The sequence below is a fragment of the Aethina tumida genome, chromosome 1, assembly GCF_024364675.1.
Source record: "Aethina tumida isolate Nest 87 chromosome 1, icAetTumi1.1, whole genome shotgun sequence".
Lineage (NCBI taxonomy): Eukaryota > Metazoa > Arthropoda > Insecta > Coleoptera > Nitidulidae > Aethina > Aethina tumida.
Window position 1 is genome coordinate 34,646,945 of NC_065435.1, and position 72,089 is coordinate 34,719,033.

Sequence of the window (72,089 nt, forward strand, 5' to 3'; positions counted from 1 at the left end):
TGGGACCAAATGACAATAATAAGACGCTTGGTATACTATGGAATGCTTGTAACGACATTATTCAATTTGAAACAAGTCAGCTTAAATATTCTCAACAATTTCCAACCAAACGTTTCATTTTGTCAACAATAGGTCAAATATTTGATCCTTTGGGATTGATTGCACCTGTCACAATTTTGGGAAAAATCCTTATTCAAAAATTGTGGTTACAAAAACTAGATTGGTATGATCCCATATCTGTTCATTTATCCAGTCTATGGTCAGAATTTGTAAATAATATTCAAAATTTGAATAATTTGAAGATTGATCGGTTTGTGTTGAAGCCAGAGTACGAGGAATGTGAGCTCCACGGTTTTGCAGACGCGTCTGAAACGGCTTACGGTGCCTGTATTTACCTACGATGTAAGGTTAAAAATCAGTACTTTGTTCAAATGCTTTGTTCCAAATCAAAGGTTGCGCCAATTAAACAGGTATCATTGTCAAGGCTTGAATTATGCGCTGCAACATTACTCGCAAAATTAACAGGCAAAGTACGACGATCAATCATACTCAACATTCAAGCACAATTATTTTGGTCAGATTCCACGATTGTTCTTTGTTGGATACGAGGTTGTCCATCGCGTTGGAAAACCTTTGTTGCAAATCGCGTGGGTGTGATTCAGTCACTTACAAAACAAGAACAATGGAATCATGTAAGGTCTCAGTCAAATCCTGCAGATTTATTATCACGAGGTACGAATGCAGATGTTTTAAAAACCTCCACGTTTTGGTCAAATGGCCCACAGTGGCTCATTAAAGATAAGTCAGAATGGCCAGAATTTACGGAATCTGAACCGAATATAATTCCAGAGCAAAAAACTGTTTGTTTGCAAACAACCATTACAGACGAATCCATCTTCATACGATATTCGTCGATAACAAAATTAAAGCGCGTTGTTGCATACATGTTAAGATTTATTTCAAATTGTAAAGAAAAAAAACTATCTGGCCCTCTGAGCTGTACCGAATTAAAAAATTCTATGGTAGTTTTGCTACGTGTAATGCAACAAACTACATTTGTTACTGAGTATAATGATTTGGTAAATAAAAGGCCAATTAATAAAAAAAGCAGACTATTGTCTTTAAATCCGTTTATTGATAACGACAATTTAATACGTGTGGGTGGTCGATTAGTTAACGGTGATTATAATTTTAACAAAAAACATCCTGTCATCTTACCAAGGAGTCATGTTTTAACAGAATTGGTCCTCAGAAATGAGCATGTCAGACTGTTACATTGCGGACCTCAACAATTATTATATTCCGTACGGGATAATTATTGGCCAATCTCAGGTCGCACCGTATGTCGAGGAATAATTCGGAAATGTATTCGATGTTTTAAGGCTAAGCCAACGAATACGGAATATTTGATGGGTAATCTGCCTGAATGCCGCGTTAATCAGTTCAATCCTTTCACAAACGTTGGTTTGGATTACGCAGGACCATTTTTGTTGAAAGATAGAATAACAAGAGGTGCAAAAATCATAAAGGCTTATGTTTGTGTCTTCGTTTGCATGGCTTCAAAGGCTCCGTTAACGCCGGGTCATTTTCTAATTGGCAAATGTTTAACTTCAATTCCTGAACCTGTCCTTTCCCACATTCCTGTCAACCGACTCAATAATTACCAACGACTGGATCAACTGAAACACCACTTTTGGCAACGTTGGCAAAAAGAGTACGTGTCCGAACTCCAAGCCAGGTTGAAATGGAAATAAGCGGGTCAACACATCCTCAAACCAGGACATCTTGTCATCATTAAGGACGATCAACTGCCCCCTCTACAGTGGCGTATGGGACGCATTCTTGAGTTACATCCTGGTGAAGATGGAGAAGTGCGTGTAGTGAGTGTAAAAAGCACAACCGGTGTGCTAAAACGAGCAATTTCGAAAGTGTGTGCGCTACCTTGTGACTGACTTTTCTATTATGACTCCTATTCTGATTTCCAATGTATTAATTATATTCTATTTGTCTATTGAAAATTGTATTTTCAAGGCGGGCGGCATGTTAGAGCATTTGTCAACATTGGCAACGTCTAATGCGAAACCCCCTCCCCTTAGTTAGTTAGGGTGAATTAGCTTTAAGTTACTTACTTTTAAGTAAGCTCGAGAGCAACACACAACGTTCAGATGCTCCGAGCAAAATAAACAGAAAAATCACAAACTTGGCAGTTTTACTAGTCCAGCACATACAAAACATTGGTCTTTCGAGCAGAAACTATTACACATAAAAAACAGGTTCTTTCTCATTGAAAATGGTAATTAGAAGAAATACTTATGTACAGTAGTGCTAGAAATGAAACCGATCGTACCAAACTGTTATTTTTAGGGAATAATTTTGGCTAAATTCATTACTTATACTTACAGGAATTCCCAACTAAACACGGAATAACGCTCCATAAAACAACACATTGATTTGTTTTCAGAATAAATTATGATTTTTGTTTTTTGGAACAAGGAGGCCTCTCCGGGCACCGATGCGAAGATCATGGCCTAAGAGTAATTAACCACAAAGGTTTAAGAAAATAGAAGGGAAAACTAAAGAGGTACGTAACAATCGCTACATGGTAAAGAAAAGATGTCCCAAAGAGACGCAGAGGTCTAGACAGCCAAGAGACAAGGTCTCTTGTATCTGTCGGATTCACAGGGTTGGATATCATGCAAGCATGCAATCTCCGGATTAGAGTGTTGAAAGATAGATCTCCGGAGATTGAGGGCATGCTATTTTCTCTGAGGCTATGAAATATGAAAAAATATGCAAGAAATCCGAAAAAAGTACAAGAAAAAATCACAATCTATCAAAAAGGCTGAGGACTAAAGCAGGTACTTTCATTTTATGGAAAGTTTTCCATAGTATGGGCATACGTTTCAACTCATCTAACATCTGTGAATTAAGCATGTTTATAGTAATTATAATATTAGAATGGTGCTGTAGTTGTTTTTGCTTATATTTTAATCTGTAATTTATGACGGAAAAGGTGTTTCCTAAATAACTATATATATATATATATATATATATATATATATATATATATATATATATATATATATATATCTGTATATTTTTCCACTGAATAATTGGAGGTTGAAAAAATTGGCAATGTGTTGAAACCATTTTATAACACCAAACTAGTATTAAAATATCGACATAAGTTAAACAATGTAGTCTTATTTGTAAAGTTATGTTATATTTAAATATTTGGGAATCTCATTTATGGTCATCCACTGTAGGTTGAAATACAAGGATGAGATTGATTCGAAACAGTTCTACCATCAAAAATATTATAACAAATTGAAAAATCATCACGATATTCCTTTGCTCTGTCAATTTGCTGAGACCGTGGATTGAAACGAATTATAAGAAAAGATATAACTGAACCACAATTTGGTGTTATATTAATACAATGTAAGAATCAAATCAAATTTGCTTGAGAGAAGACAACTTTTTTCTAAATTACATACTTCTGACATATGCCATAAAGAAACATAATTTGACATGTTATTTTATTTTTTGACAAACAATTCCTTGCTATTGAAACTTGAAAGTTTGTAAAATGTCACTCAGTCACACACCCACTCGTTTTATTTTGTAATTACAAATTAATTAAAATTTTATTTATGTGTTTATACATCAGGCTAGTTATCTTGTTTTCAATTCTATTCCTCACCTTATAATAGTTGAAACTTCTCTTAGCAGCAATCTATTCAGCAGCAATAAATGTCAAAGAGGGATCTGCAACTGATTTGATTTCAGTGACTCTCAGGGCTAGTAATCTAAACCTTCAGACGGTAAGTTGCTATTTTTGTAACTGTTTAAATATTTCACCTTTTTAAATAAACAGTAAATTCACGTAGTTGATTCTTCCAGCTTGAATAAGTGAGCGACAGATTTCAACTATGCACTGAATTTTTCTCCTTCACCATTAGTTATCACCCTCAAACAACACTAATATACCAATCTTTCCATATTTGATAATTTTATGTCGCAAATTATTTAGATTTTTCATGTCTGGATGACAAGTTCAAATAATGTTATCACAATTTATAAACCAAATCATGAAATAGTAATTCACACTATTTCACAATTTTCTGGGAGCCTTGTATCCTATTAAGCAGTATTCTTCTAAAATATCTGTAATAAGGTATATCATAATTGAAATGAAAGTTTATGCTCTTATAGACATTCAAGAAGTGAGACACAATTTACTTGCTTTACCTGTATGCTCCATACTTGCTTCAAAAATATGTTAATATCGTGGTGGTAACTCTCCATATGCGTTGGGATGTAGATGGAGTTCTCAAGATGCTTTATTTAAATTTGCAATCTGTAAAAAGAAATAATTTTTGAGGGTATTGCAAAAATTATCTTCAAAAATTGATTGAATAAATCATATTGTAGAAGAGAATGAAAAACACAGTGACCAAAGATTTTTTTGAAAGAAGGAAAATAACGGAGCGATTTTTAATTAGGGATGTCTCAATTTGATTATACGGCGTTGTAGTGCGTTGATTCAGTCAACCAAAGGGGCGGTATATATAACACGATATTTTGCACTAAATACTCTCTGTACTCTGTAATATTGTATAACTTTGGTTAACTTTTGATATATATACAAATCGGGATTTTTTTTTACAGTTTCTAAGACATTTTGGTGTTTTGTTAATATATCTTATCTCCTAACTTTATTTAAGTGAACTTTAAATATAATTGGTAATATTTTGATACAGCAAAATTAAAGCCCACGGGAAATTTTCATGTGGCTTGATTTCCGAGAGTTTCATGATTAATTAACACTATTTGAAATCAGGGCTCTAAAATAGATATATTTCGTTATTAATGTAATTGTTACAATATTCCGCCTTGATTAACTGCAATAAATTATGTATCTAAGGGAATCCAAATTTAAAAAACAATAGAACTCTTGTTGTAACCTAGCAACTGTTATTTACAACTGTTCCCAAAACTTAATTTAAAATATTAACAATTTCAACATTCAAGAGATGCTGTGAAACTTGAGAACACTAGGTATCTCATCATTCAATTCATAACACATAATTTCTTAAAAGAGTCAAATTTGATGATTAACATCAATGGATTGAATTTAAATGGAAAATGTGTAGGGTTTAACATAATGGTTAAGGCTTGAGTAATACCATATGGAATAAATAATGAAATTATTTACTAACAATTTCTTAAAACAGGAGAATAAGTTTTTGAGAACTCTGGACCTGTACGTTTGTTTTGACAACTGACTGACAACTGATATTTCAGTTATTTCATTTTGCTTGTTGGTCGATTTTATATTGGCGATACCAAATATAGAAAGATGATATTCTAAATTGTCGAAAGATTCTGAACACAGGATTCTATAATAATAATGACGGAGCTATCCTCCTGTGACAGTTAACAGTGTAACATTCTTCTGAAACAATTTAATTTACAATGCGAAAAAACATCTTATTATTGAAAATAAAGCTTACGCTATAACAGAGTCAGGAATTGAGACACAATTTTCTTAGAAAAGCATTTATTTGGAATACCGATCAGACATGTGTTAGATGATGATATTCTTCCAGGTAAATAGAAAGGAAGAATGTATGAATATTGAATGTGTTTCTTTTGTTTGATAAACAAACTGCCTTCGTTGCTATTGAATCCAGATTATGTACAAAACTATTTTTTGGTAAATTTACCTTCTAAACTTGTTCATTAAGTTATTGCGAAGAGCACAAAAAACTTGAGCAACTTTTATTTATCTTCTAAAGGGTTCTTATCCCATCAAATAACATTAGCAAAGTTCAATTTATATTGTGCATCACAATCTTCAAATTTTGATTCACCACCACGATGTGAACTTCATTTTAAAGCAAATATGGTGGAAGTAGGTAAAGTAAATTGTGTTTCACCTCTTGAATGCTTATAAAGATTTTTTAAAATTTAAATTTTAAATACTACTTAATAGGATCCCAGGTTCCTATAATCGCGATTATAAATCAGCAACTAAGGCCAAGTTGTCCAATTTGTCAGCTCTCAAGAAAACGTGGAGACACTTAAAATATATATGCACAAACGTAGATGAAAATTTCAACAAAATTACAAATGATAGAGCTATTAATTATAAATTTCATCTGAACAAAGATTGCAAATCAGCAAATTGTAAAGTAGAAATCACTTTTTCATGATTTTGTTAATAAAATGTGTTGACATTATTTGAAGTTGTCATCTTGAGATGAGGAATCTAATTAAATTTTGACATAAAATTAGCAAATTTGGAAAGATTGGTATCTTTGTGTTATTTGAGGGTAATAATCCAACCAAACGTGTCAGAAAAAATTCAGTACTTAGTTGAAATTTGCCGCTCACTAATTCTTGCTTAAAGAATCAACTACGTGAATTATCTTTTGATTTAAAAAGGTGAAATATTTAAACATTTACAACAATAGCAACCTACTGTCTGAAGGTTTCGATTACGAGTCACTGAAATCAAATCAGTTGCAGATCTCTCGTCGACATTTATTTTGAATCAAAGAAATACTGTCTGTGATTCTGCAGATAATTAACATGTGAATAGAAATTGTTTTTGTTAACATTGTTAACTTTATACTTAAATGCCGATATATATTTTGTTGCTAAGAGAGGTGAGGGATGTCGTCTTTCAAGTAAATTTTATTTGATCTTGCATTGTATTAATATTACATCAAGTTGTGGTTCAGTTATATTTTTTGGTATAATTCTATTCGTTTGAATCCACAGTGTCAACAAATTGACAGAGCTAAGAAATATCGAGATGAGATGAGTTGTACTAAATGGTAGAACTGTTCCGAATCAAATTCATCCTTATATTTCAACCCACACTAAATGACTATAAATGTGATTCCCAAATATTTATATATAATATAATTTTCCAAATAAAACTATTTTGTGTACCTTTAAGTTATGTGGTTAATTTAATATAAGTTTGGTTGTTAATAAATGGTTTCGACCTATTGTCGATTTTTTTAACCTTCAACTATTCAGTGGAGGTACTTAAAAGTTATATGCAACATATTTTTTTAGGAAACACATTTAGTGATTACAGTAAAGATTAAAATTTAAGGAAAAATTACTTCGGCACTAATCTAAAATTATAATTGCTATAAACAAGCTTCATTCTCAGATGATAGATGAGTTGAAACCTAGATCCACACTATGGAAACATTTCCATAAATTGAAAGTACTTGCTATATACAGAGATAGATATGTGGAACTCCAATGGAAACATTCCAGTCCTCAGCCTTTTTGGTAGAACTTTTGAATACGGTTTCTTGGTAATGATGTTTTCTTCTTTATTGTGATTTTTTCTTGTACTATTTTCGGATTTCTTAGATTTTTATTCATATTTCATAGCCTCAGAGAAAATATTTGCCGATGTCGTCAGGTTTTGTCGTGGCTCATTTCATCTTCATTTATATAATTGTAATCAGCCTTTCCATGTGAACGTAACTCCTCGTGCCCAACGAATCGTCGAAATACTTTAAAAAAGATATATAAAATTAATATTAAAGATTAATTTTATTATATATACCAATTTTATTTGTTTTTCATTTAATTTAAATAATTTAATTGTGTGTTTTAACATAAAATATGTTATTAATTATAAAAATCTTGAATACAGATGAAAATTATACTTACATTTAAATCCAATTCTTGGGCCACTAGAATCTTTACACCATTTGCCTTTTGCATCGTACTTTAAGATTTCAATCTTAATTTATTCTGAAAACAAATTAATTAAAGTACTTATTCTTTGTTTAGTTGGGATTCCTGTAAGTAAATTAATGAATTTAGACAAAAATATTCCCTAAAAATAACAGTTTGATACGATCTGTTTCATTTCTAGTATTACTATACACAAGTATTTCTTCCGATTATCATTTCCAATGAGGCAGGGACTCATTAATAAAAGCGAGAATATTTAACTAATAATTTTGAATTGAAGCGTAGAAGCAACTTCAGAGAGATGTGGTTCGTATGAAATAAAAGTTTGCACTGATTAAAGTTTGTTGGTAAACAAGTAAAGAAAACTTTTTGGTCTACCTGATTTAATGAACAAAATTGAAATTAGTTTATGACAACGAAATTCAAATATCTACAAATGAATAACGAATTAATAAATAAAACATTGAAATTTGATTATGGGAATGGAATTCAAATGTCTACAAATGAATAACGAATAGTTAATTTTATAAGCTCTTTAGAGAACAACTTAGGAAACTTAGTTTTTAATTTTTTTACATGTAGATAAAGTAGGAACATATTGTATAAAATTTCATAAGACACAATCAACCAATGATAATTGATAGTTTAAAGTGTAAACCTCAGTACTCATGCAAACACTATACTTACTCATCATTGGTCCAATTCACTCGAGGCAAGTTATGTTAGAATATCTAGACATCGTGTATAACGGTTGTGATGACAACGGAGAATAAAAACAACAGAAGAGCCTAGTTATAGAAACAGAGTTAAGTTGTAAGAGCAGAGTTAGTTGTATACAGCCCACCAATGTTGTAAGATAGTCAATAAGCGTTTTACTGAGTACCTTGCATTATCATTCCACGTCGCCTTGTAAGCAGGCATGTTCTAACTATTAACTTTTGTATTTTGACCTTAATGGAAACAAATACTTCCAGTGCATCCGTGTCCTTTCGGTGAGCACAGGGGTGCGTCGTCAGGATTTCGAGAACACCTCCATAGGCGTATCCCACTTTGTGGAAGACTTCTGCGTTTTGGAGGTGTGGGGTGGCTGGTCGGGAGGAAGGCTTGGTGTTAGGGTTAGAAGTAGGAGTATATATGTATATATACATAAAGCACATACCACCTTCAAACGTTCGCACAAATTTTGTACTGCTGAGTTGATATCACTATCTGAAACATATGTTTCCGCTATGTTAGGACCATAGTTAGAATCTCCTGAAAATTTGATACTTTTTTTTACAGATTCCCTATCATAAGGATTTTTGCGCTTCCGCTCTTTTTCATTACCCTGAGCACTTATAAATTTTTTTAGATTTTTACCCGGACTTTCATTAAAATATGATTTCCAAGGTTTTGTATGCCAATCTGAACCATAATTGTAAGAGAGGACGCTTAAATGAGCTCGTATTTGAAATGAATTTCTTTGAATCAAGTTCAATCTTTTTCCCATATTGAAACGAGCCATTATATTCATAAAAATTTCTGCTTTATTGTTGGTTTCTTTATCAAGAAGAAAATCAGCCTTCATTAATAATTGCTCAATAGCACCAAAAAGATGGTGATGCAGGCCAGAAGATATAAGTTGAGTTGTTCGATCATTAGAAACGTCTCCAGTATTGGTGCACAAATACTGTTTGCAAGCACTGTGATTACCATAAACGTGATATATTGTATTTCTAATATCGGCTCTTAGATTTTCTGGATCCTGCGTATTTGCGTAAATTGCAGATTGAACTGATTTATTTAGTTCATTAATAGTATCGCTTTTTAACATCTTTCTGGCGTCAACAGGGACCCCTTGAGTATCTTTTTTAATTTTGTAAAGGTTTTTACTGAAATTTTTTAATACATGGTTCATGCATTCAATTTTAACAACCTAAAAAGTATTGTGTAAATATTTGTAAAACTTATCTATTATTTTATATTACAAGTTTACCTCGTGTCCATATGGTACCTTTTCTTTAATATTTTTAAAAACTGAGGAATCACCATCTGCAATAAATTTTAAGTATTTCAACCCATGCATTTCTATGCTGTTATTAAATCCCTCTACTATTATATCCTGTTTCATTGAAGATGATGAACCGGACCAATTTTTAAAACAAATATGTGTTTTAGCAGCTTCATTATTGTTTTCGGCTCAAGCGCAAATACAACAATATTTATTCCTTATACCTACGAATAATACTTTTCCTGTTGTTTTCCCTATTATAACAGCCTACAAATTATAACATAAAATGTTATTTGTTACATATCCGAATATATTATAAACTTACAGCTCCAGAATTTGCATTATACGTATGTCCATAGCTTCGTTTAGACCATCCTCAATCTAAATATCCATCAGTTATATATGGAATGCCATGTGAATCTACATGTCCTTCCTTAATTGCAGCTTCACGTTCTAATTTTCCAGCTTCTTCCAAAGCAAGCCATAATGATTCTTTCCATACCTATAATATTTCATGTATAAAAACAATAAAAATTTCAGTAATGGTACTATAACACACCTGATCCAATTCATTTTGAATTTTATAATACAAATTTTTAGATAAACATGGAATATCCATTACTTTCAATAATTCCATTAAATGTGAGTAGGTGCTTCCTACTGAAAATGTTCCCCATTCAGCTGCTCTATTAATTTTGGACCTTGTTTTCGGATTTTCTGTTGAAACTGATACTTCTTTGTCACAAATGTTGCATTTTAAAATAAATGTGCTTCTTAACCCACATCGCACTTCTTTTAGATAAACTAATTGTCCACCAGTGCACCTCTTGTTGTGTTGTACTTGAATTTTAGTTGTTATATTTAGGAAGTATCTGATATCTACAATTCGATAACCTGTCAATGAATTGATTTCAGGAACAACTTCTATATCCAAAGGAAAATTTTCAATTCTAAAATAATACTAATTAAGTCGTCGCCGTCAGATATGGTTTCCAAAAAAGATGAATTTTGCCAATTTGAATAAAAACGTTCATATTCTTCATTTATTTCTGAAAACGTTTTTCTTTCACTTTTGCATGGGGTTAAATTAGACTTAGTTCTAACAGAACGTAACGGGGTTGTTGTACCACATGGACTAAGAGCTTCTTCGTTTGGACGTGAATTGAAAATATTATCTAGTATCTCATTTAAAATATATCGGGAACATTGGGTAGATTCTTTATAATTCTCAACTCGTTCTAAAAGTTTATCCACAATATATGATCCTATTTTCTCTACTTCCCTTTTTCTTTGTACATTTACTTGAACTTTTGATTTTTTTCCACGTCTCTTAGTCCAAGAAGCAAATCTACGCGTTTTCGGCATTTTCTAGAATTAATATTGCTTTTATTTTATTATTGTATACTATTATATATAAATACATTATAATATACAATGGTTCATGCTTCTTTGATTTTAAATTTCATAATTATGTGTCACTTGATATTCCAATTTTATAAAGTTAATTTAATTACATAAACTCGAAATCATTCACGAATAGAACGTCCTCCATTGTTTTTACCGATGTGTCACCATGGTGAAATGTTTTAACGAGAATGTCACCACGTTGCTCTGCAACAATGCTTTGATTTTTCTTGGCAACCGAAATGCTTATTTCGTCAATTGGTTCCAAATTTATCGAAGAACATCTTCTGATTCACCATATGCTGAGTCGCTCCAGAATCTAAAACAAATTTTATTTCCGCGTAATTACCGCTATTCTGCTGCAATTGAGCGTTAAATGCCTTCGATTCTGCCAAATTCTCTTTGGTACCATCTTCAGCAATTGCATACATCGATGAACCGCTTGCTCTGTTTGCGCTTTCTCTATTTGACCTCTCTTTTTTGTTTTTATTGCGAAAACATTGAGCCTATTTGTGTCCATGTTTTTTACACAAATGACATATAATTGTCTTATTCCCAGCAAACATTGCTCCAGGCTCAATTGATTTACTTGAACCATTTACACCAGTCCGCTTATTGTACTCATCCATTAACCGAATTTTAACAAATTCTACAGTTAACTTTGATTGATCCATCGTTTCCGATGGTGTCACTAGGTTATCATAACCTCTTGGCATAGTAATCAACAAATATACAACCACATCAAGCTCTTCCATTTTAGCTCCCGTTGACTTTAACTCTCGAATTCTCTTATCAAATTGCAAAAGGTAACTTATCATATCATCCGACTCATTATATTTCATTGTCAGCAATTGTTTTCGTAATAAAACTTGCGACGCCACACTTTTCCTTTCGAAAATCGTGCATAATGTGTCGAACATGTCCTTTGCCCGAGCTTTTTCGCGAACATACTCAAGTTGGCTATCATGAACTGACTGTACTAATATCGAAACACATTTTCTTTCATTCAACTTAATCGTAGGATGTTTTGTCACATCTTTTTCCGCTGTAAGAATGACCTCCAACGATTCCTCGATGAATCTTGTCAACTCCATTTCATCAAGCAAAATTCCCACACGATATTTCCAATTGCTAAAATTCGTGCCATCGAATTGTTGAATTTTTAGAATGTTATTTACAGTAACGTTCGCCATCTTTGTCTGTTGCCTTCACCACAATTGACTTTCAACCTCAATTGTATAACTTTATCCTGCACGCACTGGGCCCATAACCTCAGAGAATATGCAAGAAATTGCAGTAATTTATTCAATCAAATAATTGAAATACAAAGGATGAATCAACAAAAAAGACGGCTACTACTGAGCTCTTGAGCTGTTTCTCTCAAACTGACTCTCACTGTTTCTTGATCACCAAGGTTACCTCGGTCGCCTTCATTTGTCAATTGTTATTGTTTTTTAACACACTTTATTCTATTTTATTGTTCATATTAACGTTATGTCTAACTCCATTTGGGGGTCTGATGTCGGTGAGGCGCTTTGCCGAATTTTGCTGTTGTTACTTACTTTAGATAGTTAACTCTTTCGGAACTTGGAACGGAGTCGTGCTCAGGGTTTACCGGGCGGGTGACCTTTCTTTCTGCCAATAGAACCTGGATTTGAACCGCCTTTTCCTTTCCTTCTTTCACGGTTTTTGTCTCTTAGTAGGAACTTCTTGTGGAACGGGACTGGCGATGTGCCGTCCGGTTCCAATAGGATTCGGAACCACTCGACCTTTTGCAGGCACACTTGCTGTTTTCCCATTTCATTATCGCTAATTCGGTTATTAAACTCTTTATAGTACGAAAACAAAAATTTAATTCAGTTGTTTCTTGGATTGGTAACCTAGGTTACCAGACAAGTAAACAAATTTTTTCATTTGTCTGAATTTGGTAACTAACTAAATTCAGACAAAAGATGGACACTAAATAAACACAAAAATATCACTACAAATACTTTTGAAAACTGAGGTGTGAGTGTGACGAGAATAATAATCGATGTTACAAGAACACTGATCGTTTATTATATTATTACAAAGTGTGCTAGAAACGTCAAAGACTAAAAACTAAGAACTAAAAACCCTGCGTAGCATGACGCTTGCGTTAGGGCATCTATACAGAGGGTTCCAAGTATCAATGTGCAATTTCATTCCTTAACAAACACTTTTCCGTAGTTGCTACTCAAATTTGGATAAATGACGATTGTTACCGCTGCCATTGGTAACGACAGAAAGGTCTCTTATTGTTAGCGACTTTTGTCAATTGTTCAAAGTGCAACCAGGGAATATTGTTGATAGTAACAATTTTTGTTTGAGTCGTTCGTTCTTCTTCTGTCTGAATTTAGTTATAATAGTTACCATAATCGAAAGGGAAGAGTTGTTAACGCTAATCCCAAATCTTTATCCCAACCAGCCACCCACACTCCTGCAAAGTCTTCCAGATCCAAAACTCAGGAACTCGGTCACCCCCAAGGAGGTGATGTCGAAATTGTCTAACTACGATTCACCCCACCAGTTATGATTCATTGTTCAAATTTATGTATATCGAATTGTATTAAAGTATTTTAAACCAAGTACACTAAGAATTAGAAGAGACTTCTCATAGAGAAGAAACTTTTAAATTGGTTTGGGAAAAACCAGCGCTAATGATTAGCCGTCTCAGTTCTCAATTTCGGTTAATATTTTTTGACAGCACATTGACAATCTTGGCAACTGATCTTTGTGTAATTTCGTTTTGTTTGGTGTTCAATCCTATAATGCTCTTTGGCGAATTACTGAGAGAGGTTATTTCAATTTGCCAAAATATGCGGAAAGTGGGAAGGTCCTAATTATGTGATGTGAATTTATAAGTTTAACAGAATTGAAAAAAAGCAGCTAAAAAAGATGTTTAAGTTTTATGACATTTGTTAGGAATAGCAATGTCTAATTAACAATTCACACACTTTTGTCGATGCATATTCTTCAGACAACAAAAGTTTGTTTTACTTTTGATTAATAAACATATCGCCTTCATTGCTGTTGAAACCTGAATATGTACAAAATATCATTTGATTTCAAAACTGATCTTGAACAATTATTTGATAACTTCTTACAATTTCATCATTGGAAAGACAAAAACAACAAAAGATATAAGTATTTACACTTCGTTAGCTGTTTGTTTCACTTTTTAGCCTTCAATGCAGATACAAATCTAATATTTTTGTTTATATTCAAAAAGTTAATTATTATTTTTTCCAGATTGATGTTTTCAATGAACTCAGAAGTCTTGATTTATCTAGTAATAGAGGTCCTTTTGATATTCCTTCTACAGTATTGAATGAATTGTGGATTCTCATTAACAAAGCCTCTAACAATGAAATTTAAAATGTTTTTAAAATCTACTTTATTTCCTAACGTACGTAAAAAATCGTTTGTTATACCTACCTTAAAGGATGGAGGTGTTTACTTGTTGTTTTCCAAAATTGTCCAAAAAAATCATTTCCAAAATAATTATGCCATAGTTCCAAAATATTATAAATGAGAGTCAACATGAATTTTGCAAATGTAAATCTTCTGCGACCAACCTTCTTATTTATAACCTCTCGACAGTTGGTGCTCTTGAAAATCATTTACAGGTTGATGCTGTTTATACAGACATTTAAAAGGCATTTGATAGAATCTGCTATGATTTATTGTTTGCTAAACTAAATGGGCTGGATTTGAGTAATTTTTCCACTGTAAATAATCATAACGATTGTAATGTAAAGTGATTAGTTTTTATAAAAAAATTAATCAACACCATATTCGCAAGTTATACTTTAGATAAAAGATATTAATGTAATGTGTTTGAAATTTAAAAATGAGTAATAGATTGGGCGGTAGTTTTTCTAGAAAAGTTGGTTCGGCTCAAGCTACAATGAATTTGGGTAAATGTGAAAGAAAAGCTGGAGCATATCTTGGTGCTTTTGCCCACACATTAAAGTAGCTTTTTACACAAATACTGCTGTAGGATCCCAGGTTCTGCGATGTTTTGTCGTATAAAATAACCTCTTTCCATAATCGGTATCGCGATTATAAGTACAGCAATTAAGAAGAACGAAATACTCTCACATTAGCTGTCAAAATTCCCAGAGTTGTCAAAACGTGCGGACTCCATAGGAACTCGTTAGGAATATTTAAACAATTACAATAATGGCAACTTGATGCCATTATTGTGGAGATGTCGATTACTTGTCCTGAAAGTCACGGAAATCAAATTAGTTGCAGATCTATCGTCGACATACAAAAACTGTCTGTGATTCTGACAGATAATTAACATGTGAAAAGAAATTGTTTTTGTTAACTTTGTTAACTTTATATTTCCATTAGAATAGATTGCTGCTAAGAGAAGTTCCAACTATTATAATTTAGTTTGAATATGTGATACCGACGACGTGAGGGATGAAATTGAAAACAGGATAACTGGATGTATATACACATAAATAAAATTTTAATTAATTAGTAATTACAAAACTAAACGAACATTTGGGAGTGGGTGTGGGATTGAGTGACATTTTGCGAACTTACAAGTTTCAATAGCAATGAAGGAATTTTGTTTATCAAATAAAAGAAAATAACATTTATGTTGTTAAGATTACGTTTCTTTGTACATATGCCAGACGTTAAAATATAAACGAAACATCCAATGTCCAATTAAACCTTATTCGAAATATGTAATTTAGAAAAAAGTTGTCTTCTTTCAAGTAAATTTGATTTGTTTCTTTCATAGTATTAATATTACATCAAATTGTGGTTCAGTTATATTTTTAATATATTTCTATTTGTTTTAATCGAAAGTGTCAACAAATTGACAGAGAAAAGAAATATCGAGATGATTTTTCGATTTGTTATAATAACTTTAATGACAGTGATTCATTTATTTAATGACCACGTTACAAATCACATCTGCGTGTGAAATGATATGGTCAAATGTCACGTGTTGATTACCAGGAAACTTTTGCACAAACAGTCAGGTGAGATTCAATATGATTGTTACTATCTGTGGCTGTACAAAATATTCACAAAATCAAGTAACTAGACGTAAAGACAGCATTTTTATATGAAGAACTTGAAGACACCTATTTATGACTTAACAAGAAGGGTTGGATCATGACGAAAACATGGTATGTAAATTGAACAAGTCACTATATGGGTTAAAACAATTCCCTCGCTGCTGGAATGCAAAATTCGACTCTACACCGAAAAGAGTTTTAGTAGTAGTTTTAGTATTTATACGGAACAAATTTTAAACAGATTTGAAATGACTAATGCTAATCCTAATACTGTTCCAGTCGACCCTCACATAAAGCCACAGTGGGAAGACTACCTCACTTCTGCTGTTCATAATAACACAGCTTGTTCCGTCAAATTTTATTTGGCTACCATCGCAAATAATCTGACTTAGAGACAATAGATTTGTTGCCAGTTTAGGAACACATAATACTTTTGTAAAAAGCACCTTTTTGTTTTGACCTTCATCGTCATAATGGTCCAACCTCACTTGTACTGAACATTGCACAGATTATACTTTGTTGTCTGCGACTCTGATTTTATGTATGACAGGAGCCGTCATATTTTCAAGCATGTTCTTACGTCTTGTCATGTGTGACGATGCACCGGAAGCCACTTGCCATGGGTCATTTTGGCTGGATGTTGCCTCAAACACAACAGCATATGATGAACTACTTGTTTTTTGTTGAACATTCTTGGTCCTGGATTTGCATTTGAGGACTTTTATGACCTTACTTATTACAAGTGTAGCTCCCTTACTTACTTTGTTTCTTGTGGTTGTTCTTGTTGACTGAGAATACTGTTGAGTCACTTTCAGATTGTTTAACATCTTGTGATAGTTTTGATTTCACAGAAATTGAAGTTATCTTCATGCCGGAGCTTTCAATAGCAATAATCATTGGTTGATAGGACTCTGGTAGACCGGAGAGTAGCAATGTAACTAGCCATTCATCGTCAACTGCGAAACCAATGTTTCTGAGCTTGTGAGCAGTACACATAATTTTGCTCACATATTTCTCTACGTTTTGACATACAGTAAGTGAAGTATTATAGAGATCACGCAGCAGCCCATCACAGCGTGTCAACAAAGAGTCATCAAATACTTATGAAAACGTATCCCATACTTCTTTTGCAGTACTGCTCTCTTGCATGTGCACGTAATTTATTTAGTCAACTAGTAAATTTATCTTAGTTTTTGCCTTTGTGTCTCGTTTTGTGTCCACAATGACACATGTGGTGGGGTCTATGCAGTTCCACAACTCCTCTTGCTGTAGGTATGTTTTTAGAGCAAATCGCCATGTTACGTAATTATCTCGGCCGGTTAACTTTTCAATTAATGACAATTGATTGTTTGCTGACAATTTAAGAACCCTTATTCCAGATGTTACGAGAAAACACTTTTCAATTGTCGTATTGACGTTTTAGGTTAACTTCATTACTTTTCTCAGTAAGTAAGCCATTCTGGGCTTCCCTGGGCTTTTCTGGCTCCATAACCTGTTAATTTTTCTTAAAAGAATTTATTATTTCAGAAGAAAAACTTATATTTAAGAATTTAGTGTTAAAATTACAACTTAACTGTCTACAGGCGCACAATTCAAATTACAATTTTAACAGTTTATGTGTAGTTTCAGTACACTCCTACAGGTCATCGCAACAGTTACAATTGGATTCCCAAGAGGAAATGAAACATTATTTGTTTTAAGATGTGTTATAATTTTTCATTCTTTATAATAGCCTAATCTACATTGCGCTGTAAATTGAGAAGAATGCTTCAGGTAAACTACTTTTGGTTAACAAGACAGCATTAAATTAACTGAGGAATGCATATTATCGGATTTTGTAAGCTGGGTCAGCTCGTTGGTTAATATTTATGTGATCCCATTTTCCGCACATTTTGGCAGGCTGAAATATCCTCTTTCTGTAATTCGCCAAAGGGCATTATAGGATCGGACACCAATCAAAACAAAATTACACAAAGATCAGTTGTCAAGATTGTCAGTGAGTTGTCAAAAAATACGAGCCGAAACTGAGACTGAGACGTCTAACCATTAGCGCTACCAAATAATTCCATTCAATTAGAACGTTAAATAATTACTTTAATAACAAGGAGTTTATTTTCTATGAGAAGGCTCTTCTAATTCTTAGGGCACTTGGTCTAAAATACTTTAATACAATTCAATATACATAAATTTCAACACTGAACCATAAATAGTGGGGTGCGTCGTAGTTACACAATTTCGACATCACCTCCTTGGGGGTGACCGAGTTCCAAGAAGTTTTCTGAGTTTTGGAGCTGGGAGACTTTGCAGGAGTAGGGGTGGCTAGTTGGGACAAAGATTTGGGATTAGCGTTAGGAGTAGGGGTACCATCAGTGTTTACCGATAGTATCCCTAGTTTAGACGACAAAGCTGTGTAAGCACTCTTTCACTCTCTGTATCTCACCTTCTAGTTCCAAAATTTTATTCATAAGGAAATCGGGTACCTCTGGAAACGTCAGCAGACTTTTGGGGTTTATTGAGTTTTTCACTTAGCTTTTCTTTTTTCCGGACCCTACACATAGTTTATTGGTTTAGTAACCGAGGTTACAAGCCAAATTAACAACTCTTCTCTTTCGATTATGGTAACTTTCATAACTAAATTCAGACAGAAGAAGGACGAACAACTCAAACAAAAATTGTTACTATCAACAATATTCCCTGGTTGCTACATTGCCCACACTTTGAATAATTGACAAAAGTCGCTAACAATAAGAGACTTTTCTGTAGTTATCAATGGCAGAGGTAACGATCGTCATTTAACCAAGTTTCGGTAGCAACTGCGGAAAAGTGTTGATAGTGACATTTTCGTTTTTATTTAGTGACCCTATTAAAGTTCCTATTAAAAGTGAAATAAGAAAAGGAAAAGGAGGCTCAAATCCAAGTTCTATTGGCAGAAAGGAAGGCGGTACCACATCCAACGACATAGCTAGTTATTGTAAAGCCTCAGTTTTGATCGGTTACCTTAGAGTACATTAGAGTACCAATTAATTCTCTGTATCGTGTGGGGTCTTTGAATGGTTTTAAATCTCTGTTAAATTATGAGTGGCAGTCATACAGTGTTTTAATTGGATTGCAATCTACCATTCTGAATTTCTCTGAAATATATTTTTTTTGTTTAAGTGTTACTCCTTTCTTACTTTGGTTAATTTCTATTCTAAAGAAAAACCTAGCAATCTTTGATCTTCAATTTCTCAGCTAATTCTCTCTTAATTTCATTACCAGTTTGATTTTCGACAGTTCTTTTGTACTCCTTAAATTTTTCAAAAACTTCTCTCTTTGACTTAAGGAAAAAACCTGGCACCACCTATTATATTCGTCTATTAATGTAAGAAGATATCTTGATCCACCGCTGAATCTGACTCGCATTGGTCCGCAGATATCTGAATGAACAATATTCAGTAACTGCTTACTTCTTCCTTCTCTATCAGTAAAGGGTTTCCTTGCTTGCTTACCTCGTTGACATTGTCACACCACATGGGTAATTTATCATTATCCAATTTATTACCGTGTACCAGTCGCTTTCTGTACAAATCCTGTACGCCTTTATAATGTAGGTACTCTAGTTGTCTATGCCACAGGACCATTTTGTTTGAATTTCTATGCATTATTCACTTGTAGACATTTGAATTTCGTTGTATATAAACATATTACAATATTTTTCATAAAATCAAGTAGCCCAAAAAGTTTTCTTTATTTGTTTACAACAAAACTCTAATCAGTTCAGACTTTTATTTCATAAGAAACACATCTTTCTGAAGTTGCTCCTACGCTTCAATTCAAAATTAATAGTTAAATATTCTCTCTTTATTAATGAGGTTCTTCCTCATTGAGAATTGTAATTAGCAGAAATACTTATGTACAGTAGTGCTAGAAATGAAACCGATCTTACCAAACTGTTATTTTTAGGGAATAGTTTTGGCTAAATTCATTATTTATATTTACAGGAATTCCCAACTAAACACAGAATAAGGCTCCATAAAATAACACATTGATTTGTTTTCAGAATAAATTATGATAATTTTTTTATTGGAGCAAAGAGGGGGAAATCTACAAGACGTAGTGCCGGACTTTACCGACTAAAAACCCCTCTCCGGGCAATGATCCGAAGATCATGACCTAATAGCTCATTTGTAATTTTGATGAAATTTTCATCTACTTTAGTGCATATATATTTTAAGTGTCTCCACGTTTTCTTGAGAGCTCGTAACCGCTACGCACGTTTTGACAACTTGCTGACAAATTAGTCTACTTGGGCATGTTGGGGTATTTTCATTCTAATTAGTTGCTAATCTTATAATCGCGATTATAGGAACCTGGGATCATTTTAAGTAGTATTTTTCTAAAAAAACTACTTTACCGTGCAATAAGGTATAACATAACTGAAAAGAAAGATAAAAATTCAAGAGGTGACACACAATTTACTTGGTTTATCTATATGCTATATGCAGAATCTTAACATCTACTACATGTCTGATCGGTATTCTAAATAAATGATTTTCCAAGTAAATTGCGTCTCAATTCTTGACTCTGTTATAGCGTAAGATTTATTTTCAAGAATAAGATATTTTTTCGCATTGTAAATTAAATTATATCAGCAGAATGCTACACAGTTAACTGTGACAGGAAAATAGCTCCTCGATTATTATTATAGGATCCTGTGTTCAGAATATCTCGACAATTTAGAAGAACAACTTTGTGTACTTGGTAAGGCCATTATAAAATCGTCCAACAAGCAAAATCTCCAACATCAGTTGACAGTTAGTTGTCAAAACACACGTACAGAACCAGAGTTCTCAAAAACTTATTCTCTCGTTTTAAAAAATTGTTAATAAATAATTTAATTATTTACTCCAAATAGTATTATTCAAGTCTTAACCGTTAATTTAAACCACACACATTTTCCATTTAAATTTGATCCACTGATGTTAATCATCAAATTTGACTTTCCTTAGAAATTATGTGTTATTCCTTATGAATTACATCTGAAATAAATTAATGGCGCGTGTGTTGTTGTTGATTTTTTGAATGGTGAGACACCTACTGTTCTAAAGTTTCACAGCATCTCTTGAATGTTGAAATTGTTAATATTTTAAATTAAGTTTTGGGAACAGTTGTAAATTACAGATGCTAGGTTACAACAAGTGTTCTATTGTTTTTTTAAATTTGGATTCCCTTAGATACAGAATTTATTGCAGTTAATCAAGGCGGAATATTGTAACAATTACATTAATAACGAAATATATCTATTTCAGAGCTCTGATTTCAAATAGTGTTAATTAATCATGAAATTCTCGGAAATCAAGCCACATGAAAATTTCCCGTGGGCTTTTATTTTGCTGAATCAAAATATTACCAATTATATTTAAAGTTCACTTAAATAAAGTTAGGAGATAAGATATATTAACAAAACACCAAAATGTCTTAGAAACTGTAAAAAAAAATCCCGATTTGTATATATATCAAAAGTTAACCAAAGTTATACAATATTACAGAGTACAGAGAGTATTTAGTGTAAAATATCGTGTTATATATACCGCCCCTTTGGTTGACTGAATCAACGCACTACAACGCCGTATAATCAAATTGAGACATCCCTAATTAAAAATCGCTCCGTTATTTTCCTTCTTTCAAAGAAATCTTTGGTCACTGTGTTTTTCATTCTCTTCTACAATATGATTTATTCAATCAATTTTTGAAGATAATTTTTGCAATACCCTCAAAAATTATTTCTTTTTACAGAATGCAAATTTAAATAAAGTATCTAAGAACTCCATCTACATCCCAACGCATATGGAGAGTTACTACCACGATTTTAACATATTTTTGAAGCAAGTATGGAGCATACAGGTAAAGCAAATAAATTGTGTCTCACTTCTTGAATGTCTATAAGAGCATAAACTTTCTTTTCCATTATGATATACCTTATTACAGATATTTTAAAAGAATACTGCTTAATAGGATACAAGGCTCCGCGATGTTTGATTGTATATAATTACTTCTTTCCATGATCGGTATCGCGATTATATGATAACCGAATAAGCAGAACGAAAATACTACAACTTTAGTTCTCGATGATGTTGTCAGTGTTTTGTCAAAACATGCCTACTCCCAAGAAAATATGGAAACACTAAAAATATATATGCACTAAAGTAGATGAAAGTTTTAACAAAACTGCAACAGATAAATCTATTAATTATAAATTTCAACCCAACAAAGATTTCAAATCTTTATTTCCCCAGAAAATTGTGAAATAGAAATCACTATTTCATGATTTGGTTTATAAATTGTGTTAACATTATTTGAACTTGTCATCCAGACATGAAGAATCTAAATAATTTACGACATAAAATTATCAAATATGGAAAGATTGGTATATTAGTGTTGTTTGAGGGTGATAATTAAAGGTGAAGGAGAAAAATTCAGTGCATAGTTGAAATCTGTCGCTCACTTATTCAAGCTGAAAGAATCAACTACGTGAATTTACTGTTGATTTAAAAAGGTGAAATATTTAAACAGTTACAAAAATAGCAATTTACCATCTGAAGGTTTAGATTACGAGCCCTGCAAGTCACTGAAATCAAATCAGTTGCAGATCTCTCGTCGACATTTATTTTCGACAGGTAATTAATATGTGAAACGAAATTGTTTTTGTTAACTTTGTTAATTTTATATTTCCATTAGAATAGATTGCTGCTAAGAGAAGTTTCAACTACTATAAGGTGAGGAATAGAATTGAAAACAAATAAAATTTTAATTAATTTGTAATTAAAAAATAAAACGAGTGAGTGTGTGATTGAGTGACATTTTGCAAACAAGTATCAATAGCAACGAATTGTTTGTCAAAAAATAAAATAACATGTCAAATTACGTTTCTTTATGGCATATGTCAGAACTATGTAATTTATAAAAAAGTTGTCTTCTCTCAAGCATATTTGATTTGATTCTTACATTGTATTAATATAACACCCAATTGTGGTTCAGTTATATCTTTTCTTATAATTCGTTTTAATCCACTGTCTCAGCAAATTGACAGAGCAAAGGAATACCGTGATGATTTTTCAATTTGTTATAATATTTTTGATGGTAGAACTGTTTCGAATCAATCTCATCCTTGTATTTCAACCTACAGTGGATGACCATAAATGAGATTCCCAAATATTTAAATATAACATAACTTTACAAATAAAACTACTTTGTTTAACTTATGTCGATATTTTAATATTAGTTTGGTGTTATAAAATGGTTTCGACACATTGCCGATTTTTTCAACATCCAATTATTCAGTGGAAAAATATACAGATATACACAATATAATTATTTATGAATCACATTTTCCGTCATAAATTACAGATTAAAATATAAGTAAAAACTACTACGGCACAATTCTAATATTATAATTACTATAAACATGCTTAATTCTCAGATGATATTTGAGTTGAAACGTATGCCCATACTATGGAAAACTTTCCGTAAATTGAAAGTACCTTCTTTATACATAGACAGATATGTGGAACTCCAATGGGAACATTCCTGTCCTCAGCCTTTTTGATAGAACTTTTGAAGACGGTTTCTTGGTATTGCTGTTTTCTCCTTTATTGTGACTTTTTCTTGACCTTTTTTCGGATTTCCTGCATATTTTTTCATATTTCATAGCCTCAGAGAAAATAGCATGCCCTCAACCTCCGGAGATCTATCTTTCAACACTCTAATCCGGAGATTGCATGTTTGCATGATATCCAACCCTGTGAATCCGACAGATACAAGAGACCTTGTCTCTTGGCTGTCTAGACCTCTGCGTCTCTTTTGAACATCTTTTCTTTACCATGTAGCGATTGTTACGTACCTCTTTAGTTTTCCCTTCTATTTTCCTAAACCTTTATGGTTAACTACTCTTAGGTCATGATCTTCGGATCATTGCCCGGAGAGGGGTTTTTAGTCGGTAAAGTCCGGCACTACGTCTTGTAGATTTCCCCCTCTTTGCTCCAATAAAAAAATAATCATAATTTATTCTGAAAACAAATCAATGTGTTATTTTATGGAGCCTTTATTCTGTGTTTAGTTGGGAATTCCTGTAAATATAAATAATGAATTTAGCCAAAACTATTCCCTAAAAATAACAGTTTGGTAAGATCGGTTTCATTTCTAGCACTACTGTACATAAGTATTTCTGCTAATTACAATTCTCAATGAGGAAGAACCTCATTAATAAAGAGAGAATATTTAACTATTAATTTTGAATTGAAGCGTAGGAGCAACTTCAGAAAGATGTGTTTCTTATGAAATAAAAGTCTGAACTGATTAGAGTTTTGTTGTAAACAAATAAAGAAAACTTTTTGGGCTACTTGATTTTATGAAAAATATTGTAATATGTTTATATACAACGAAATTCAAATGTCTACAAGTGAATAATGCATAGAAATTCAAACAAATTGGTCCTGTGGCATAGACAACTAGAGTACCTACATTATAAAGGCGTACAGGATTTGTACAGAAAGCGACTGGTACACGGTAATAAATTGGATAATGATAAATTACCCATGTGGTGTGACAATGTCAACGAGGTAAGCAAGCAAGGAAACCCTTTACTGATAGAGAAGGAAGAAGTAAGCAGTTACTGAATATTGTTCATTCAGATATCTGCGGACCAATGCGAGTCAGATTCAGCGGTGGATCAAGATATCTTCTTACATTAATAGACGAATATAATAGGTGGTGTCAGGTTTTTTCCTTAAGTCAAAGAGAGAAGTTTTTGAAAAATTTAAGGAGTACAAAAGAACTGTCGAAAATCAAACTGGTAATGAAATTAAGAGAGAATTAGCTGAGAAATTGAAGATCAAAGATTGCTAGGTTTTTCTTTAGAATAGAAATAGCATTAAATTAACTGAGGAATGCATATTATCGGATTTTGTAAGCTGGGTCAGCTCGTTGGTTAATATTTATGTGATCCCATTTTCCGCACATTTTGGCAGGCTGAAATATCCTCTTTCTGTAATTCGCCAAAGGGCATTATAGGATCGGACACCAATCAAAACAAAATTACACAAAGATCAGTTGTCAAGATTGTCAGTGAGTTGTCAAAAAATACGAGCCGAAACTGAGACTGAGACGTCTAACCATTAGCGCTACCAAATAATTCCATTCAATTAGAACGTTAAATAATTACTTTAATAACAAGGAGTTTATTTTCTATGAGAAGGCTCTTCTAATTCTTAGGGCACTTGGTCTAAAATACTTTAATACAATTCAATATACATAAATTTCAACACTGAACCATAAATAGTGGGGTGCGTCGTAGTTACACAATTTCGACATCACCTCCTTGGGGGTGACCGAGTTCCAAGAAGTTTTCTGAGTTTTGGAGCTGGGAGACTTTGCAGGAGTAGGGGTGGCTGGTTGGGACAAAGATTTGGGATTAGCGTTAGGAGTAGGGGTACCATCAGTGTTTACCGATAGTATCCCTAGTTTAGACGACAAAGCTGTGTAAGCACTCTTTCACTCTCTGTATCTCACCTTCTAGTTCCAAAATTTTATTCATAAGGAAATCGGGTACCTCTGGAAACGTCAGCAGACTTTTGGGGTTTATTGAGTTTTTCACTTAGCTTTTCTTTTTTCCGGACCCTACACATAGTTTATTGGTTTAGTAACCGAGGTTACAAGCCAAATTAACAACTCTTCTCTTTCGATTATGGTAACTTTCATAACTAAATTCAGACAGAAGAAGGACGAACAACTCAAACAAAAATTTTTACTATCAACAATATTCCCTGGTTGCTACATTGCCCACACTTTGAATAATTGACAAAAGTCGCTAACAATAAGAGACTTTTCTGTAGTTATCAATGGCAGAGGTAACGATCGTCATTTAACCAAGTTTCGTTAGCAACTGCGGAAAAGTGTTGGTAGTGACATTTTCGTTTTTATTTAGTGACCCTATTAAAGTTCCTATTAAAAGTGAAATAAGAAAAGGAAAAGGAGGCTCAAATCCAGGTTCTATTGGCAGAAAGGAAGGCGGTACCACATCCAACGACATAGCTAGTTATTGTAAAGCCTCAGTTTTGATCGGTTACCTTAGAGTACATTAGAGTACCAATTAATTCTCTGTATCGTGTGGGGTCTTTGAATGGTTTTAAATCTCTGTTAAATTATGAGTGGCAGTCATACAGTGTTTCAATTGGATTGCAATCTACCATTCTGAATTTCTCTGAAATATATTTTTTTTGTTTAAGTGTTACTCCTTTCTTACTTTGGTTAATTTCTATTCTAAAGAAAAACCTAGCAATCTTTGATCTTCAATTTCTCAGCTAATTCTCTCTTAATTTCATTACCAGTTTGATTTTCGACAGTTCTTTTGTACTCCTTAAATTTTTCAAAAACTTCTCTCTTTGACTTAAGGAAAAAACCTGACACCACCTATTATATTCGTCTATTAATGTAAGAAGATATCTTGATCCACCGCTGAATCTGACTCGCATTGGTCCGCAGATATCTGAATGAACAATATTCAGTAACTGCTTACTTCTTCCTTCTCTATCAGTAAAGGGTTTCCTTGCTTGCTTACCTCGTTGACATTGTCACACCACATGGGTAATTTATCATTATCCAATTTATTACCGTGTACCAGTCGCTTTCTGTACAAATCCTGTACGCCTTTATAATGTAGGTACTCTAGTTGTCTATGCCACAGGACCAATTTGTTTGAATTTCTATGCATTATTCACTTGTAGACATTTGAATTTCGTTGTATATAAACATATTACAATATTTTTCATAAAATCAAGTAGCCCAAAAAGTTTTCTTTATTTGTTTACAACAAAACTCTAATCAGTTCAGACTTTTATTTCATAAGAAACACATCTTTCTGAAGTTGCTCCTACGCTTCAATTCAAAATTAATAGTTAAATATTCTCTCTTTATTAATGAGGTTCTTCCTCATTGAGAATTGTAATTAGCAGAAATACTTATGTACAGTAGTGCTAGAAATGAAACCGATCTTACCAAACTGTTATTTTTAGGGAATAGTTTTGGCTAAATTCATTATTTATATTTACAGGAATTCCCAACTAAACACAGAATAAAGGCTCCATAAAATAACACATTGATTTGTTTTCAGAATAAATTATGATTATTTTTTTATTGGAGCAAAGAGGGGGAAATCTACAAGACGTAGTGCCGGACTTTACCGACTAAAAACCCCTCTCCGGGCAATGATCCGAAGATCATGACCTAAGAGTAGTTAACCATAAAGGTTTAGGAAAATAGAAGGGAAAACTAAAGAGGTACGTAACAATCGCTACATGGTAAAGAAAAGATGTTCAAAAGAGACGCAGAGGTCTAGACAGCCAAGAGACAAGGTCTCTTGTATCTGTCGGATTCACAGGGTTGGATATCATGCAAACATGCAATCTCCGGATTAGAGTGTTGAAAGATAGATCTCCGGAGGTTGAGGGCATGCTATTTTCTCTGAGGCTATGAAATATGAAAAAATATGCAGGAAATCCGAAAAAAGGTCAAGAAAAAGTCACAATAAAGGAGAAAACAGCAATACCAAGAAACCGTCTTCAAAAGTTCTATCAAAAAGGCTGAGGACAGGAATGTTCCCATTGGAGTTCCACATATCTGTCTATGTATAAAGAAGGTACTTTCAATTTACGGAAAGTTTTCCATAGTATGGGCATACGTTTCAACTCAAATATCATCTGAGAATTAAGCATGTTTATAGTAATTATAATATTAGAATTGTGCCGTAGTAGTTTTTACTTATATTTTAATCTGTAATTTATGACGGAAAATGTGATTCATAAATAATTATATTGTGTATATCTGTATATTTTTCCACTGAATAATTGGATGTTGAAAAAATCGGCAATGTGTCGAAACCATTTTATAACACCAAACTAATATTAAAATATCGACATAAGTTAAACAAAGTAGTTTTATTTGTAAAGTTATGTTATATTTAAATATTTGGGAATCTCATTTATGGTCATCCACCAATTTAAAAGTTTCTTCTCTATGAGAAGTCTCTTCTAATTCTTAGTGTACTTGGTTTAAAATACTTTAATACAATTCGATATACATAAATTTGAACAATGAATCATAACTGGTGGGGTGAATCGTAGTTAGACAATTTCGACATCACCTCCTTGGGGGTGACCGAGTTTCTGAGTTTTGGATCTGGAAGACTTTGCAGGAGTGGGGGTGGCTGGTTGGGATAAAGATTTGGGATTAGCGTTAACAACTCTTCCCTTTCGATTATGGTAACTATTATAACTAAATTCAGAAAGAAGAAGGACGAACGACTCAAACAAAAATTGTTACTATCAACAATATTCCCTGGTTGCACTTTGAACAATTGACAAAAGTCGCTAACAATAAGAGACCTTTCTGTCGTTACCAATGGCAGCGGTAACAATCGTCATTTATCCAAATTTGAGTAGCAACTACGGAAAAGTGTTTGTTAAGGAATGAAATTGCACATTGATACTTGGAACCCTCTGTATAGATGCCCTAACGCAAGCGTCATGCTACGCAGGGTTTTTAGTTCTTAGTTTTTAGTCTTTGACGTTTCTAGCACACTTTGTAATAATATAATAAACGATCAGTGTTCTTGTAACATCGACTATTATTCTCGTCACACTCACACCTCAGTTTTCAAAAGTATTTGTAGTGATATTTTTGTGTTTATTTAGTGTCCATCTTTTGTCTGAATTTAGTTAGTTACCAAATTCAGACAAATGAAAAAATTTGTTTACTTGTCTGGTAACCTTGGTTACCAATCCAAGAAACAACTGAATTAAATTTTTGTTTTCGTACTATAAAGAGTTTAATAACCGAATTAGCGATAATGAAATGGGAAAACAGCAAGTGTGCCTGCAAAAGGTCGAGTGGTTCCGAATCCTATTGGAACCGGAGTAGAATATGGGGCACTTGAGACAGACAGCGTAGGTGTGACGTCACGACTTCCCCCTCCCCTCCGGCGCCAGTGGGGCACTTGAGACGAACAGCGTAGGAGTGACGTCACGACCCTGTCGGCAAGTGAGCACGCGCCACCCCTCTGTTTGGGGCGGTTTGTAGCCTTTGTCGGCATGTGGGCACGCGCCACTCATCTGTTTGTGATGGTTTATAGCCTTTGTCGGTATGTGGGCAAGCGCCACCCTTGTCGTGGGCCACCTCAGACCAAAAGCGTAGGTGTGACGTCACGAGTGTATGATATGCGCACCTTTCGTGGGCCACTTCATACCAAAAGCGTAGAAGTGACGTCACGGGTGTATGAGTCGTGGGCCACCTCAGACCAAAAGCGTAGAAGTGACGTCACGAGTGTATGACATGCGCACCTTTCGTGGGCCACTTGAGTCCAAAAGCGAAGGAAGACGCGTATGCGCGCATTTGTTTATTTTTACCTGTTCGTGGGCCACTTCAGACCAGAAGCGTAGAAGTGACGTCACGAGTGTATGAGTCGTGGGCCACCTCAGGCCAAAAACTTAGGAAGACGCAAGAGTGAATGAAAATGCAATTAATTTATAATTATGATTTATTACATATTAAAAACAAAAACATATCAATAAGTTAACAATTTATTATTATTATTGTACATTTATATTACAATTTATTATTGTACATTTATATTACAATTTATTATACATTTTGTTATTTCGATACATGAAAAAGAGGTGAAAAAGTTCTTTCTTTCGTTGTTGCTTTCGAATCCCAGTCGTTGATTGGTGCAAAAACCGTGTTTCTAAAGTAAACAGAAAACATACATATACAATATTAATTATTCAATGGTAATTTATGTAGTTGATTACAACAGTTTGTTCTTCGACGGATGCGCAAGGAGATCAAAGCACTCCTGAGGATCGTTGACGATGGTTGTTTGGGGCTGGTTTTCGCACAGTCCAAACTTTCCCCAGAACCTATTCAACATTAGTTTGGCGAAGGGTTATTTTCGATGCGTTCCAGTGTTAGTTTCACTTTTTCAGCTTCCTGTTTAATTTTGATGAATTTATTAATCATTTCTGTGAAAAAACCCAGCTGGCCCGCCGCATGGTTGTACTGACGCGTTTCGTAAGACCACACTTCAAACACTTCCACTATCCTGTAGCCTTTTTCCAAAGCTTTAAGTACTTCTACAATGACCCACGTCCCGGTGAACAACCGCTCTTCCTCCATATGGCAACACTCATGTTGTTGCGAACTTTCACTACAGCTGTTGCAAAGGGCGAACATTAACTTTCCCTTCATCCTGACGGGGAGAACGGGTTGGTACAGTTACGTGGGTGGTAAAATTTTACATTTCACCAAGCCATCTACGGTGGATAAATCAATGTCCCGGGCTGCAGATCCTATATGAATTGTAGAGTGTCCTATAGGAAATCGACCGTACTTGCACACGAACGGGTACAACAAGTATACGTCGATGCATTTGATGCGCTCATCCTTGTTACATTTGTGGTTCCGGTTCGTCCTCCATAAAAACCATCACGAGGATTCAATGGTGATGTTGCCAACACGTTTTCCACAAAATCACGCATTTCACAACACTGTTTTAATAAGATGCGGAAGTTACATTCCCACTTTTCGATAACTTAAAATCCTAGGTTGCAAAGTCGAGTCGTTTTAATGGTGGTAGCCCCGTAACGATTTCGCATGGTATCCATTTTATCTCCTCCAATCTCGGTGAAATTTGAAACTCGTAAACCTTCCGCTGCTCCTCATTAAATCTGTCAACTTTGAGTCCTCTTCCTACTATGTGTTCTTGACCTGTACCGGTGTGGCGGACAATTTAAATACACACAATGTGATTTCATGCACTGCACTGCCGTCGGTCTGGATGGTTTCCTGTCGTGTTTCCAAATCGCAAAAAATGAATAAAAAATCGGTAAGACTGGGTTCCTTTGTGTTTGACTGAATATAACACTGTTGATATATCGGATGGTGTTTTTACAGACTTTTCAAAAAATTTCACCACACTCATGCTTACGTTTTCCATCGACCGTTTTAGAGCACTATTCACACATTCGCAAGTCGCCACATTCGTTGGATGTCTTCTGATGATTTTCCAAACATTTCCGGCTCCTGAAGTGACGATGACAATCCGCACACTCTATTTTTTCCTCATCCTCGCACAGTGGTGATTCACGACAGCACGGACAAATTCCACTGCAGCGATGGTTGACGAGTGTATTGTAGGGAAGATTACATTCTTCGCACTGGTAATCACAGGAAAACGCAGAGGTTAACGATACAATCGCGTTGTTGTGTCCTTTGTGAAGTAGTAAATTAAGAGTTGGTCCCTCACTTTGTCCTTTAAAAATCACTTATCGTCCACCAGCACCGTATTTGAATACTGTAATTCTGTAGTTGGGTAAAGCACGCCGGAATGTGTGCAACTCCTGAATCCCAGCACCCTCTACGGGAATATCAACACCCGCTCTCTGACACAGTTCTATATTCCTATATATATTTATAAATCAATTTACCATTGTTTGGTGTCAAGCCAAGTTCAGCTATAACGTAGAAAATGATGTCTAAAGATTCAAGATTATTATCATCATTACCATTTACAAAGTGGAATGCGTTGTTTTCTGTAATAAACACAAATAAATAAAAAATAAAAAAAAAACAACTTACCCATGATAGCAGAATAAAAAGATGAAGTAGAAGTCAAAAATAAAATAAAAATACGAACAAAAATATTCGTGAGGATGATCAACGGTTTTTTTTCTGGGGACAGAGAGGGGAAAGTGTAAACCCCCCTCCGGGCACCGATCCGGAGATCATAACCAATTGGAAACCATATGTGCTAGCACATATGGGGGAAAGGGCGTGTATATACATACACGGGTGAAGTTGAACCAGAAGACGGGACTGACAAAGATGCCAGCCCCCTGTCAACTGGTTCCCGGAAGAACAAGCCCAATCTGAGGAAGGTCCTAGAACCTCCCTGGGTGAGGATTGGTCTTGCAGTTGATCCGTCGGCCTCCCGCCACCACTGGCTTGTGGAGCGGGACTGCCCGAAGATGATCAACGGAGTTATTCTTTCAAATATCAGTCAACAGTGTTAGTAAACTGATGGTTGATGTAAGAATATGAAAATGAGAGCAGAAGAGTCTAAATATAAGACCCTGTACCACCACCATCCCTACCATTACATTTCGAATGTGTGGGGGCGTTTCTTCTAGGGTGGTGATTTTTTCACTTCATTAGGTGGTGGTGGTTGTTTCTTTTTATCTATTTGGTGGGAGTGGATGGTTACTTGTGAGTGGTTGACAACAAGGGTGTAGGTGTAAACAGTGAATTCCAGAGTGGGGTATTTTCTTTAAAACCATTTGTATTCTGAAGAATTAGACAGTCTAGAATTTTTATTTAATTCTTAAAATCATTGGCAATATGTCAGTCAGGGCAAACGTGATTGAGGTGAGTTTTTAGCTTATTATATTATTACAATTTACTTATTAAACATATATTTTCTTATATAGGAAAATTGGGACGACGATTGCGGCGGGCCTTCCTTTTTTGACACAGATTTTTACGTAAGGACGGAGAATCTACCGATCATCCGGAATCCACCTCACGGTCTCACTCGTGGGGAAAGAAAGGCCTTTAGGCGTCGCGAGGGTGAACGTCACCAACGATTGAGGAGAGAGGCTGAGGCAGATGCAGCAGCGGAGGACGCTGAGGTGGTGGCAGCAGAGGCGGTGGCTAAGGCCGCTGTAGCCAAAGCCGAAGCGGCAGAGCGCCGCGCCGTTGAGGCTGCGGCGACACTTGCTGGTCTCCAAATAGAGGCTAGACGGCTCCGCATCATTGCGGATTCATCAAGTGCAACAGCGAGGGGAATAGCCGTCTCCCTCGATGCAAAAAGACGAAATAAATAATATTATATATATATATATATATATATATATTGTATTGAGAAAAAATTTAATATTAAAAATATACGTTACAAATAAATTTGAATGTTTTTTTTCAATTACCTCACTGTTTGAAAACATCGGTGATAAATATGATGTACAGAGTGCTGACATTTCATTTCAATGTTGGTCATTGAGTATCGCGGTAATGGTTTATTAAACTCTGTTATTGACAACTTACCGTTTGAATTACATCTACCATTTTATCAGTACTGTGGTCCTGGTACAAAATTGAAAAAACGACTAGCGAGAGGTGATACAGGTATCAACGAGTTGGACAAAGCCTGTAAACGACACGACATTGCCTACGAGGAAAATAAATCGCTGCAGGATAGACACAAGGCAGACTTTGTTTTGGAAAACGGGGCGTGGAACCGTGTAAAATCCAAGAACGCTAATTTGGGTGAAAAAGCAGCCGCGTGGCTTGTAACAACGGGAATGAAGATAAAAAGCAAGCTCGGAATGGGTCATCGTACACAACACCAATCAAAAATTTCATTCAAGAAAGACATTGTCGACAAAATCGATAAAAAGATTTTAAAATCGGTCGACATAAAACCAGGTAGCAAGTCACTACGAAAAATCGCTGCAGCGGCAATAAAAATAGCCAAAGTCAACACTAAACGAATTGGGGGTCGAAAAAACGTGAAGATACCTAGAACAATTCCGTTTAGTTCGAAACAAGGAGGAATTCTGCCATTACTGCCAATTCTCGCTGGTTTATCAAGTCTTGGAGCATTAATGGGTGGTGCTGCCGGTGTGGCAAAAACAATAGTCGACGCGAAAAATGCAAAGAAGAATCTAGATGAACGGAAACGACACAATCAACGCATGGAGCAAATAGGAAAAAAGGGTAGTGGATTGTACTTACGAAAAAACCCAAAAGGGTACGGTTTGTTCTTGGAAAAAATTCCAAAAAACTACCGATAAGAGTGCCCGCACGAGCACTCTACGATCATGAAATAATCAAATTTGCCAAACAATTGAAAATACCCTATTTTAGAGATGTTTTTATGCGTGACGCTCTACCTTTGTATCCTAAGAAAAACGAAAGTGCCGTCGTGAACCTGGACGATTCAACAAATTACGGAACTCACTGGGTTTGTTACGCAAAGAGAGGAAATCAAGTCAAGTATTATGATAGTTTTGGGGATTTACGACCACCGTTGGAGATAATTCGATACATGGGAAAAAATTGTCAAATTTATTACAATGTACACCCTGAGCAGAAGTTTAATGAGTCATCCTGTGGTCGTTACTGCTTGAAATTTTTATACAATATAAAACAATGAATACTTTGTCATACTATAATAATAATAATAAAGAAAAATCATTAATTTTAATGGAGTTTTATTTGATGACACACACACACACACACACACGCACACACACGCACACACGCACACACACATCCACAATTGCTGTTGTTGTTGTTATTATTGTTGTTGCGTTTTCTATTATTTTGTGTTAAATAAGCAGTGAGCTAAACTATTACTCAGTCTTATTTGAAACGTTGTGAGAGCAATGTCATATATATTTACTCTTACAAGTACCAGCCACATATTAAATATCGATTTTGTAAATCCTATTCAGTTGGATCCCGAAGTACAGTACGGGCTCGCCTTAATTGGATTTCATTCGTACAACAGTATTCCGAATATTGATTCAAATTATAATACGTTTAACTACCGGAACATAGCCAATCGTATCGGATATATAGAAATCCCCGAGGGTGCATATGAAATAAGTGATATTGAAAAATATTTACGAAAGAGAATTATTCAAGATTCCATTGAAGATGAGTTAGCTGAAGGAAAGATTTTATCGATAAAACCTAACCATAACACCCTCAAGTGCGAAATATATAGCGAAACACTTGCAATTGACTTCAGCACACCGTCTTCTGTTGAGAAATTGTTGGGTTTTTCGGCAAAACTTCTAGAAACAGGAACACTTTACGAATCTGACTTACCTCTGGATATAGTAAAGGTGAAAACATTACATATCGACTGTAACATTACCACGGGTGCGTTTTACAAGGACAGACCGACACACACCATCTACGAATTTGCATTGGACAGCAACCCTGGCTACGCGATTGACGAAACGTCAAGACATATTATCTATCTCCTCGTAGTGAACAGAAATCAAATTTCAAACATTTCACAATTTTGAACCTGTTAATTTCCGAGGGGAGGAAATTATTATCCGATTGGAATTGAAAAAACTCACGTAAAATGGGTTTGACTTTCGATTACTATAATTCGGACAACAACAGTACAAATCCATCAGCATATGAAAAACCGTCATCGTGTGTGAATCAGCTTAATTATCAACAGCAAAAGAAGAAACAGAAGCAGAAGCAGAAGCGCAGGCCGAAGCAACGTTTGACTCTAGACAACGTATTGTTTTTACAATCACTGGGTTACAATGTCGTCGTACAATCAGGTGTTCGAGGTCTACCGCAAACCACGGTACGACGAAACAATTCAAAAAATGGAAACTCGCACCTATTACCCATACATAAAATCGTTCAATAATAATGACGTTATTGAAATCTCCATAAACCAGAGGGATTCCTGGGTACTGATGCACGAGGCGGCAATTGTGATTGAAGGGGAGCTGAGAAGAGATGGAGGTGAAGGTGAAGTTTCACTGGTCAACAATGCTGGTGCATTTATGTTTGACAATATCACTTACGAACTAAACGGAAAAGAAGTGGACTCTGTTCGTACACCGGGAATCGTCTCCACAATTAGAGGATATCTTTGTTACAATCAAATGGATAGCAATATTTTGAGTACGGCAGGATGGTGTTACCCAAACAATCTAGTTACGACCAAGAACAAGTCAACGTTTGTTTTAAGAATACCACTGCATCATCTGTTTGGTCTATTTATCGACTATAAACTAGCTCAATTTGGTAAACACACCTTAAGATTGGTCAGAGCTCGAAGCGATCTAGATGCTATTGTGTGTAAATCCTTGAAAGATACAGCACCCACCTCAGGTATCATCAAAATGACCAACATTTGTCTAAAAGCACCCATTGTTGTTCCAAATGACATGCTGAAAATAAAATTGTTGGATTCGATAAAAAATGATAAACCTATACTTTTACCATTCAGAAGATGGGAATATCATGAACTGCCACAATTAACAACTGGATCAACGAAGGAAATTTGGGGTGTGAAAACATGTACAGCTGTGGAGAGTCCACGATTTGTAATTGTTGCTTTTCAATCGGACAAAAGAGAAAATGATTCGGTTGATACGACCGTCTTTGATAATATGCGCGCCTCGGAAGTACGGGTCGTGTTGAACGGTGAATATTATCCAGCTGAACGACAGGGTTTGAATTTTGCCAAACACAGTTATACCGAATCACATTACAACTATACTCAGTTTTTTAACAATTTCAAACATGATGCATCCCAAGCAAAGCAACCTCTACTCGATTATTCAACGTTTAAGGATAATACCATATTTGTTATTGATTGCTCCAAAAGAAATACAGCACTGAAACTGGGTACTATAGATGTTAAATTGGAAATTGAATCGAGGGTCGCATTTCCCCAGAAAACAAAGGCATATTGCGTAATCGTGCACGATTGTGTTTTGGAGTATCTACCGCTAAGTGAAATTGTACGCACTGTGACTTAAATATAAGTTGGATATCGGCATCACAATGTGAATAGAACGAGAAAATATTTCATTGTGTAAACACCACAACGTCCACAACACTAGCAAACGCATGGAATCCAACAAGACTGTCGACGTCGACGTACCGGCGGGCAACAACAACAACAACAGCAACATCAACAAGAACAAGGAATGTGAAAGTATTGTTGCAATGAATTGCTGGAGGGATGTTTTCGAAAATCCGTTTAGATTTAGAAATTTAAAATATAAACCTGTAGTTAGAATAATTACACCAAGAAATGTATTGTAAAATTAATTGTGTGTACGAGTAGTAAAAATATCATAATAAAAAAAATCCTAAAAATGACAGCAGTTTATCATTATCGATTCGACACAGGGTCGTAAACATCCTTCAAACTGTTGTGGTTGATAAGATTGCAACCACATGTTGGGTGGGAAAAATATTTTGTGAGAAAACTATTTTAATGTTTGCCTAATGATTATAAACAATCCTAAATAGGGCAGAGCAGTTTATCATTAGCGGTTCGACACAGGGTCGTAAACATCCTTCAAACTGTTGTGGTTGATAAGATTGCAACCACATGTTGGGTGGGAAAAATATTTTGTGAGAAAACTATTTTAATGTTTGTCTAATGATTATAAACAATCCTAAATAGGGCAGAGCAGTTTATCATTAGCGGTTCGACACAGTAAACACCCTTCAACCTGTTGTGGTTGATAAGATTGCAACCACATGTTGGGTGGGAAAAATATTTTGAGAGAAAACTATTTTAATGTTTGCCTAATGATTATAAACAATCCTAAATAGGGCAGAGCAGTTTATCATTAGCGGTTCGACACAGTAAACACCCTTCAACCTGTTGTGGTTGATAAGATTGCAACCACATGTTGGGTGGGAAAAATATTTTGAGAGAAAACTATTTTAATGTTTGCCTAATGATTATAAACAATCCTAAATAGGGCAGAGCAGTTTATCATTAGCGGTTCGACACAGTAAACACCCTTCAACCTGTTGTGGTTGATAAGATTGCAACCACATGTTGGGTGGGAAAAATATTTTGAGAGAAAACTATTTTAATGTTTGCCTAATAATTATAAACAATCCTAAATAGGGCAGAGCAGTTCATCATTAGCGGTTCGACACAGTAAACACCCTTCAACCTGTTGTGGTTGATAAGATTGCAACCACATGTTGGGTGGGAAAAATATTTTGAGAGAAAACTATTTTAATGTTTGCCTAATGATTATAAACAATCCTAAATAGGGCAGAGCAGTTTATCATTAGCGGATCGACACAGAGTCGTAACACATAAACCCTTCACCTAAATTATATTTTCATATTTCCGTATTTGTAATGAATTTCTATAAATTAATTAACCGTCTATATTTAACGTTTAGTTTCGAAATGTCATCGGTACCGAGCTCTTCGTCGCCGTCGTCGTCATCGGCGCCGTCGCTGTCACCGATCATCAAGTACACCTTAGAAAAAATTGAAGAATTTATTCAAACGTGTATAGATCGGGAAAAAATCAAGAGACTTGAACTGTATAAAAATAAAATTGAGAAGGTTGTTAATGTGCGCGAGATTTACACCGAATCTTCTGGTACACATTTTGAATCATGTATTTGGGCTAATCCAACGACTGTCGAGGGACCCGATACTTGTGAATGTTTTTACATATTCCGTGCAGTGTACGAAAGCAATCAACTGATGGGTTTAGACGCTGAGTTGTCTTCACACATTACCGCATCATCACCGTCCTTATCTTCGATGTCCGATTCTTCAGAGGCAATAAATCCATCACACTGTCTACAATTTTTATGTAAACCAGAGAGTTTCGATAAACTTATGATATGTACAATTGAAATGTTAGGCATTATAAGAGAGTTGCTCAAGAAATAACAATAAATTTTTTTTTTTGCTGTAAATTTATCTTTTGTTTTATTCCTTTGTAAAATACTTATATACCTAGTCAAAATTTTAAACTGCTTCAGTGTAAGACAAACCAATCATGCAGTACATACAACAACGTCAAAAGTTACCCATTGAAAATCTAGATTATCTTGATGACGAAGCAGCAACAAGTGTAAAAAACAGAAGGCATGGTGAATTGTTACCCAACTTATTCAGAGCTCTGTTTATTGGACCTTCAAATTGTGGAAAAACAAATGCATTACTGGCTTTAATTTACGATCCGAACGGAGTACGTTTTGAAAATATTTACGTATATTCAAAAACTCTGTATCAGCCAAAGTACAAACTGCTCGAATCCGTTTTAAATCGTGTCAAAGGAATAGAATATTTTCAGTTTAGTAACAAGGATGAGTTGATTGAACCGTCGGAAGCTAAATGCAATTCGGTATTTATATTTGACGATGTTATATGTGAAAAACAGAATAAAATTCGCGAGTATTACTCCATGTGTAGACACAAGAATATCGATGCCATGTTTGTAGCACAAACATACACCAGTGTATCCAAGCAACTCATTCGCGACAACAGTAATGTAATTGTACTATTTCGACAGAACGAGAAAAATTTAAAGTATGTGTACAACGATCATGTGTCTCCCGACATGGCGTACGAACGATTCAAGGAATTGTGCTGCGACTGTTGGAGGGAAAATTATGGTTGTTTAGTGATTATTAAAGATTTTCCTCTGGACAATGGACGCTTCCGAAAAGGATTTGATCAATATATAAAAGTGTAAGTTTAACATACAACGGAAACAGTCGTGACAATGTCGTCAAACAATACTCAGGTTATGCGTAAAATCGATGAATTATCCCGCAACATACGAAAAAAATACCAGTTACTTAAACAAGACAAATTGGATAGTGAAGCAGTGTTGGGTGAACTATTTACCCCAATCACCAAACCATTAACTGAATTAACGGCCAAATTTAAAAATTCTACAAAACAGACCACACCAGCAACAACACAGCAAAAGTTGTACAGCGACCCACCACAATTGAAGAAAATCGCCGACGATGACGACGATGACGTTTCCAAACAGTTAGAATCTGAAGATGAAATTTTTTACGATCCGGAACAATCAACTTTGTCCAAGAACAGTAACAGTGATGGTTCATATGACAGCACAAACGACATGTCGACTATCGTCTACACTCCTTTGACTCGTTCATACTTGGACCTGTATTTAAATGACTCTAAAAATAGGAAGGTCGATAAAACGTACGGTGTAAAGTACGATGTAGAAACGGAGCGATGGTTGATTGGAAATTCTGAAATTAATTTCGATACCGGACTAGATCGTTTTACAATTGGAGGTCGAACGTACGACGGACGAAAAGGCATTTACGAGTTGCTGTTTAAAAAAAGTCCCGTTTTTTTTACAAGACACGATACAAAAGCGTATTTAGAAATTTTAAAGTGTACTAATGTACATCGAAGAAATTATGCACCTAATGGCTCTATAAGAGGCACGAATACGCTGAAATACAGAAAAGTGATTAAGCCGCTTATGGAACAATCAAACAAGGGCTCATCAACTGGCGATGGAAGTAGAGGAGGAGGAGGAGGAGGAGGAGGAGGAGGAGGAGGAGGAGGAGGATGTGAAGTACAGCGACAACAACAACAACAACATCGACGACGGCAACAACGACGAGTACCCTGTAATACGTTGAATAAACCCATCGAATACGTTTATTGGGATGATGTAAACGAACTGGTACAACGTCTAAAACTATTGGTTTCGTCAAAACATGCCGGAAATAACGCACATGACAATGAGATTATTTCAATCATTGAAGAACTAAAAGAGAGTGGAATAATAAATTAAAAATTTTAATGCATTTTAATCAGTGTAAGAATGGGGCTGAACAAGTTCGGACAGTCCTCACGCAAAGAGTTCAGCAATAAGGATCATAAAAATTGCAAACCCGTCTTACTACCCTTTGAGTTTACTCGAGACGGAAATATTGATTGTAAAAGTCGAAAATTGTGTAATGTCTTGGCAGCCACGAACCTTCTCGACGCAGTAAACAAGGAATATGTAGATAAAAGGTTTGAGGATCATGAATACGAAATAATTGTTATAAAAGAGAGATTGGATAAAACTGTAGAATGGATATCATGGCTCATGAACCGATTAGATCCAGCGACACAATCAGATAATCAGTAAAGTGCGAGTGAAACCCTTCAGTTGACAGATGGCTAAACAGACTCGACATGGTAGCAGCAACAACAACAAAAACTACAACAATCGCAAACACCACAACGATAAAATTGACCTGGTAAATGAACTACACCGACCGATGCGTATAAATTTTCCAAGAAGACAAACCGTTGTTAAAGGATTGGATGATTTGTGGCAATCAGATCTTGGAATATTGGACAAGTATGCCAAATACAATAGAAACTATAAATACATACTGGTTGTGATTGATTGTTTCTCAAAGTATTTATGGGTGGAACCATTAAAATCTAAGACGGGGACCGAGGTGGCAAAAGCATTTTCAAAAATACTGACGGACAGACGACCGAAAAATCTTCAAACTGATCAGGGCACAGAATATTTCAACAGTTCATTCGAGCGACTGATGAAGCAGCACAACATAAATCATTACAATACGTTTAGCAGCAAAAAAGCAGCGATGGCTGAACGTGTAATACGAACAATAAAGGAGAAATTGTATAAACATTTTTCACTGGATGGAGAATACAAGTGGCTAGACGTAATTCCTAAAATAGTGTCGGATTATAACAATACAGTGCATCGAACAATTAAAATGAGACCGTCGGATGTGAACAAGGAAAATGAAGAACGTTTATACAGAGATGTGTATGCTGGCATTAAAATATGGACGGGACAGGGAAAATTTTCCGTCGGTGATTTTGTACGAATTAGCAAAGCAAAACATGTGTTTGAAAAGGGATACACTCCAAACTGGACCGCTGAAGTTTTCAAGATATTCAAAGTGGTGCACAGCAATCCGAGAACGTACATATTAAAAGATCTTGAGGGTACCATAATCAATGGTGGTTTTTATGAACAAGAACTGCAAAAGACAAAACACCCTGACCTGTTTCTAATCGAAAAGGTTTTACGTAGACGGGGTAATTTATTACTCGTCAAATGGTTGGGTTATAAGAAAGAAGAATGGATTGACAAAAATAACGTTGTAGAGTAACCTGTAGAGACATGTTGAGATTTGTCGAGACCTGTTGTACAATTTTCTGGGGGTTAGTTGGGTGAGATTTCGTTATTTGTGTATGTGTATGTAAGTTTAGTAGAGTTTCAAAACTCGGTCCGTGCAGACTAAATAGTGAATAAATTGTAATAATAGATAACGTAAAAAAGAAAAAGACAACGAGATGAACTTTACGGACTCTTGTGGAACAACAGTTGTGGATATTGCGGAGCAAGGCATCAATTACAATGCCGAGTTGGATCGCATGTGGAGGAACTTTCAAGTAGAGATTCTGAAAGAAAAACATCTTTTGTTTTGCACCACCCACGAATTCAGTCATGTTTGCCAATATGAAATTGAGTGTGGATTAAGTGTTGTCAGAGACTGTACACCTGTAGTTAGAATAGTGAACACCTGTGAAGATGAAACCAACGTATCCTTTGACATTGAAGAATGGATAAACTTTATTCGAATTATTCAGAATATTTCAACTGCGCAACCGGAGGGGATGAGCAGTTTATCAGTTACATTTCAAAAAGTGTCCGAAGAAATTTGTTTATCATACGATCCGATATTTAATTGTGTAAATTTATATCGAGCAGACAGTTGTGTACTTTTACACATGTGCGACATTGAAAATATTATTTTGTTAAATGGTATAATGTGTAGTATAATAGAAATCTTGACAACGGCATTCCCCTCTCCTTTTCTTCCTCTTCATACCGATAATTGTTTGTAATTGTTAGAATATGTACGAATGTTACATTAATAATAATTAAATTTATATTGTAATTATTGTAGGTTTATCAGTTTAGTAATTATATTTGTAAAAATATTATACATTTTGTGAAATAAATACTGTATACTCTATTTCATTGTTTTATTTACATACATTTTAATTTACGACTATGGCATTTTTATTGTGCATCATTGTCGTTCATTCAAGTTGAGATATGATAACTTGTACAGACAAGTTGGATTTACTCTGTCAAGTCACGCCTACTACTACCACCACCACCAACACTATTTTGTGATTATTGGTCGGGAGGGTGAGGGTGAACTTTACTTTTTACATTTTCATTCTCATCGGTATCATTCCATCAGTGGCAGCTTTCGTTTTACCATCACCATCATCATCACTATCATCATCATTAATCAGGGTAAGTACAAATAATTAATAACTTTTGTATAAATGTATGTTATATGAATATTTCTCTAAGCAGTGAACAGAAACATGGATTTGCAACAAATCAACGCTGTAACCGATCAGAACAGAAAACCCATATCCAAGCTGACCAGTCTACAGGAAGGAGAAGGTCATTTGATACTCGGGATGAGGATAGTGAATGGCACATTCGGTAAAAGTGTCTTGGTGGAGTTGGAAAAAACTGTAGTGTTTCTGCCGAATCGAGCGACCCATGTACTGGAGGCCAACATCGAGAAGTTTGAACCGGAAAAATACTTGCTTGTATTCACAGGTCAACAACTCATTGGTGGTTACTCCAAGCCACTTGCCACATTTCAAATTGTTACGAAATAATAATAAAAATTATACATTATATAAATACACAATAATAAAATCCTAATTATAAATTAATTGCATTTTCATTCACTCTTGCGTCTTCCTACGTTTTTGGCCTGACGTGGCCCACGACTCATACACTCGTGACGTCACTTCTACGCTTTTGGTCTGAAGTGGCCCACGAACAGGTAAAAATAAACAAATGCGCGCATACGCGTCTTCCTTCGCTTTTGGACTCAAGTGGCCCACGAAAGGTGCGCATGTCATACACTCGTGACGTCACTTCTACGCTTTTGGTCTGAGGTGGCCCACGACTCATACACTCGTGACGTCACTTCTACGCTTTTGGTCTGAAGTGGCCCACGAAAGGTGCGCATGTCACACACTCGTGACGTCACTTCTACGCTTTTGGTCTGAAGTGGCCCACGAAAGGTGCGCATATCATACACTCGTGACGTCACACCTACGCTTTTGGTCTGAGGTGGCCCACGACAAGGGTGGCGCTTGCCCACATACCGACAAAGGCTATAAACCATCACAAACAGATGAGTGGCGCGTGCCCACATGCCGACAAAGGCTACAAACCGTCCCAAACAGAGGGGTGGCGCGTGCTCACTTGCCGACAAAGGCCAGCAACCACCCAAACAGATGGGCGGCACGTGCCGACAGGGTCGTGACGTCACTCCTACGCTGTTCGTCTCAAGTGGCCCACTGGCGCCGGAGGGGAGGGGGGAGTCGTGACGTCACACCTACGCTGTCTGTCTCAAGTGGCCCATATTCTACTTAAATGGGCTGGATTTGACAAGTAATTTTTCCACTGTAAATAATCATAACGATTGTAATGTAAAGTGATTAGTTTTTATAAAAAAATTAATCAACACCATATTCGCAAGTTATACTTTAGATAAAAGATATTAATGTAATGTGTTTGAAATTTAAAAATGAGTAATAGATTGGGCGGTAGTGTTTCTAGAAAAGTTGGTTCAGCTCAAGCTACAATGAATTTGGGTAAATGTAAAAGAAAAGCTGGAGCATATCTTGGTGCTTTTGCCCACACATTAAAGTAGCTTTTTACACAAATACTGCTGTAGGATCCCAGGTTTTGCGATGTTTTGTCGTATAAAATAACCTCTTTCCATAATCGGTATCGCGATTATAAGTACAGCAATTAAGCAGAACGAAATACTCTCACATTAGCTGTCAAAATTGCCAGAGTTGTCAAAACGTGCGGACTCCTTAGGAACTCGTTAGGAATATTTAAACAATTACAATAATGGCAACTTGATGCCATTATTGTGGAGATGTCGATTACTAGTCCTGAAAGTCACGGAAATCAAATTAGTTGCAGATCTATCGTCGACATATAAAAAATGTCTGTGATTCTGATAGATAACATGTGAAAAGAAATTGTTTTTGTTAACTTTGTTAACTTTATATTTCCATTAGAATAGATTGCTGCTAAGAGAAGTTCCAACTATTATAATTTAGTTTGAATATGTGATACGGACGACGTGAGGGATGAAATTGAAAACAGGATAACTAGATGTATATACACATAAATAAAATTTTAATTAATTAGTAATTACAAAACTAAACGAACATTTGGGAGTGGGTGTTGGACTGAGTGATATTTTACGAACTTTCAAGTTTCAATAGCAACGAAGGAATTTTGTGTTTCAAATAAAAGAAAATAATATTTATGTTGCTAAGATTACGATTCCTTGTGACATATGCCAGACGTTAAAATATAAACAAAACATCCAATGTCCAATTGAACCTTATTCGAAATATGTAATTTAGAAAAAAGTTGTCTTCTTTCAAGTAAATTTGATTTGTTTCTTCCATTTCTTCTTTTATTGATGATCCTTGGTCCTGGATTTGCATTTGAGGACTTTTATGACCTTACTTATTACAAGTGTATCACCCTTACTTACTTTGTTTCTTGTGGTTGGTATTGTTGACTGAGAATACTGTTGAGTCACTTTCAGGTTGTTTAACATCTTGTGATAGTTTTGATTTCACAGAAATTGAAGTTATCTTCATGCCGGAGCTTTCAATAGCAATAATCATTGGTTGATAGGAGGACTCTGGTAGACCGGAGAGTAGCAATGTAACCAGCCATTCATCGTCAACTGCGAAACCAATGTTTCTCAGCTTGTGAGCAGTACACATAATTTTGCTCACATATTTCTCTACGTTTTGACATTGAGTAAGTGAAGTTTTATAGAAATCACGCAGCAGCCCATCACAGCGTGTCAACAAAGAGTCATCAAATACTTATGAAAACGTATCCCATACTTCTTTTGCAGTACTACTCTCTTGCATGTGCACGTAATTTATTTAGACAACTAGTAAATTTATCTTAGTTTTTGCCTTTGTGTCTCGTTTTCGTGGTGGGGTCTATGCAGTTTCACAACTCCTCTTGCTGTAGGTATGATTTTAGAGCAAATCGCCACGTTACGTAATTATCTCGGCCGGTTAACTTTTCAATTAATGCCAATTGATTGTTTGTTGACAATTTAAGAACCTTTATTCCAGATGTTACGAGAAAACACTTTTCAATTGTCGTATTGACGTTTTAGGTTAACTTCATTACTTTTCTCAGTAAGTAAACCATTCTCGGCTTCCCTGGGCTTTTCTGGCTCCATAACCCGTTAATTTTTCTTAAAAGAATTTTTTATTTCAGGAGAAAAACTTATATTTAAGAATTTAGTGTTAAAATTACAACTTAACTGTCTACAGACGCACAATTCAAATTACAATTTTATCAGTTTATGTGTAGTTTCTACAGGTCATCGCATCAGTTACAATTGGATTCCCAAGAGGAGATGAAACATTATTTGTTTTAAGTTGTGTTATAAATTTCCTTTCTATGTAATAGCGTATGCTACATTGCGCTGTAAATTAGATTTTTTTGAGAAGAATGCTTCAGGTAAACTACTTTGGGTTAAAAAGACAGCATTAAATTAACTGAGGAATGCATATTATCGGAATTTGTAAGCTGGGTCATCTCCTTGATTAGTATTTATATGATCCCATTTTTCGCACTGAAATATCCTCTTTCTGTAATTCGCCAAAGAGCATTATAGGATCGGACACCAAACAAAACAAAATTACACAAAGATCAGTTGTCAAGATTGTCAGTGAGTTGTCAAAAAATACGAGCCGAAACTGAGACTGAGACGGCTAGCCATAAGCGCTACCAAATAATTTCATTCAATTAGTAACGTTAAATAATTACTTTAATAACAAGTTTATATAAATGTTTGTGATTTAAAGTACTGTAACCTGTATTCCATTTCTATCTACACAGTTCTGCCATACTAATTTAAGAGTTTATTTTCTATGAGAAGGCTCTTCTAATTCTTAGGGTACTTGGTCTAAAATACTTTAATACAATTCAATATACATAAATTTCAACACTGAACCATAAATGGTTCACAATTTCGACATCACCTCCTTGGGAGTGACCGAGTTCCAAGAAGTCTTCTGAGTTTTGGAGCTGGGAGACTTTGCAGGGGATGCAAGGGTGGCTAGTTGGGATAAAGATTTTGGATTAGCGTTAGGAGTATGGGTACTATCAGAGTTTACCGATAGTATCCCTAGTTTAGACGACAAAGCTGTGTAAGCACTCTTTCACTCTCTGTATCTCACATTCTAGATCCAAAATTTTATTCCTAAGAAAATCGGGTACCTCTGGAAACGTCAGCAGACTTTTGGGTTTTATTGAGTTTTTCACTTAGCTTTTCTTTTTTCCGGACCCTACACATGGTTTATTGGTTTAGTAACCGAGGTTACAAGCCGAAATGACAGCTCTTCTCTTTCGATTATGTAACGGGTTACCGATGATAATTCAATTGGTATAACCAAAGTCTTTTTGAAAGACTCGTTACAACAGGTTAAAGGGAGCGATTTAATTTTACACAAAATATTGATGAGGTTAGACTATACAATTCTTACTCCATAATTAATTTCAATATCACTAACCTTTGTTTTTGTTGAACAGATCTTCTTCAACTAAGGTGATGTATTACACTCAATACTCACACCTTTCACCAAACCGAAATATTAGATAATTTCTACTCACTGTTTTCTTGTTCTTTAATTTCTAGTTCGGAATTAATTAAAACTCAATTTTAATCAACCTAACTATATTAACAAAATAAATATAAGAAAAACAAAAACAAATAAATATAAATAGAAAAAAATTGAATGATTTAAATTTACTTAAATTCTTGGCAAAAAGGTTGAACTTTGACAAGCAGTAAGTAAAAACAACCAAAAGAACTTCGATCTCGACACTTGAAAAATTCGGGTAAAAATCTACCGAAATAAATGAATCCCAGAGTTTTATAAACGCGGATTCTAGGAAGGGGTGAAGTAGGTGGTGACTTAAGACCCTTAAGAATCTGAATGTCTCCAACAACGATCCTACTTCAACCAATCAGATGAACTAAACAAATGTTCCTTTTCTCAACATTGTTGCCAAATTAATTTAAGAGTTTTTCTATATGAAACCCTAATCTAAATAATAATAATGTACTTGGTCTAAAAAACCTTAATGCAATTCAAAATACAATACAATTCATTGTTTCAATAATATTACAATTCTGATGTTATTTGCATAAGGAAAAACCATTGTACTTACAAACATTTTCAATCTTTTTAAAAATCAATTCATTAACTTAAATAAGACAAAAATAAAAGAACAAAGTTACAATTCTCTAAAATTTCCTGTTGGGGTAAATTATTACATTTTTCTTTAATTAATTTAATTTAATTACTGAATAAGTTCTACATAGAAATATCACTATTTAAACTTCGAACCCACTGTGCGACCACACCCTGACACTAGATAAGGGTTCGAAAAGAACACATGTGTTAAAAAATATCAACGAACGTTTAGATTAAGATAAGTAATTTTTAAAATAAATTTTGTATTTTACGACTATTTTACGATTACCAAATGTAAGATTAATTTTAAGAAAACCCATAAAAATATGAAAAAATTCGTGAGAATCTAAACAAAGTGGTGGTCTAAAAATTCTCCCACGAAGTCATTTATTAACGGTTTTCTAGCTCTGTTACAATTATGGTAACTATTCAGACAAAAGAAGGACGAACAACTCAAAAAAAGTTGTAATTTTCAACAATATTCCCTGGTTGCTACCCACACTTTGAACAATTGACAAAAGTCGCTAACAATAAGAGACTTTTCTGTCGTTATCAATGGCAGAGGTAACGATCGTCATTTAACCAAGTTTCGGTAGCAACTACGGAAAAGTGTTGGTAGTGATATTTTCGTTTTTATTTAGTGACCCTATTAAAGTTCCTATTAAAAGACAAGAATCGTGAAATAAAAAAAGGAAAAGGAGGCTCAAATCCAGGTTCTATTGGCAGAAAGGAAGGCGGTACCACATCCAACGACACAACTAGTTATTGTAAAGCCCCAGTTTTGATCGGTTACATTAGAGTACATTAGAGTACCAATTAATTCTCTGTATCGTGCGGGGTCTTTGAATGGTTTTAAATCTCTGTTAAATTTTGAGTGGCAGTCATACGGTGTTTTAATTGGATTGCAATCTACCATTCTGAATTTCTCTAAAATATATTTTTTTTGTTTTAGTGTTACTCCTTTCTTACTTTGATTAATTTCTATTCTAAAGAAAAACCTTGCAATCTATGATCTTCAATTTCTCAGCTAATTCTCTCTTAATTTCATTACCAGTTTATTTTCGACAGTTCTTTTGTACTCATTAAATTTTTCAAAAACTTCTCTCTTTGACTTAAGGAAAAAACCTGGCACCACCTATTATATTCGTCTTTTAATGTAAGAAGATATCTTGATCCACCGCTGAATTTGACTCGCATTGGTCCGCAGATATCTGAATGGACAATATTCAGTAACTGCTTACTTCTTCCTTCTCTGTCAGTAAAGGGTTTCCTTGCTTGCTCACCTCGTTGACATTGTCACACCACATGGGTAATTTTTCATTATCCAATTTATTACCGTGTATCAGTCGCTTTCTGTACAAATCCTGTACGCCTTTATAATGTAGGTACTCTAGTTGTTTATGCCACAGGACCATTTTGTTTGAATTTCTATGCATTATTCACTTGTAGACATTTGAATTTCGTTGTATATAAACATATTACAATATTTTTCATAAAATCAAGTAGCCCAAAATGTTTTCTTTATTTGTTTACCACAAACCTCTAATCAGTTCAGACTTTTATTTCATAAGAAACACATCTTTCTGAAGTTGCTCCTACGCTTCAATTCAAAATTAATAGTTAAATATTCTCTCTTAATTAATGAGGTTCTTCCTCATTGAGAATTGTAATTAGCAGAAATACTTATGTACAGTAGTGCTAGAAATGAAACCGATCGTACCAAACTGTTATTTTTAGGGAATAGTTTTGGGTAAATTCATTATTTATATTTACAGGAATTCCCAACTAAACACAAAATAAGGCTTCATAAAATAACACATTGATTTGTTTTCAGAATAAATTATGATTTTTTTTTATTGGAGCAAAGAGGGGGAAATCTACAAGACGTAGTGCCGGACTTTACCGACTAAAAACCCCTCTCCGGGCAATGATTCGAAGATCATGACCTAAGAGTAGTTAACCATAAAGGTTTAGGAAAATAGAAGGGAAAACTAAAGAGGTACGTAACAATCGCTACATAGTAAAGAAAAGATATTCAAAAGAGACGCAGAGGTCTAGACAGCCAAGAGACAAGGTCTCTTGTATCTGTCGGATTCACAGGGTTGGATATCATGCAAGCATGCAATCTCCGGATTAGAGTGTTGAAAGATAGATCTCCGGAGATTGAGGGCATGCTATTTTCTCTGAGGCTATGAAATATGAAAAAATATGCAAGAAATCCGAAAAAAGGTCAAGAAAAAGTCACAATAAAGGAGAAAACAGCAATACCAAGAAACCGTCTTCAAAAGTTCTATCAAAAAGGCTGAGGACAGGAATGTTCCCGTTGGAGTTCCACATATCTGTCTGTGTATAAAGAAGGTACTTTTATTTTATGGAAAGTTTTCCATGGTATGGGCATACGTTTCAACTCATCTAACATCTGAGAATTAAGCATGTTTATAGTAATTATAATATTAAAATTGTGCCGTAGTAGTTTTTGCTTATATTTTAATCTGTAATTTATGACGGAAAATGTGATTCATAAATAATTATATTGTGTATATCTGTATATTTTTCCACTGAATAATTGGATGTTGAAAAAATCGGCAATGTGTCGAAACCATTTTATAACACCAAACTAATATTAAAATATCGACATAAGTTAAACAAAGTAGTTTTATTTGTATAGTTATGTTATATTTAAATATTTGGGAATATCATTTATGGTCATCCACTGTAGGTTGAAATACAAGGATGAGATTGATTCGAAACAGTTCTACCATCAAAAATATTATAACAAATTGAAAAATCATCACGATATTCCTTTGCTCTGTCAATTTGCTGAGACAGTGGATTAAAACGAATTATAAGAAAAGATATAACTGAACCACAATTGGGTGTTATATTAATACAATGTAAGAATCAAATCAAATATGCTTGAGAGAAGACAACTTTTTTATAAATTACTACATACTTCTGACATATGCCATAAAGAAACGTAATTTGACATGTTATTTTATTTTTTGACAAACAATTCGTTGCTATTGATACTTGTTTGCAAAATGTCACTCAATCACACACTCGCTTTATTTTTTAATTACAAATTAATTAAAATTTTATTTATGTGTATATACATCAGGCTAGTTACCTTGTTTTCAATTCTATCCCTCACCTATCACATATTAATTACCTGTCGAAAATAAATGTCGACGAGAGATCTGCAACTGATTTGATTTCAGTGACTTGCAGGGCTCGTAATCTAAACCTTCAGACGGTAAGTTGCTATTTTTGTAACTGTTTAAATATTTCACCTTTTTAAATCAACAGTAAATTCACGTAGTTGACTCTTTCAGCTTGAATAAGTGAGCGACAGATTTCAACTATGCACTGAATTTTTCTCCTTCACCTTTAATTATCACCCTCAAACAACACTAATTTACCAATCTTTCCATATTTGATAATTTTATGTAGCAAATTATTTAGATTCTTCATGTCTGGATGACAAGTTCAAATAATGTTAACACAATTTATAAACCAAATCATGAAATAGTGATTTCTATTTCACAATTTTCTGGGGAAATAAAGATTTGAAATCTTTGTTGGGTTGAAATATATAATTAATAGATTTATCTTTTGCAGATTTGTTAAAACTTTCATCTACTTTAGTGCATATATATTTTTAGTGTTTCCACATTTTCTTGGGAGTAGGCATATTTTGACAAAACACTGACAACATCATCGAGAACTAAAGTTGTAGTATTTTCGTTCTGCTTATTCGGTTATCATATAATCGCGATACCGATCATGGAAAGAAGTAATTATATACAACCAAACATCGCGGAGCTTTGTATCCTATTAAGCAGTATTCTTCTAAAATATCTGTAATAATAATAATAATAATATCATAATTGAAAAGAAAGTTTATGCTCTTATAGACATTCAAGAAGTGAGACACAATTTACTTGCTTTACCTATATGCTCCATCCTTGCTTTAAAAATATGTTAAAATCGTGGTAGTAATTCTCCATATGCGTTGGGATGTACATGGAGTTCTTAGGATGCTTTATTTAAATTTGCCATCTGTAAAAAGAAATAATTTTTGAGGGTATTGCAAAAATTATCTTCAAAAATTGATTGAATATATCATATTGTAGAAGAGATTGAAAAACACAGTGACCATGGTATGTAAATTGAACAAGTCACCATATGGGTTAAAACAATTCCCTTGCTGCTGGCATGCCAAATTCGACTCTACACCGAAAAGAGTTTTAGTATTTATATGGAACAAATTTTAAACAGAATTGAAATGACTAATGCTGATCCTAATACTGTTCCAGTCGACCCTAACATAAAGCTACAGTAGGAAGATACTACCTCACTTCTGCTCTTCATAATAACACAGCTCGTTCCGTCAAATTTTATTTGGCTACCATCGCAAATAATCTGACTTAGAGACAATAGATTTGTTGCCAATTTAGGAACACATAATACTTTTGTAAAAAGCACCTTTTTGTTTTGACCTTCATCGTCATAATGGTGCAACCTCACTTGTTCTGAGCATTGCACAGATTATACTTTGTTGTTTGCGACTCTGATTTTATGTATGACAGGAGCCGTCATATTTTCAAGCATGTTCTTACGTCTTGTCATGTGTGACGATGCATCGGAAGCCACTTACCATGGGACATTTTGGCTGGATGTTGCCTCAAACGCAGCAGCATATGATGAACTACTTGCTTTTTGTTGAACATTCTTGGTTCTGGATTTGCATTTGAGGACTTTTATGACCTTACTTGTTACAAGTGTAGCACCTTGGACCCTTACTTTGTTTCTGTGGTTGTTTTTAATTTTCTTGATGACTGACAATACTGTTGAGTCACTTTCAGGTTGTCTAACATCTTGCGATAGTTTTGATTTCACAGAAACAGAAGGTATCTTCATGCCGGAGCTTTCAATAGCAATAATCATTGGTTGATAGGACTCTGGTAGACCGGAGAGTAGCAATGTAACTAGCCATTCATCGTCAACTGCGAAACCAATGTTTCTGAGCTTGTGAGCAGTACACATAATTTTGCTCACATATTTCTCTACGTTTTGACATACAGTAAGTGAAGTATTATAGAGATCACGCAGCAGCCCATCACAGCGTGTCAACCAAGATTTATCCCATACTTATTTTGCAGTACTACTCTCTTGTTTGTGCACGTAATTTATTGAGTCAACTAGTAAATTTATCTTAGTTTTTGCCTTTGTGTCTCGTTTTGTGTCCACAATGACACATGTGGGGGGTTTTATGCAGTCCACAACTTCTCTTGCTGTAGATATGTTTCTATAGCAAATAACCAGGTTACGTAATTATCTCGGCCGGTTAACTTTTCAATTAATGCCAATTGATTGTTTGCTGACAATTTAAGAACCCTTATTCCAAATGTTACGAGAAATCACCTTTCAATTGTCGTATTGACGTTTTAGGTTAACTTTATTACTTTTCTCAGTAAATAAGTCTTTCTGGGCTTAAAAGAATTTATTATTTCTCAAGAAAAATTTATATTTAAGAATTTAGTGTTAAAATTACAACTTAACTGTCCACAGGCGCACAATTCAAATTACAATTTTAACAGTTTATGTGTAGTTTCAGTGCACTCCTACCTGGTCATCGCATCAGTTACAATTGGCATCCCAAGAGGAGATGAAACATTATTTGTTTTAAGTTGTGTCAAAATTGTTCATTCTTTATAGTAGTGTAAGCTACATTGCGCTGTAAATTAGATTTTTTTAGAAGAATCCTTCAAGTAAACTAATTAGGGTTAACAAGACAGCATTAAGTTAACTAAGGAAAGCATATTATCAAATTTAGTACGCTGGGTCAGCTCCTGGAGTAATATTTATACGATACACATTCTCCACAATTTGGCAGATTGAAATAACCTCTTTCCATATCAGTCTTCACAATATTGCCAACCTAATTAAAGTGTTTCTTTTCTATGAAAACTTTTTTCTAAATGTTAGTGTATTGACCTTTTTGCTTTAATTCAATTCAAAATACATAAATTTGAACACTGAACAATTTCTAACATTATCTCAGTCATCTAAATCTTATCAATATTAAAATTTGCCCTAATATATATTATTCTTTTCCTTGAAAAATATTACATTTTACCAGTGTGCGTTTATATTCGGATTCAAACTCAGATAAATAAACTATATGTAGTTTGAGGAGAAAAGACAAGCCAAGTGAAAATCTCAATAAAACCCAAAAGTCTGCCGGCGCTTCAAGAGGCCTTAAGATTAAAATATCGGAACTAGAGGGTGAACTACAACGAATGAAAGTAAGTAATGCAGTAAGCTGTCTGCTAAACTACAGACACCTTCGGTAAATCCTGGAAATACTCCTACTTCTAACACCAATCCTTGCTCCCAACTAGCCACCCCACACCTCCGAAACGCAAAAGTTTTCCACGAAGTGGGTCACGCCTATAAAAGTGATGTCGAAATCGTCTGATGATGAAGCACCCTGTGCTCACCGAAAAGACATGAAAGGACTGGAAGTCTTTATATCCATTATGGTCAAAAGCCAAAAGTGAATAATTGGAACAGTTTACCAGCATCTGGTTCTGATTTTTATTCCAATCATTGTGCATCAGTGGATATATTTTTAGTAACTGGAGATTGAAACCTGCCCCGAGTTAATTGGACTAATGATGAGTTTAGTGTTTTCATGAGTTCTGAGGTTTACTCATTAAACTATCACTTGTCATTAGTTGATTGGGGTTTACTTTTAAGCAATATGGATGTTAATGATTGACAGCACAAATCTTATGAAATTTTATACAATATGTTCCAACTTGATCTACCTGTAAAAATAATTAAGAACTATGTTTCTTAAGTTGTTCTATAAAGAGCTTATGACATTAACAATTCATTATTCATTTGCAGATATTTGAATTTCGTTGTCATAAGCAAAATTTCATAAAATCAAGTAGCCCAAAAAGATTTCTTTATTTGGTTACCACAAAACTTTAATCAGTTCATATCGAAACCTACCTCTCTTATACATAATTTGTTTTCAGAATAAATTCAATAAATTAAGATTGAAATCTGAAAGTACGATGTAAAAGGCAAATGCTGGAAAGATTCTAGTGGCCCAAGAATTGGATTTAAATGTACGTATAATTTTCATCTGTATTCAAGATTTTTATAATTAATGATATATTTTATGCTAAAACACACACAATTAAATTATTTAATTTAAATAAAAAACAAATAAGCTATTTCGACGATTCGTTGGACATCAGGAATTGACACATTGACAGACTGATTACTATCATAAAAATGAAGATGAAATGTGCTATGACAAAGCCACATATCGGGAAATATGAAAAAAAAATCCAAGAAATCAAAAAAAGTACAAGCAAAAATCCCAATAAAGAAGAAAACAGCATTACCAAAAGTTCTACCAAAAAGGCTGAGGACTGGAATGTTCCCGTTGGAGTTCCACATATCTGTCTGTGTATAAAGCAGGTACTTTCATTTTGAGAATTAAGCATGTTTATAATAATTATAATTTTATAATTGTGGCGAAGAAATTTTTCCTATTGTAATCTGTACTCTATGACGGTAAATGCGTTTCCTAAATAATTATGTTGTATATATTATAAATAATTATGTTATATATAGCTGTAAATCTTTCTACTGAAAAATTGGTGGTTGAAAAAATCGACAATGTGTAGAAACCATTTTATAACACCAAACTAAATTTTCGACTTAAGTTAAACTAAGTAATTTTATTTGTAAAGTTAAGTTATATTTAATTATTTGTGAATCTCATTTATAGTCTTCCAGTGTAGGTTGAAATATAAGGATGAGATTGATTCGAAACAGTTCTATCATCAACAATATTATAACAAATCGAAAAATCATCACGATATTCCTTTGCTCTGTCAATTTGCTGACACTGTGGATTAAAACGAATAGAATTATAAGAAAAGATATAACTGAACCACAATTTGGTGAAATACATACTTCTGACATATGTCATAAGGAAACGTAATCTTAGCAACATAAATGTTATTTTATTTTTTGACAAACAATTGGTTGCTATTGAAACTTGAAATAAATGTCGACGAGAGATCTGCAACTGATTTGATTTCAGTGACTTTCAGGGCACGTAATCTAAACCTTCAGACAGTAAGTTGCTATTTTTGTAACTGTTTAAATATTTCACCTTTTTAAATCAACAGTAAATTCACGTAGGTGATTCTCTCAGCTTGAATAACTGAGCGACAGATTTCAACACTGAAATTTTCTTTTTCAACATTGGTTATCACCCTCAAATGATATACTAATCTTTCCATATTTGAAAATTTTATATCGCAAATTATTTAGATTCCTCATGTCTGGATGACAAATTCAAATAATATCAACACAACTTATAAACCAAATCATAAAATAGTAATTTCTATTTTACAATTTTCTGCATAAATATTGATTTGCAATCTTTGTTCGATTGAAACTTATAATTAATGGCTTTATCATTTGCAGTTCTGCTAAAATTTTCATCTACTTTGGTGCATATATATTTTTGTTGTCTCCATATTTTCTTGACAGTATGCGTGTTTTGGCAACACACTGACAACATCGAGAACTAAAGATGGAGTATTTTCGTTCTGCTTATTCGCGATACTGATCATAGAATGAAGGTATTTTATACTACCAAACATCGCGGACCCTTGTATCCTATTAATCAGTATTCTTCTAAATTATCTATAATAATAATAATAATAATATCATAATTGAAATGAAAGTTTATGCTCTTATAGACATTCAAGAAGTGAGACACAATTTACTTGCTTTACCTATATGCTCCATACTTGCTTTAAAAATATGTTAAAATCGTGGTAGTAACTCTCCATATGCGTTGGGATGTAGATGGAGTTCTTAGGATGCTTTATTTAAATTTGCCATCTGTAAAAAGAAATAATTTTTGAGGGTATTGCAAAAATTATCTTCAAAAATTGATTGAATATATCATATTGTAGAAGAGATTGAAAAACACAGTGACCAAAGGTTTTTTTTGAAAGAAGGAAAATAACGGAGCGATTTTTAATTAGGGATGACTCAATTTGATTATACGTCGATGTAGTGCACTGATTCAGTTAACCAAAGGGGCGGTATATATAACACGATATTGTACACTAAATACTCTCTGTACTATGTAATATTGTATAACTTTGATTAACTTTTGATATATATACAAATCGGAATTCTTTTTTACAGTTTTTAAGACATCTTGGTGTTTTGATAAAATATCATATGCCTAATTTTACTTAAATGAATTTTAATATGATTGGTAATATTTTGATTCAGCAAAATTAAAGCCCACGGGAATTTTTCATGTGACTTGATTTTCGAGAATTTCATGACGAATTAACACTATTTGAAATCAGAGCTCTAAAATAGATATATTTTGTTATTAGTGTAACTGTTCCAATATGATTGAATAAATGCAACAAATTATGTAGCTAAGGGAAATCAAATTTAAAAAACAATACAACACTTATTGTAAATTAGCAACTGTTATTTACAATTGTTCCTACAACTTAATTTGAAATATTAACAATTTCAACATTCAAGAGATGCTGTGAAACTTGAGAACACTAGGTATCTCATCATTCAAAAACTCAACAACTACAAACACGCCATCAATTTATTTCAGATGTAATTCATAACACATAATTTCTTAAAAGAGTCAAATTTGATGATTAACATCAATGGATTGAATTTAAATGGAAAATGTGTAGGGTTTAACATAATGGTTAAGGCTTGTGTAATACCATATGGAATAAATAATGAAATTATTTACTAACAATTTCTTAAAACAGGAGAGTAAGTTTTTGAGAACTCTGGTCCTGTACGTTTGTTTTGAAAACTAACTGACAACTGATATTTCAGTTATTTCATTTTGCTTGTTGGTCGATTTTATATTGGCGATACCAAATATAGAAAGATGATATTCTAAATTGTCGAGATATTCTGAACACAGGATTCTATAATAATAATGGAGGAGCTATCCTTCTGTGACAGTTAACAGTGAAACATTCTTCTGATACAATTTAATTTACAATGCGAAAAAACATCTTATTATTGAAAATAAAGCTTACGCTATAACAGAGTCAAGAATTGAGACACAATTTTCTTAGAAAAGCATTTATTTGGAATACCGATCAGACATGTGTCAGATGATGAAATTCTTCCAGGTAAATAGAAAGGAAGAAGAACTGCCTTCGTTGCTATTGAACCCAGATTATGTACAAAACTAGTTTTTGGTAAATTTACCTTCTAAACTTGTCCATTTAGTTATTGCGAAGAGCACAAAAAACTTTTATTTATCTTCTAAAGGGTTCTTATCCCATCAAATAACATTCGCAAAGTTCAATTTATATTGTGCATCACAATCTTCAAGTTTTGATTCACCACCACGATTTGAACTTTATTTTAAAGCAAGAATGGAGCATGTAGGTAAAGTAAATTGTGTTTCACCTTTTGAATGTTTATAAAGATTTTTTAGAAAAATACTAATTAATAGGATCCCAGGTTCCTAGAATCGCGATTATAAATCAGCAACTAAGGCCAAGTTGTCCAATTTGTCAGCTCTCAAGAAAACGTGGAGACACTTAATATATATATCCACAAACGTAGATGAAAATTTCAACAAAATTACAAATGATAGAGCTATTAATTATAAATTTCATCTGAACAAAGATTGCAAATCAGCAAATTGTAAAGTAGAAATCACTTTTTCATGATTTTGTTAATAAAATGTGCTGACATTATTTGAAGTTGTCATCTAGAGATGAGGAATCTAATTAAATTTTGACATAAAATTAGCAAATTTGGAAAGATTGGTATCTTAGTGTTATTTGAGGGTAATAATCCAACCAAACGTGATAGAAAAATTTCAGTACCTAGTTGAAATTTGCCGCTCACAAATTCTTGCTTAAAGAATCAACTAGGTGAATTATCTTTTGATTTAAAAAGGTGAAATATTTAAACATTTACAATAATAGCAACCTACTGTCTGAAGGTTTCGATTACGAGTCACTGAAATCAAATCAGTTACAGATCTCTCGTCGACATTTATTTTGAATCAAAGAAATACTGTCTGTGATTCTGCAGATAATTAACATGTGAATAGAAATTGTTTTTGTTAACATTGTTAACTTTATATTTAAATGCCGATATATATTTTGTTGCTAAGAGAGGTGAGGGATATCGTCTTTCAAGTAAATTTGATTTGATCTTACATTGTATTAATATTACATCAAGTTGTGGTTCAGTTATATATTTTTTGGTATAATTCTATTCGTTTGAATCCACAGTGTCAACAAATTGACAGAGCTAAGAAATATCGAGATGAGATGAGTTATACTAAATGATAGAACTGTTCCGAATCAAATTCATCCTTATATTTCAACCCACACTAAATGACTATAAATGTGATTCCCAAAAATTTATATATAATATAACTTTCCAAATAAAACTACTTTGTGTACCTTTAAGTTATGTGGTTAATTTAATATAAGTTTGGTTGTTAATAAATGGTTTCGACCCATTGTCGATTTTTTTAACCTTCAGCTATTCAGTGGAGGTACTGAATTATATGGAACATATTTTTTTAGGAAACACATTTAGTGATTACAGTACAGATTAAAATTTAAGGAAAAATTACTTCGGCACTAATCTAAAATTATAATTGCTATAAACAAGCTTCATTCTCAGATGATAGATGAGTTGAAACCTGGATCCACACTATGGAAACATTTCCATAAAATGAAAGTACTTGCTATATACAGAGATAGATATGTGGAACTCCAACGGAAACATTCCAGTCCTCAGTCTTTTTGGTAGAACTTTTGAATACGGTTTCTTGGTAATGATGTTTTCTTCTTTATTGTGATTTTTTTTTGTACTTTTTTCGGATTTCTTGGATTTTTCTTCATATTTCATAGCCTCAGAGAAAATATTTGCCGATGTCGTCAGGTTTTGTCGTGGCTTATTTCATCTTCATTTATATGATGGTAATCAGCCTTTCCATGTGAACGTAACTCGTCCTGCCCAACGAATCGTCGAAATACTTTAAAAAAGATATATAAAATTAATATTAAAGATTAATTTTATTATATATACCAATTTAATTTGTTTTTCATTTAAATTATATAATTTAATTGTGTGTTTTAACATAAAATATGTCATTAATTATAAAAATCTTGAATACAGATGAAAATTATACTTACATTTAAATCCAATTCTTGGGCCACTAGAATCTTTACACCATTTGCTTTTTGCATCGTACTTTAAGATTTCAATCTTAATTTATTCTGAAAACAAATTAATTAGGTATTAATGTGTTGTTTTAAGGAGCGTCTATACATGAAAGTTCTTATTCTCTGTTTAGTTGGGATTCCTGTAAGTAAATTAATGAATTTAGACAAAAATATTACCTAAAAATAACAGTTTGATACGATCTGTTTCATTTCTAGCATTACTATACACAAGTATTTCTTCCGATTATCATTTCCAATGAGGCAGGGACTCATTAATAAAAGCGAGAATATTTAACCAATAATTTTGAATTGAAGCGTAGGAGCAACTTCAGAGAAATGTGGTTCGTATGAAAAGTTTGAACTGATTAAAGTTTGGAGGTAAACAAGTAAAGAAAACTTTTTGGTCTACCTGATTTTATGAACAAAATTGAAATTAGTTTATGACAACGAAATTCAAATGTCTACAAATGAATAACGAATAGTTAATTTTATAAGCTCTTTAGAGAACAACTTAGGAACTTAGTTCTTAATTTTTTTACATGTAGATAAAATAGGAACATATTGTATAAAATTTCATAAGACACAATCAACCAATGATAATTGATAGTTTAAAGTGTAAACCTCAGTACTCATGCAAACACTATACTTACTCATCATTGGTCCAATTCACTCGAGGCAAGTTATGTTAGAATATCTAGACATCGTGTATAACGGTTATGAAGACAACGGAGAATAAAAACAATAGAAGAGCGTAGTTATAGAAACAGAGTTAAGTTGTAAGAGCAGAGTTAGTTGTATACAGCCCACCAATGTTGTAAGATAGTCAATAAGCGTTTTACTGAGTACCTTGCATTATCATTCCACGTCACCTTGTAAGCAGGCATGTTCTAACTATTAACTTTTGTGTTTTGACCTTAATGGAAACAAATACTTCCAGTGCTTCCGTGTCCTTTCGGTGAGCACAGGGGTGCGTCGTCAGGATTTCGAGAACACCTCCATAGGCAGACAGCTTACTTTCATTCGTTGTAATTCACCCTCTAGTTCCGAGATTTTAATCTTAACGTCTAGTTTTCGGGTACCTCTTGGCTTATCTTTTTCGTGGACTCTACACATGGTTTATTGGTTTAGTAACCGAGGTTACCAGCCAAATTAACAACTCTTCTCTTTTGTCTAAATATGGCAACTCTTATAACTAAATTCAAACAGAAGTACGAACGTTATGTCTAACTCCATTTGGGGGTCTGTCGGTGTGGCGCTTTGCCGAAATTTGCTGTTGTTACTTACTTTAGATAGTTACCTCTTTCGGAACTTGGAACGGAGTCGTGCTCAGGGTTTACCGTGCGGTTGACCTTTCTTTCTGCCAATAGAACCTGGATTTGAACCGCCTTTTCCTTTCCATCTTTCAAGGTTTTTGTCTCTTAGTAGGAACTTCTTGTAGAACGGAACTGGCGATGTGCCGTCCGGTTTCAATAGGAATCGGAACCACTCGACTTTTGCAGGCACACTTGCTGTTTTCCCCTTTCATTATCGCTAATTCGGTTATTAAACTGTTTATAGTACGAAAACAAAAATTTAATTCAGTTGTTTCTTGAATTGGTAACCAAGGTTACCAGACAAGTAAACAAATTTTTCATTTGTCTGAATTTGGTAACTAACTAAATTCGGACAAAAAGGGACACTAATTAAAAACAAAAATATCACTACAAACACTTTTGAAAACTGAGGTGTGAGTGTGATGAGATTAAAAGTCGATGTTACAAGAACACTAAACGTTTATTATATTATTACAAAGTGTGCACTCGGCTAGAAACGTCAAAGACTAAAAACTAAGAACTAAAAACCCTGCGTAGCATGACGCTTGCGTTAGGGCATCTATACAGAGGGGTTCCAAGTATCAATGTGCAATTTCATTCCTTAACAAACTCTTTTCCGTAGTTGCCACTCAAATTTGGATAAATGACGATTGTTACCGCTGCCATTGGTAACGACAGAAAGGTCTCTTATTGTTAGCGACTTTTGTCAATTGTTCAAAGTGCAACCAGGGAATATTGTTGATAGTAACAATTTTTGTTTGAGTTGTTCGTCCTTCCTCTGACTGAATTTAGTTATAATAGATACCATAATCGAAAGAGAAGAGTTGTTAACGCCAATCCCAAATCTTTATCCCAACCAGCCACCCCCACTCCTGCAAAGTCTTCCAGCTCCAAAACTCAGGAACTCGGTCACCCCCAAGGAGGTGATGTCGAAATTGTCAAACTACAATCCACCAGTTATGGTTCAGTGTTCAAATTTATGTATATGGAATTGTATTAAAGTATTTTAGACCAAGTACACTAAGAATTGGAAGAGACTTCTCATAGAGAAGAAACTTTTAAATTGGTTTGGGAGAAAACAGCGCTAATGATTAGCTGTCTCAGATCTCAGTTTCGGTTAATAATTTTTGACAGCTCATTGGCAATCTTGGCAACTGATCTTTGTGTAATTTCGTTTCGTTTGGTGTCCAATAATATAAAGCTCTTTGGCGAATTACTGAGAGAGGTTATTTCAATTTGCCAAAATATGCGGAAAGTAGGAAGGTCCTAATTATGTGATGTGAATTTATAAGTTTAACAATATTGAAAAAAAGCAGCTAAAAAAGATGTTTAAGTTTTATTATTATCTTATCAAAGAAAATATATAAAATTTCGCCTTCATTGCTGTTGAAACCTGAATATGTACAAAATATCATTTGATTTCAAAACTGATCTTGAACAATTATTTGGTAACTTCTTCCAATTTCGTCATTGAAAAGACAAAAACAACAAAAGAAATAAGTATTTACACTTCGTTAGCTGTTTGTTTCACTTTTTAGCCTTCAATGCAGACACAAATCTAATATTTTTGTTTATATTCAAAACGTAATTATAATTTTGTCCAGATTGATGTTTTCAATGAACTCAGAAGTCTTGATTTATCTAGTAATAGAGGTCCTTATGATATTCTTTCTACAGCATTGAATGAATTGTGGATTTTCATTAACAAAGCCTCTAACAATGAAACTTAATATGTTTTTAAAATCTACTTTATTTCCTAACGTACGTAAAAAATCATTTGTTATACCTACCTTAAAGTATGGAGATAGTTTACTTGTTGTTTACCAAGATTGTCCAAAAAAATCATTTCCAAAATAATTATGCCATAGTTCCAAAATATTATAAATGAGAGTCAACATGAATTTTGCAAATGTAAATCTTCTGCAACCAACCTTCTTATTTATAACTTCTCGACAGTTGGTGCTCTTGATAATCATTTACAGGTTGATGCTGTTTATACAGGCATTTAAAAGGCATTTCATAGAATCTGCCATGATTTATTGTTTGCTAAACTAAATGAGCTGGATTTGACAAGTAATTTTTCCACTGTAAATAATCATAACGATTGTAATGTAAAGTGATTAGTTTTTATAAAAAAATTAATCAACACCATATTCGCAATTTATACTTTAGATAAAAGATTTTAATATAATGTGTTTGAAATTTAAAAATGAGTAATAGACTGGGCGGTAGTTTTTCTAGAAAAGTTGGTTCGGCTCAAGCTAAAATGACTTTGGGTAAATGTAAAAGAAAAGCTGGAGCATATCTTGATGCGTTTGCCCACACATTAAAGTAGCTTTTTACACAAATACTGCTGTAGGATCCCAGGTTCTGCGATGTTTTATCGTATAAAATAACCTCTATCCATAATCGGTATCGCGATTATAAGTACAGCAATTAAGCAGAACGAAATACTCTCACATTAGCTGTCAAAATTCCCAGAGTTGTCAAAACGTGCGGACTCCTTAGGAACTCGTTAGGAATATTTAAACAATTACAATAATGGCAACTTGATGCCATTATTGTGGAGGTGTCGATTACTGTTCCTGAAAGTCACGGAAATCAAATTAGTTGCAGATCTATCGTCGACATACAAAAACTGTCTGTGATTCTGATAGATAATTAACATGTGAAAAGAAATTGTTTTTGTTAACTTTGTTAACTTTATATTTCCATTAGAATAGATTGCTGCTAAGAGAAGTTCCAACTATTATAATTTAGTTTGAATATGTGATACGGACGACGTGAGGGATGAAATTGAAAACAGGATAACTAGATGTATATACACATAAATAAAATTTTAATTAATTAGTAAATACAAAACTAAACGAACTTTTGGGAGTGGGTGTTGGACTGAGTGACATTTTACGAACTTTCAAGTTTCAATAGCAACGAAGGAATTTTGTTTATCAAATAAAAGAAAGTAACATTTATGTTGCTAAGATTACGATTCCTTGTGACATGCCAGACCTTAAAATATAAACAAAACACCCAATGTCCAATTGAAACTTATTCGAAATATGTAATTTAGAAAAAAGTTGTCTTCTTTCAAGTAAATTTGATTTGTTTCTTCCATTTCTTCTTTTATTGATGATCCTTGGTTCTGGATTTGCATTTGAGGACTTTTATGACCTTACTTATTACAAGTGTAGCACCCTTACATACTTTGTTTCTTGTGGTTGGTATTGTTGACTGAGAATACTGTTGAGTCACTTTCAGGTTGTTTAACATCTTGTGATAGTTTTAATTTCACAGAAATTGAAGTTATCTTCATGCCGGAGCTTTCAATAGCAATAATCATAGGTTGATAGAAGGACTCTGGTAGACCGGAGAGTAGCAATGTAACTAGCCATTCATCGTCAACTGCGAAACCGAAGTTTCTGAGCTTGTGAGCAGTACACATAATTTTGCTCACATATTTCTCTACGTTTTGACATACAGTAAGTGAAGTATTATAGAGATCACGCAGCAGCCCATCACAGCGTGTCAACAAAGAGTCATCAAATACTTATGAAAACGTATCCCATACTTCTTTTGCAGTACTACTCTCTTGCATGTGCACGTAATTTATTTAGACAACTAGTAAATTTATCTTAGTTTTTGCCTTTGTGTCTCGTTTTGTGTCCACAACGACACATGTGGTGGGGTCTATGCAGTTCCACAACTCCTCTTGCTGTAGGTATGTTTTTAGAGCAAATCGCCACGTTACGTAATTATCTCGGCCGGTTAACTTTTCAATTAATGCCAATTGATTGTTTGCTGACAATTTAAGAACCCTTATTCCAGATGTTACGAGAAAACACCTTTCAATTGTCGTATTGACGTTTTAGGTTAACTTCATTACTTTTCTCAGTAAGTAAGCCATTCTGGGCTTCCCTGGGCTTTTCTGGCTCCATAACCTGTTAATTTTTCTTAAAAGAATTTTTTATTTCAGGAGAAAAACTTATATTTAAGAATTTAGTGTTAAAATTACAACTTAACTGTCTACAGGCGCACAATTCAAATTACAATTTTAACAGTTTATGTGTAGTTTCAGTACACTCCTACAGGTCATCGCATCAGTCACAATTGGATTCCCAAGAGAAAATGAAACATTATTTGTTTTAAGTTGTGTTATAATTTTTCATTCTTTATAATAGCCTAAGCTACATTGCGCTGTAAATTGAGAAGAATGTTTCAGGTAAACTACTTTGGGTTAACAAGACAGCATTAAATTAACTGAGAAATGCATATTATCGGAATTTGTAAGCTGGGTCATCTCCTTGATTAATATTTATATGATCCCATTTTTCGCACATTTTGGCAGACTGAAATATCCTATAATTCGCCAAAGAGCATTATAGGATCGGACACCAAACAAAACAAAATTGCACAAAGATCAGTTGTCAAGATTGTCAGTGAGTTGTCAAAAAATACGAGCCGAAACTGAGACTGAGACGACTAGCCATTAGTGCTACCAAATAATTCCATTCAATTAGAAACGTTAAATAATTACTTTAATAACAAGGAGTTTATTTTCTATGAGAAGGCTCTTCTAATTTTTAGGGTACTTGGTCTAAAATACTTTAATACAATTCAATATACATAAATTTCAACACTGAACCATAAATGGTGGGGTGCGTCGTAGTTACACAATTTCGACATCACCTCCTTGGGGGTGACCGAGTTCCAAGAAGTTTTCTGAGTTTTGGAGCTGGGAGACTTTGCAGGAGTAGGGGTGGCTAGTTGGGACAAAGATTTGGGATGAGCGTTAGGAGTAGGGGTACTATCAGAGTTTACCGATAGCATCCCTAGTTTAGACGACAAAGCTGTGTAAGCACTCTTTCACTCTCTGTATCCCACCTTCACTTAGCTTTTCTTTTTTCCGGACCCTACACATAGTATATTGGTTTAGTAACCGAGGTTACAAGCCAAATTAACAACTCTTCTCTTTCGTTTATGGTAACTTTTATAACTAAATTCAGACAGAAGAAGGACGAACAACTCATTTAACCAAGTTTCGGTAGCAACTACGGAAAAGTGTTGGTAGTGATATTTTCGTTTTTATTTAGTGACCCTATTAAAGTTCCTATTAAAAGACAAGAACAGTGAAATAAGAAAAGGAAAAGGAGGCTCAAATCCAGGTTCTATTGGCAGAAAGGAAGGCGGTACCACATCCAACGACACAGCTAATTATTTTAAAGCCGGTTACATTAGAGTACATTAGAGTACCAATTAATTCTCTGTATCGTGTGAGGTCTTTGAATGGTTTTAAATCTCCGTTAAATTTTGAGTTGCAGTCATACAGTGTTTTAATTGGATTGCAATCCGCCATTCTGAATTTCTCTAATACATATTTTTTTTGTTTTAGTGTTACTCCTTTCTTACTTTGGTTAATTTCTATTCTAAAGAAAAACCTAGCAATCTTTGATCTTCAATTTCTCAGCTAATTCTCTTTTAATTTCATTACCAGTTAGTTTTTTGAGAGCTCTTTTGTACTCCTTAAATTTTTCAAAAACTTCTCTCTTTGACTTAAGGAAAAAACCTGGAACCACCTATTATAATCATCTATTGATGTAAGAAGATATCTTGATCCACCGCTGAATCTGACTCGCATTGGTCCGCAGATATCTGAATGAACAATATTCAGTAACTACTTACTTCTTCCTTCTCTGTCAGTAAAGGGTTTCCTTGCTTGCTTATCTCGTTGACATTGTCACACCACATGGGTAATTTATCATTATCCAATTTATTACCGTGTACCAGTCGCTTTCTGTACAAATCCTGTACGCCTTTGCAATGTAAGTTCTGTAGTTGTCTATGCCACAGGAAATTAATAGTTAAATATTCTCTCTTTATTAATGAGGTTCTGTTAGAGCATTTGTCAACATTGGCAACGTCTAATGCGCAACCCCCTCCCCTTAGTTAGTTAGGGTGAATTAGCTTTAAGTTACTTACTTTTAAGTCAGCTCGAGAGCAACACACAACGTTCAGATGCTCTGAGCAATATAAGCAGAAAAATCACAAACTTGGCAGTTTTACTAGTCCAGCACATACAAAACATTGGTCCTTCGAGCAGAAACTATTACACATACAAAACATTGGTCCTTCGAGCCGGATTTACGTGTACAAGATTAGCAAGAAGCAAGGGCGAACGGAAAACACCTGTTCAACACACAGAAGAATACGATAAGTTCCGTCGTACCGAAAACAGCAATTAGTGTTCAATTAGCAACGGTTCCAGTTGAAATAACCAGTGCAGGCAAGTCAAGTTTGGATTTGGCATCGATTCCAGAAGAATTCCAGCAAAAGGAAGTCTAATCAACAACCATAGCAACATCAAGGTCATTTCAAAAACATACCAGGGTTTCAAGTCAAAAGGGCCTGCATTGCACGTGTCCACAACCATTGGTTTCAAGTCGAAAGGCCTGCGTAACACGTGTCTACAACCACTTGAGTCTTTGTTTCCCATCTACTACCTGCATGCACATTTGCCAATTTAAAAAATTCTTTACATTTGAAAAACAAAACGATCACAATGTCTACTGAAAGCATTAAGAAATTACAATGTAAACGTCGTACAATCAAAGACAAGCTGACCAGGTTGCAAAATTACGTAAACTCTATAGACACCGCAATCATTAATGACGAATTAATAGCACAATTAAGAATTCGTTTGGAAAAACATTCGTGTATATTAGATGAATTTTCTTCCATTTGTACAGAAATATACTACCTCGAAGATAATGAGGATAGTTCTGAATTGGCGGAGTTTGAAGATTCATTCTATGACGTTACAACAAAAATTACTAGATTAATCAACGATTATACCATAAATAATCAAACACAATCGAATACGTCATCATCAGATACAGTCGCGAGCAATCCAATTACAGGTATAAAATTGCCTACAATAAATCTACCTTGTTTTAAGGGCCACTATGACGGTTGGCTAGAATTTCGCGATGCATTTAAGTCATTGATACATGCAAATCAATCTTTGTCCGACGTTCAAAAACTTTATTATTTGCGCTCGTGTCTTCAAGGGGATGCTGCTCGAGTCCATTGAAATTACTGCATATAATTATGATATTACTTGGCAATTGTTAGAAGATAGGTTCGAGAACAAGTCCCTAATAATTCACAATCATATTAAAGCCATTTTCGATCATCCAAATGTTACAAAGGAATCACATGTTCAATTGCGAGATCTCTGCGACTCTGTGACAAAAAACTTGCGTGCTCTAAAATCTTTGGGCGAGCCGACAGATACGTGGGATACTCTTATAATTTACATAATCGCAACCAAAATGGACGATATTACCCGACGCGAATGGGAGATCGTCAACAACAACTCACAAATTCCAAACATGGCGGATATGTATAAATTTCTAAAAGGGCGTTGTGAGCTTTTAGAGAAACTGGAACATGAAAGGTCTAAAAAGCCAAAGAACAAACCATTCAAATCAAGCGCATATGCCACTGTGTCTGTCAAGGTCAGTGGTTATTATTGTAAAAAGGATCATGCAATTTACAACTGTAATAAATTTAAAGGGCTCTCAATAAATGACCGTATCTCAGAAACTAAAAGGCTTAAGCTGTGTCTAAACTGTTTAAGACAGGGACACAACACAAAAACATGCCATTCATTTAGTTGTCGAAAATGTGGCAAAAGGCATAATACCTTACTACATATTGAGACACATGTTGGCAGTGAAATTGTCACTGACACTGAAGTGCCAGTTACCATTGTCAATCACTCGGTGGCAAATGAACAAAGGCAAGTCTACTTGTCAACAGTCTTAATTCATGTAACAGATGCACAAGGCAACAATCAAGTTCTACGTGCACTACTTGACAACGGGTCCCAAAGTTCATTTGTGACTGAAAGGGCTGTTAAAATGTTAAATTTAAATAAACACAAAACCCAATTTAAAATATCTGGTGTTGGTCAAACTATATCGGAGATTCAATATCAAACAATACTCGACATTTCTTCTGTTCAAGGTTCATTCAAAACATGCGTTTCATGTTTAATTATGAATAAGATCACAGAACCCATACCTTCTACTACAATGCCAAAATATAACTTTACACTTCCAAGTCGTATTACTTTAGCAGATCCTACTTTCAATATATGCAATGATATCGACATCCTATTGGGTGCCGACATATTTTGGAAGGTTCTACTGCCTGAGCGTGTTTCACTGGGAAAACATAATCCTATGCTGCAAAATACGTCCTTTGGGTGGATCGTTATAGGAGGTTGGAGTAAAGGGAATCAGAGGCATTCAGTCAATTGTTTAGTCGTAAACAAAACTGATGAAATCGTGAAGCGTTTTTGGGAAATAGAGGAAATAGGTGATTCGTATCAAATATTTAATGAAAGGGAACAGTTTTGCGAGAATCATTTTAAAGATCATTATGAGTGCGACTCGTCTGGCAGATTCATTGTACGAATTCCGTTTAACGACAAAAAAGGTCAGCTAGGCGAATCAAGGCAAGGAGCATTAAATAGATTTCAGTCGCTAGAAAGAAAATTAGCGAAAAATAGCCATTTAAAACAAAGTTACGATGAATTCATGCAAGAATATATCGACCTAGGACACATGAAACTAGTCGAGGATGTAGGTGATGAGAAGATTGGTACTCAATATTATTTACCTCATCATGCGGTTTTAAAAGAATCAAGTTTGACAACAAAAATACGTGTTGTATTTGATGCGTCGGCCAAGACAAGTAGCGGTCTTTCGCTAAATGATGTTCAATGCAGCGGCCCGACCATACAAAATGAGTTGTTTTCCATACTATTGAGATTCCGAATTAATCAATATGTTCTCACAGGAGATATATCAAAAATGTATCGTCAAGTTCTGGTTCATTTTGATGAACGATGCATGCAAAGAATATTTTGGAGATTCAACAAAAATGAAGCAATACAAACCTATGAGCTGGCAACCGTAACTTACGGCACAGCATCAGCACCATTCTTAAGTGTTAGATGTTTGAAACAATTAGCTATGGATCACTCAACAGAGTTTCCCGAAATTAGCAGGATCATTGAGAATGATTTCTATGTAGACGATGTGATTACGGGTGCTAATGCTAATTCAAAGGCAGAGTTACTGCGCATTCAGCGAGAACTGTCAAACATCTTACAACGGGGCAAGTTCGAACTGCGCAAATGGTTGTGTAATGATTCAGAATTGTTATCTAAATTTCAAGTAAATAACAATTTAAATGTTGGATTAATTCATTTGGGACCAAATGACAATAATAAGACGCTTGGTATACTATGGAATGCTTGTAACGACATTATTCAATTTGAAACAAGTCAGCTTAAATATTCTCAACAATTTCCAACCAAACGTTTCATTTTGTCAACAATAGGTCAAATATTTGATCCTTTGGGATTGATTGCACCTGTCACAATTTTGGGAAAAATCCTTATTCAAAAATTGTGGTTACAAAAACTAGATTGGTATGATCCCATATCTGTTCATTTATCCAGTCTATGGTCAGAATTTGTAAATAATATTCAAAATTTGAATAACTTGAAGATTGGGCGGTTTGTGTTGAAGTCAGAGTACGAGGAATGTGAGCTCCACGGTTTTGCAGACGCGTCTGAAGCGGCTTACGGTGCCTGTATTTACCTACGATGTAAGGTTAAAAATCAGTACTTTGTTCAAATGCTTTGTTCCAAATCAAAGGTTGCGCCAATTAAACAGGTATCATTGTCAAGGCTTGAATTATGCGCTGCAACATTACTCGCAAAATTAACAGACAAGGTACGACGATCAATCAGACTCAACATTCAAGCACAATTATTTTGGTCAGATTCCACGATTGTTCTTTGTTGGATACGAGGTTGTCCATCGCGTTGGAAAACCTTTGTTGCAAATCGCGTGGGTGTGATTCAGTCACTTACAAAACAAGAACAATGGAATCATGTAAGGTCTCAGTCAAATCCTGCAGATTTATTATCACGAGGTACGAATGCAGATGTTTTAAAAACCTCCACGTTTTGGTCAAATGGCCCACAGTGGCTCATTAAAGATAAGTCAGAATGGCCAGAATTTACGGAATCTGAACCGAATATAATTCCAGAGCAAAAAACTGTTTGTTTGCAAACAACCATTACAGACGAATCCATCTTCATACGATATTCGTCGATAACAAAATTAAAGCGCGTTGTTGCATACATGTTAAGATTTATTTCAAATTGTAAAGAAAAAAAACTATCTGGCCCTCTGAGCTGTACCGAATTAAAAAATTCTATGGTTGTTTTGCTACGTATAATGCAACA

At 34.3% G+C, this 72,089-nt stretch overlaps 2 protein-coding genes, 1 long non-coding RNA gene and 1 pseudogene across 3 annotated transcripts; 3 read left to right on the top strand and 1 right to left on the bottom strand.

Annotated features, from left to right (window-relative positions):
* Positions 1-9,462: 9,462 nt before the first annotated feature.
* Positions 9,463-30,468, bottom strand: LOC126265039 (uncharacterized; annotated as a pseudogene).
* A 1,913-nt stretch (positions 30,469-32,381) lies between these two features.
* Positions 32,382-33,101, top strand: LOC126265045 (uncharacterized). Its single transcript, XM_049965385.1, has 2 exons — positions 32,382-32,643; positions 32,706-33,101. The coding sequence occupies exons 1-2, from the start codon at positions 32,617-32,619 to the stop codon at positions 33,099-33,101; spliced, it is 423 nt and encodes a 140-aa protein (XP_049821342.1). The 5' UTR covers positions 32,382-32,616.
* A 2,377-nt stretch (positions 33,102-35,478) lies between these two features.
* LOC126264189 (uncharacterized) lies at positions 35,479-36,869 on the top strand. The gene is made up of 2 exons (XM_049961044.1): positions 35,479-35,776; positions 36,281-36,869. The coding sequence occupies exons 1-2, from the start codon at positions 35,568-35,570 to the stop codon at positions 36,798-36,800; spliced, it is 729 nt and encodes a 242-aa protein (XP_049817001.1). The 5' UTR covers positions 35,479-35,567; the 3' UTR covers positions 36,801-36,869.
* A 6,045-nt stretch (positions 36,870-42,914) lies between these two features.
* On the top strand, positions 42,915-43,998 carry LOC126264205 (uncharacterized). Its single transcript, XR_007546964.1, has 3 exons — positions 42,915-43,114; positions 43,178-43,845; positions 43,909-43,998. It is a non-coding gene; the product is annotated as an uncharacterized LOC126264205 (long non-coding RNA).
* The last annotated feature ends 28,091 nt before the right edge of the window (positions 43,999-72,089 follow it).

What these genes read in the sequence shown, in the direction of transcription:
- LOC126265045 (XM_049965385.1), top strand. Translation starts at nt 32,617, where the DNA reads ATGTCAGTCAGGGCAAACGTGATTGAG. An exon ending in TCAGGGCAAACGTGATTGAG is followed by an intron (nt 32,644 to 32,705) that starts GTGAGTTTTTAG and finishes TTTCTTATATAG; the next exon opens with GAAAATTGGGACGACGATTG.
- LOC126264189 (XM_049961044.1), top strand. Translation starts at nt 35,568, where the DNA reads ATGTCGTCGTACAATCAGGTGTTCGAGGTCTACCGCAAACCACGGTAC. An exon ending in GAGCTGAGAAGAGATGGAGG is followed by an intron (nt 35,777 to 36,280) that starts TGAAGGTGAAGT and finishes ATGGGAATATCA; the next exon opens with TGAACTGCCACAATTAACAA.